The sequence below is a fragment of the Rattus norvegicus genome, chromosome 1 (genome assembly GCF_036323735.1).
Source record: "Rattus norvegicus strain BN/NHsdMcwi chromosome 1, GRCr8, whole genome shotgun sequence".
In the NCBI taxonomy this organism is placed as follows: Eukaryota; Metazoa; Chordata; class Mammalia; order Rodentia; family Muridae; genus Rattus; species Rattus norvegicus.
In genome coordinates, this window is record NC_086019.1 from 148278935 (window position 1) to 148351023 (window position 72089).

The 72089-nt window shown below is 38.0% G+C and overlaps 2 pseudogenes; both read right to left on the reverse strand.

Moving 5' to 3' along the window:
* On the reverse strand, positions 23262 to 43743 carry Vmn2r116l-ps26 (vomeronasal 2, receptor 116 like, pseudogene 26; annotated as a pseudogene).
* Vom2r-ps63 (vomeronasal 2 receptor, pseudogene 63) lies at positions 23265 to 23606 on the reverse strand (annotated as a pseudogene).
* Positions 43744 to 72089: the final 28346 nt, after the last annotated feature.

Here is a 72089-nt window from a genome sequence, read left to right on the forward strand (position 1 = left end):
CAAATACAAAGATAATAGGAAACAACAATAACTATTCCTTAATATCTCTCAACATCAATGGACTCAATTCCCCAATAAAAAGCCACAGATTAACAAACTGGATACATAACAAGGACCCAGCATTCCTACAGGAAACACAGCTCAGAAAAAAAAGACAGACAGTACCTCAGCGTGAAAGGCTGGAAAACAACATTCCAAGCAAATGGTGTGAAGAAGGAAGCTGGAGTAGCCAGTCTAATATTGAATAAAATCGATTTTCAACCAAAAGTCATCAAAAAAGATAAGGAAGGACATGTCATATTCATCAAAGAAAAAATCGGCAAGATGAACTCTCAATCCTAAATATCTAAGCTCCAAATACAAGGGCACTTACATACATAAAAGAAACCTTACTAAAGCTCAAAGTACACATTGCACACCACGCAATAATAGTAGGAGATTTCAACATCCCACTCTCATCAATGGACAGATCATGGAAACAGATATTAAACAGAGACATAGACAGACTGACAGATGTCATGAGACAAATGGACTTAACAGACATTTATAGAACATTCTATCCTAAAACAAAATGGTATACTCTCTTCTCACCACCTCATGGTACTTTTTCCAAAATTGACCATAGAATTGGGTACAAAACAGGCCTCAACAGGTACAGAAAGATAGAAATAATCCATGCATCCTATCAGACTACCACAGGCTAATGCTGGTCTTCAAAAACAATAAGGAAAGAAAACCCACATATACATGGAAGTTGAAAAATGCTCTACTCAATGACATCCTGGTCAAGGAAGAAATAAATAAAGAAATTAAAGACTTCTTAGAATTTAATGAAAATGAAGGTACAACATACTCAAACTTATGGAACACCCAGAAAGTTGTGCTAAGAGGAGAACTCATAGCTCTGAGTGCATGCAGAAAGAAACTGGAGACAGCATATGTCAGCAGCTTGACAGTGCACGTAAAAGCTCTAGAACAAAAAGAAGCAAATAAACCCGGGAGGAGTAGAAGGCAGGAAATAATCAAATGGAGAAATGAAATCAGCCAAGTAGAAACAAAAAGGACCATAGAAAGAATCAACAGAATCAAAAGCTGGTTTTTTGAGAAAATCAACAATATAGATAAACCTTTGCCAGACTAACCAGAGGACACAAAGAGTCTGTCCAAATTAACAAAATCAGAAATGAAAAGGGAGTCATAACAACAGAGCCAGAGGAAATTAAAAAAAATCATCAGATCCTACTATAAAAGCATATATTCAACAAAACTTGAAAATCTGGAGGAAATGGACAATTCCCTAGACAAATACTTGGTGCCAAATTTAAATCAGGAACAGATAAACCATATAAACAACCCCATAACTACTAAAGAAATAGAAGCGTCATTAAACGTCTCCAAACCAAAAAGAGCCCAGGTCTAGATGGGTTCAGTGCAGAATTCTATCAGACCTTCATAGAAGATCTCATACAAATACTATCCAAACTATTCCACAAAATTGAAACAGATGGAGCACTATCGAATTCCTTCTACGAAACCCCAATTACTCTTATACCTAAACTACACAAAGACCCAACACGAAAGAGAACTTCAGACCAATTTCCCTCATGAATATCAACACAAAAATACTCAATAAAATTCTTGCAAACTGAATCCAAGAACATATCAAAACCTTCTTCTATCATGATCCAGGGATGGTTTAATATACAGAAAACCACCAACGTAATCCAATATATAAACAAACTGAAAGATAGACACAACATGATCATTTAATTAGACTCTGAGAAAGCATTTGACAAAATTCAACACCTTCATGATAAAAGTTCTGGAAAGAACATGAATTCAAGGCACTTACCTAAACCTAGTGAAAGCCATATACAGCAAACCAGTAGCTAACATTAAACTTAATGGAAAGAAACTTGAAGCATTCTCACTCAAATCATGGGCTAGACAAGGCTGCCCACTCTCTCCCTACTTATTCAGTATAGTTCTCGAAGTCCCAGCCAGATCAATCAGACAACCAAAAGAGATCAAAGGGATACAGATTGGAAAGGAAGAAGTCAACATATCACTATTTGCAGATGATATGATAGTATATTTAAGTGATCCCAAAAGTTCCACCAGAGAACTACTAAAGCTAATAAACACCTTCAGCAAAGTGTTATAAAATTAACTCAAATTAAGTGGCTGGGTATAAAATTAACACCAATAAATCAATTGCCTTCCTCTACACAAAAGAGAAACAAGCTGAGAAAGAAATTAGGGAAATTATATTAGTCCCAAATAATATAAAATACCTCGGTGTGACTTTAACCAAACAAGTGAAAGATCTATATGATAAGAACTTTAAGCCTCTGAAGAAAGAAATTGAAGATCTCAGGAGATGGAACGTTATCCTATGCTCATGGATTGGCAGGATTAATATAGTAAAAATGACCATTTTATCAAAAGCGATCTACAGATTCAACACAATCCCCTTCAAAATTCCAATCTAATTCTTCATAGAGTTAGACAGAACAATTTGCAAATTCATCTGGAATAACAAAAAGCCCAGGATAGCTAAAAGTATCCTCAACAATAAAAGGAATTCTGGGGGGATCACTATCCCTGAACTCAAACAGTATTAGAGAGCAATAGTGATAAAACTATACGGTATTGGTACAAAGTCAGGCAGATAGACAAGTGGAATAGAATTGAAGACCCAGAAATGAACCCACACACCTATCGTCACTTGATTTTTGACAAAGGAACCAAAACCATCCAATGGAACAAAGATAGCATTTTCAGCAAATGGTGCTGGTTCAACTGGAGGTCAGCATGTAGAAGAACGCAGATCAATCCATGCTTATCACCCTGTACAAAGTTTAAGTCCAAATGGATCATGGACCTCCACATCATATCAGATACACTCAAACTAATAGAAGAATAAGTGGGGAAGAATCTGGAACACATGGACACCGGAGAAAATTTCCTGAGCAAAACACCAATGGCTTATGCTCTAAGATCAAGAAGCTACAAATGGGATCTCATAAAACTGCAAAGCTTCTGTAAGGCAATGGACACTGCTGTTAGGACAAAACAGCAACCAACAGATTGGGAAAAGATCTTTACCAATCCTACAACAGATAGAGGGCTCATATCCAAAATATACAAAGAACTCAAGAAGTTAGACTGCAGGGAGACAAATAACCCTACTAAAAAATACCGTTCAGAACTAAACAAAGAATTCACAGCTGAGAAATGCAGAATGGGTGAGAAGCACCTGAGGAATCGTTCAACATCTTTAGTAATAAGGGAAATGCAAATCAAAACAACCCTGAGATTTTACCTCACACCTGTCAGAATGGCTAAGATCAAAAACTCTGGCGACCGCAGATGCTGGCAAGGATGTGGAGAAAGAGGAACACTCCTCCATTGTTGGTGGGATTGCAGACTGGTACAACCATTCTGGAAATCAGTCTGGAAGTTCCTCAGAAAATTGGTCATTGAACTACCTGAGGACTCAGCTATACCTCTCTCGGGCATATACCCAAAAGACGCTCCAACATATAACAAAGACACAGGCTCCACTATGTTCATAGCAGACTTACTTGTAATAGCCAGAAGCTGGAAAGAACCCAGATGTCCTTCAACAGAGGAATGGATACAGAGAATGCGGTGCATCTACACAATGGAATCCTACTCTGCAATCAAAAACAATGACTTTATGAAATTCATAGACAAATGGATGGAACTGGAAAATATCCTCCTGAGTGAGGTAACTCAATCACAGAAAAGCACACATGGTATGCACGTGGATATTAACCCAAATGCTCAAATTACCCTAAATGCACAGAACACATGAAACTCAAGAAGGATGTCCAAAATGCAGATGTTTCATTCTTTCTTTAAAAGGGGAACATGAATACCCTCAGAAGGGGTTAGGAAGGCAAAGGTTAGAAGAGCAGCTGAAGGAACGGCCATTCGGAGCCTGCCCTATATGCAGCCCCTATATATACAACTACCAAACTAGATAAGATGAATGAAGCAAAGAAGTGCAGGCCGACAGGAATCGGATGTAGATCTCTCCTGAGAGAAACAGCCAGAATATGGCAAATACATAGGCGAATGCCATCAGCAAACCACTGAACCGGGAACTGGACCCCTGTTGAAGGAATCAGAGAAAGGACTGAAAGAGCAGAAGGGGCTTGAGACTCCATATGAACAAGAATGCCAACCAACCAGATCTTCCAGGGATTAAGCCATTACCAAATGACTATACATGGACTGACCTGGGCTTCAACTGCATAGGTAGCAATAAATAGCCTAGTAAGGGCACCAGTGGAAGGGGAAGCCCTTGGTCCTGCCAAGGCTGAACCCCCAGTGAAGGGATTCTTGGGGGGAGGGTGGTGTTGGATGGAGGATTGGGAGGGTAAATTGGAGGGGGAGGGGTTAGGGGGTGTTGGCATGGAAACCAGGAAAGGTAATAACATTTGAAATATAAATAAGAAATATCCAATTTAATAAAGATGGGGAAAAACGTCATTGAAATTATCTGTACCAACTTATTAAGGCTAAATATGTAGTGTGGTAGACTATATATATTCATGTAGCTAATTAAAATATAAAGAGTAGAATAAGTATTAGTTATCAAAGACAATTCAATGAGTCTCTAGAAAGAACTGATAAATATGAGGTGTTCAAATTAGGTACTATTTCAGAGAGAATATTCAACTTCCTTCGAACCTGTAATCACTCATTAGTGGGACTTGAATTGTTAGAAGAATGGATGTGAGTGCATTCCACATGGGGAAAATGGTGCTGTGCCCAACAGTGAGTTTGTAGATGGTGCTTGAAAAACTAAGGGTAGCAAATCCAAGCAGAACAACTTATTTGAGTGAGCCCATGTCATGAAGGAAAGAGAGGCAAGATGTCCAGAGCCTATGGATAGCAATAAATGTAGTTTCACTTGACTGGTACAAAGAGCCATTGAAAATGGTTTGCCAGAAGAGCAACAGAGGGAAAGTATTTTGAGAAATATAAATGACTGTGAATTGCTGCTTTCTTTGGAGAGGGATCAAATTCTTACATATGCCTTTAGAACAGGCAGAGAAGGAATTGACTATGTTTTTTTTCCTTTAAAATTTAGCACATAATGTAAATCGAAATTTTGTCCTAACAGAGAAAGAATGACAACACATAGGAGGAATTAGTAGGTGGTAAAACTGTGTGTGTCCGATTGTGTTTCCCAGTTGTACTTTAAGTGTCAAGGTTTTATATCCTCTTTGATTAACCAACAATTTTGTGCTGTATTACTTTGTTGTTGTTTTGTTTCAGAGACCTAAATGTCAATAAAAAATGGTCAAGATCCAATAAAAAATATTTTGCTTTACCTTGCTTACAAAGTATGTAAACATATAAATATTTTCATTGGGAACATGAGTTGTCATTTATTTAGTTTACATGAAAACAACTCAATGTGTCATAAACCCTAAAATAATTGCTTGAGAAAGTTTATGAATTTATATTTTATATTTATTTTTGGCTACATACCAGTGGTTAAAAAGATTGGTTGGGCTATTATAAGAAACTTAAATATCACTGCTGTATTATACATTTTTTTGAAGCATACATTAAGTTAATTTAACTTAATTTTACCTTGTTTACCTATGTGATTCTATTATTAGGTTGACTTAGTCTCTCTTAAGTTGTTATAATTCCCCAAGGATAAAACAGGAATAATATAAATTTCATACAAACCCCTGATGTCAGTCTTACATTAAAGTGGTGATTTTGTTTTTATCTACTGATCTAATTTGTTGGCCAGTGTATTTGCTTTAACTTGGTGATTTTTTTTTCTGATTATGTGACCTAATTTTAAAGCAATATTTACCTATGCTATTTGGCTAATGTTACAATAAATCAAATACAGTTTTCATTTGGCTAACTTTTTTTGTTCCTGAAAAAAAGCAGAGTTTATTGTTGCTGTTGTTTCTTTTTTTTTTTTTTTTTTATTAACTTGAGTATTTCTTATATACATTTCGAGTGTTATTCCCTTTCCCGGTTTCCGGGCAAACATCCCCCTCCCCCCTCCCCTTCCTTATGGGTGTTCCCCTCCCAACCCTCCCACCATTGCCGCCCTCCCCCCATAGACTAGTTCACTGGGGGTTCAGTCTTAGCAGGACCCAGGGCTTCCCCTTCCACTGGTGCTCTTACTAGGATATTCATTGCTACCTATGGGGTCAGAGTCCAGGGTCAGTCCATGTATAGTCTTTAGGTAGTGGCTTAGTCCCTGGAAGCTCTGGTTGCTTGGCATTGTTGTACTTTTGGGGTCTCGAGCCCCTTCAAGCTCTTCCAGTTCTTTCTCTGATTCCTTCAATAGGGGACCTATTCTCAGTTCAGTGGTTTGCTGCTGGCATTCGCCTCTGTATTTGCTGTATTCTGGCTGTGTCTCTCAGGAGCGATCTACATCCGGCTCCTGTCGGTCTGCACTTCTTTGCTTCATCCATCTAGTCCAATTGGGTGGCTGTATATGTATGGGCCAAATGTGGGACAGGCTCTGAATGGGTGTTCCTTCAGTCTCTGTTTTAATCTTTGCCTGCTGTTGTTTCTTTAATCTTTTTCTTACAGTCCATTCATTATTCCCATCCAGGTCTGCCCTCTGACTCTTCCTCATTCCATATCTCCCCCAATCACTGACTTTTACCCCACCCCATCTCCCTCCATCCATGGGCTTCAAGTCTCTCAAGGGTTAGGAGAGGATGTCTGTGGAGGTTAGTTGAGACTGCTGGTCTTCTTATGGAGTCAACCTCCTCCTCAGCTTCTTCAGCTTTCCCCTAATTTCACTACAGGGATTTCCAGTTTCTGTTAGTTCTTTAGGTTTAAGCATCTGTATGTCATTTAGCTGCTTGTTGGGCCTCTGAGAAAGCCACACTGCTAGGCTCCTGTCTGTAAGCAAACCATAGCATCAGTAACAATGTCAGGCCTTGGAGTCTCCCCTTAAGATGAATTCCAATCTGGTCACTGGATTGCCTTTCCTCAGTTTTTTCTCTGCTTTTGTTCTTGCAGTTCCTTTAGATAGGAACAATACTGAGTCAGAGGTTTTGACTGTGGATGGCAACCCCATCCCTCCATTTGATGTCCTGTCTCTCTACTGGAGGCAGATTCTACAAGGTGTCTTTCCCCACTGTTGGGCATTTCATCCCAGGTGCCTCTCTTTGGGTCTTGAGAGTCTCTCACCTTGCAAGTCTCTGGTACTTTCTAGAGGGTCTTCCCAAATACTACATCCCAATGTTGCCTGTTTCCATTCTTTCTGCTGAAACTCAAGGCTTCAGTCCTTATCCCCCATCCCCCCATCCCCAATACCTGATTATGTTCCCTTTTCCCCCTCCATGTCCCCTCTCCCACCAAGGTCCCTCCCTCCCTCTAACCACCATGATTATTTTAAATTCACTTCCAAGTAGAATTGAGACATGCTCAAAATCAGTAGTGATTGAGTGGACAACCTTATCTAGTCCCTTATTTTAGTGGGATTGCTTCAAGTTTCTCTCCATTTAGTTTGATATTGGCTACTGGTTTGCTTTATATTGCTTTTACTATGTTTAGGTATGGGCCTTGAATTCCTGATCTTTCCAGGACTTTTATCATGAAAGGGTTTTGAATTTTGTCAAATGCTTTCTCAGCATCTAATGAAATGATCTTTGAGTGTGTTTATATAGAGGATTACATTGATGAATTTCCATATATTGAACAATCCCTGCATCCCTGGGATAAATCCTACTTGATCATGATGTATAATCATTTTGATGTGTTTTTGGATATGGTTTGCAAGAATTTTATTGAGTATTTTTACATCAATATTCATAAGGGAAATTAGTCTGAAGTTCTTTTTCTTTGCTGGGTCTTTTTGTGTTTTAGGTATAAGTGTAATTGTGGCTTTATAGAAGGAATTTGGTAGTGCTCCATCTGCTTATATTTTATGGAATAGTTTGGACAATATTGGTATGAGGTCTTCTAGGAAGGTCTAATAGAATTTTGCACTAAACCCATCTGGTACCAGGTTCTTTTTGGTTGGAAGTCTTTTAATAACTGCTTCTATTTCTTTAGGAGTTATGGGGTTGTTTAGATGGTTTATCTGTTCCTGATTTAACTATGGTCCCTGGTATTTGTCTAGAAAACTGTCCATTTGCTCCAGATTTTCTAGTTTTGTTGAATATATGCTTTTGTAGTAGGATCTGATTATTTTTTGAATTTCCTCGGAATCTGTTGTTATGTCTCCTTTTTCATTTCTGATTTTGTTAATTCAGGTGAACTCTCTGTGCACTCTGGTTAGTCTGGCTAAGGGTTTATCTATATTGTTGATTTTCTCAAAGAACCAGCTCCTGTTTTTTTTTTTTTTGATTCTTTGTATGGTTCTTTTTGTTTCTACTTGGTTGATTTCAGCCTTGAGTTTGATTATTTTCTGCCTTCTACTCCTCTTGGATGTATTTGCTTGTTTTTGTTCTAGAGCCTTTTGGTGTGCTGTCAAGCTGCTGATGCATGCTCTCTTTTGTTTCTTTTTGCAGGCACTCAGAGTTATGAATTCTCCTCTGAACACTGCTTTCATTGTCCCATAAGTTTAAATATGTTGTGCCTTCATTTTCGATAAATTCTAAGAAGTCTTTAATTTCCTTCTTTCTTTATTCTTTGTCTAAGTTATCATTGACTAGAGCATTGTTCAACTTCCATGTATATGTGTGCGTTCTGTCGTTATTGTTGTTATTGAAGGCCAGCCTTAGTCCATATAAGGATGCATGGGATTGTTTCAATCTCCTTGTATCTGTTGAGTCTTGTTTTGTGTCCGATTATATAGTCAGTTTTGGAGAAGGTACCATGAGTGCTGAGAAGAAGGTACATCCTTTTGTTTTAGGATGGAATGTGGTATAAATATCTGTTAAGTCCATTTGTTCATGATTTCTATTAATTTCTCTATGTCTCTGTTTAATTTCTGTTTTCATGATCTGTCCATTGATGAGAGTGCAGTTTTGAAATCTCCTATTATTGTGTGAGGGGCAATGTGTGATTTGAGCTTTAGTAAGGTTTCTTTTATGAATGCAGATGCCCTTGCATTTGTAACATAGATATTTAGTATTGAGAGTTCATCTTGGTGGATTTTTCCATCTTGACGAACATGAAGTGTCCTTCTTTATCTTTTTTGATGACTTTTGGTTGAAAGTCGATTTTATTCAATATTAGAATAAAATAAGTCTACTACAGCTTATTTCTTTAGACTGTTTGCTTGGAAAGTTGTTTTCAAGCCTTTATCCCTGACGTAGTGTCTGTCTTTATCGCTGAGGTGTGTTTCCTGTATGTAGCAAAATGCTGGGTCCTCTTTACATATACATTCTGTTAGTCTATGTCTTTTTATTGGGGAATTGAGTAAATTGACGTTGAGAGATATTAAGGAATAGTGATTGATTCATCCTGTTATTTTCGTATTTAGAGGTGGAATTATGTTTGTGTGTCTCTCTTCTTTTAGTTCTGTTGCAAGGTGATTAGTCTCTTGCTTTTTGTAGGGTGTAGTTCCCCTCCTTATGTTGGAATTTTTCATCTACTATTTTTTTATAGGGCTGGATTTATAGAAAGATATTGTATAAATTTAGTTTTGTCATGGAATATCTTGGTTTCTCCATCTGTGTTCATTTAGAATTTTGCTGGATATAGTAGCCTGGGTTGGCATTTGTGTTGTCTTAGGGTCTGTATGACATCTGTCCAGGATCTTCTGGCTGTCACAGTTTCTGGTGAGAAGTCTGCCTTTATATGTTACTTAACTTTTTCCCCTTACTGCTTTTAATGTTCTTTCTTTGTGTTGTGCGTTTGGTGTTTTGACTATTATGTGACAGGAGGAATTTCTTTTCTGGTCCAATCTATTTGGAGTTTTGTAGGCTTCCTTTATGTTTATGGGCATCTTTTTCTTTAGGTTAGGGAAGTTTTTTTCTATAATTCTGTTGAAGATGTTTACTGGCCTTTTAAGTTGAGAGTCTTCCTTCTCTTCTTTACTTATTATCTTTAGATTTGATCTTCTTATTGTGTCCTGAATTTCCTGTAATTTTTGAGCTTTTTGCATTTTACATTATTTTTGACAGTTGTGCTGACATTTTTTATGGTATCTTCTGTCCGTGAGAGTCTCTCTTCTATCTCTTGTATTCTGATGGTGATGCTTGCATCTGTGACTCCTGATCTTTTCCCTAGGCTTTCTGTGTCCAGGGTTGTCTTCCTTTGTGCTTTCTTTACTGTTTCTTTTTCCATTTTTAAATCCTGGATGATTTTGTTCAGTTCTGTCACCTGTTTGGTTGTGTTTTCCTGTAATTCTTTCAGGGATTTCTGTGTTTCCTCTTTAAGGGCTTCTACTTGTTTACTTGTGTTGTCCTTCATTTCTTTAAGGGAGCTATTTATGTCCTTCTTTAAATCCTTCATCATTATCATGAAATGTGATTTTAATTCCAAGCCTTGCTTTTCCAGTGTGTTTGGATATCTAGTATTTGCTTTCATGGGAGAACTTGGCTCTGATGATGCAAAGTAGTCTTAGTTGCTGTTGCTTAGGTTCTTGTGCTTGCCTCTCCCCATCAGGTTGTCTCTGGTGTTAGCTTGTCTTGCTATTTCTGACAGTATTTTGACCCTCCTGTCATCTTGTGTGTCAGCCCTCCAGTAGACCTACTTTCCTGTTTTCTGTTAGCTGATTCTGGGTACAGAGAGCTCTGCTTTCAGGTGTGCAGGTGCTCCTGCAGACTTGCTTTCAACTTTCAGTGCAGTCAGATACCCAAAGGGTCTTGCCCCTGACTGCTCCTGGGTCCCTGTGCTCAGGAGGCATAGATGGCACTAGGTATTTTCCTCTTGGGTCAGGAATGACAGCAGAGGGTAAACTCCTCTGATTTCTCACTTCTGAGAGTCCACCTTTCTTCACCATGGTATTTGGATCTATTTATTTATTTTTACACTCCAGAGTTATTCACCTCCCACTCAAAGTGACAGGCCAAAAGTGGGATCCAGCTCAAGGAGAGGTCCCAAGTCCTGACACCATTCCTGAATGTATGCTGTATTCACAGAAAGGGACCTACCATGACTGCTCTCCAAAAGACCCAACAAGCAGCTGAAAGAGTCAAATGCAGATATGTGCACCCAACCAATGAACAGAAGCTGCTGACTCCTCTGGTTGGGTTAGGGAAAAGATTGTGGAAGCTGAGGATGTGGGCAACCCTGTAGGAGGACCAGCACTCTAAATTAACCTGTACTTCTGAGATCTCTTAGATTCTGGATCACCAAATAGGCAGCATATACCAGCTGAGATGTTACCTCCAACACATATACAGCAGAGTACTCCTGGGTCTTGTTTCAGTCAGAGAAGATGTACCTAATCTTTGATTTTTTTTTTTCCGGAGCTGGGGACCGAACCCAGGGCCTTGCGCTTCCTAGGCAAGCGCTCTACCGCTGAGCTAATTCCCCAACCCCGTACCTAATCTTCAAGAGCCTAGTTGCCCCAGGAAGTTTAGAGGTCTGGTGGGGTGGGTGGAGTGGGTGGGGTGGGTGGGGTGATTGGAGTAGGTATGTCCTTGAGGAGACCAGGTTGGTTGTTTGGGGTTGGGTCAGGAGGGGGTATGGGATGTAGAATACTTGGTGAGTGGACCAGGAGGGGAATATAACCTGGAGTGTAAAACAAACAAACAAACAAACAAAAGAAAAAAGAACTGAAATACACATTTTGTTTTAATCATTGTTTTTTTTCATGCAAATATCTGATATGCAGGGTATCTAAGGTGTGACCCCTGGTAAAGGGTGACTGACCTCCAAAGGGATTTTGACTTATAGGTCAAGAACCACTGGCTTAGGTGATGATGTCCCTTTCTTCTTGAAGTAACAGCTACTTTGTGATCTCTCTCTCTCTCTCTCTCTCTCTCTCTCTCTCTCTCTTTCTCCTTTTATTGGATATTTTTATTTACATTTCAAATGTTATTCCCTTACTTGGTTTCCCAGATATAAGCCCCTTATCCCATCCTCCTCCCCTTCTTTTATAAGGGTATTCCCCTCCCATCCACCCTCATTCCTGCACTCCCATTCCCCCAAAATTCACCTACACTGGGGGCTCCAGCCTTAGCCTGACCAAGGGCTTCTCCTTCCATTGGTGCCCAACAAGGCCATCCTCTGCTACATATGCAGCTGGAGCCATGGATCAGACCATGTATAGTCTTTCGGTAGTGATTTATTCCCTGAGAGCTATAGTTAGTTGGTATTGTTATTATGGGGTTGCAAGTCCCTTAAGCACTTTCAATCTTTTCTTTAATTCCCCCGATGGGAATCCTGTTCTCAGTACAATGGTTTGGTGCTAGCATTCGCCTCTGTATTTGTCATGCTCTGGATGAGCCTCTCAGGAGATGACTACATCAGGCTCGTGTCATCATGCACTTCTTGGCTTCATCAATATTGTCTAGGTTTGGTTGCTATCACAGATAATGCTTCTATGAAGACAGTAGATTACATGCCCCTGTGGTATAATAGGATATCATTTGGGCAGATGTCCTGGAGTGGTAAAGTTGTGTCTTTAGGTATCCCACCAGCAATGAAGGAATGTTCTTCTTTGTACACATCCTTGTAAACATATGTTGTCACCTGAGTTTTTATCTTTACCTTTCTGGTAGGTGTAGGTGGAATCTCGGGGTCTTTTTGATTTCCATTTCCCTGATCACTAAAGCCTTTGAATATTTCTTTTTTTATTTCTTTTTTTTACATTTTAGATGAATTTTTTCATCTTTATTAACTTGGATATTTCTTATTTACATTTCGATTGTTATTCCCTTTCTAGGCCAACATCTCCCTAACCCCTCCACCTCCCCTTCCGTACCGGTGTTCCCCTCCCCATCTTCCCCCCATAACAGCCCTCCCACCAACAATCACATTCACTGGGGCTTCAGTCTTGGCAGGACCAAGGGCTTCCCCTTCCACTGGTGCTCTTACTAGGCTATTCATTGCTACCTATGAGGTTGGAGCCCAGGGTCAGTCCATGTATATTCTTTGGGTAGTGGCTTAGTCCCTGGAAGCTCAGGTTGGTTGGCATTGTTGTTCATATGGTGTCTAAAGCTGATTCGAGCCCTTTCAGTCCTTTCTCTGATTCCCTCAACGGAGGTCCGGTTCTCAGTTCAGTGGTTTAATGATGGCATTCGCCTATGTATTTGTTGCATTCTGGCTGTGTCTCTCAGGAGAGATTTACATCCGGTTCCTGTTGGGCTGCACTCCTTTGCTTCATCTATCTTATCTAGTTTGCTGGCTGTGTATGTATGGGCCACATGTGGGGCAGGCTCTGAATGGGTGTTCCTTCTGCCTCTGTTCTAAACTTTGCCTCCCTATTCCCTCCCAAGGATATTCTTGTTCCCCTTTTAAAGAAGGAGTGAAGCATTCACATTTTCATCATCCTTCTTGACTTTCATGTTTTCTGTGCATTTAGGGTAATTTGAGCATTTGGGCTAATATCCACTTATCAATGAGTGCATACCATGTGTGTTTCTCTGTGATTGGGTTACCTAACTCAGGATGATATTTTCCAGTTCCATCCATTTGCCTATGAATTTCATAAAGTCATTGTTTTTGATAGCTGAGTAATATTCCATTGTGTAGATGTACCACATTTTCTGTATCCATTCCTCTGTTGAAGGGCATCTGGGTCTTATCTAGCTTCTGGCTATTATAAATAAGGCTGCTATGAACATAGTGGAGCCTGTGTCTTTGTTATATGTTGGGGCATCTTTTGAGTATATACCCAAGAGTGGCATAGCTGGGTCCACAGTTAGTTCGATGTCCAATTTTCTGAGGAACCTCCAGACTGATTTCCAGAATGATTGTACCAGTCTGCAATCCCACCAACAATGGAGGAGTGTTCCTCTTTCTCTACATCCTCGCCAGCATCTGCCATAACCTGAGTTTTTGATCTTAGCCATTCTCACTGGTGTGAGGTGAAATCTCAGGGTTGTTTTGATTTGCATTTCCCTTATGACTAAAGATGTTGAACATTTCTCTAGGTTTCAGCCATTTGGCATTTCTCATCTGTGAATTTTTTGTTTAGCTCTGAACCCCAATTTTTAATAAGGTTATTTGTCTCCCTGCAGTCTAACTTCTAGAGTTCTTTGCCTATTTTGGATATAAGCCAGTTGTAGGATTGGTAAAGTTCTTTTCCCAATCTGTTGGTTGCCGTTTTGTCCTAACAACAGTGACCTTAGCCTTAAAGAAGCTTTGCAGTTTTATGAGATCCCATTTGTCGATTCTTGATCTTAGAGCATAAGCATTGATGTTTTGTTCAGGAAAATTTCTCCAGTGCCCATGTGTTCGAGATGCTTCCCCACTTTTTCTTCTATTAGTTTGAGTATATCTGGTTTGATGTGGAGGTCCTTGATCCACTTGGACTTAAGCATTGTACAGGGTGATAAGCATGGATCGATCTGCATTCTTCTACATGTTGACCTCCAGTTGAACCAGCACCATTTGCTGAAAATGCTATCTTTTTTCCATTGGAGGGTTTTGGTTCCTTTGTCAAAAATCAAGTGACGATAGGTGTGTGGGTTCATTTCTGGGTCTTCAATTCTATTCCACTGGTCTATCTGTCTGTCTCTGTACCAGTACCATGCAGTTTTTTCACTATTGCTTTGTAATACTGATTGAGTTCAGGGATAGTCATTCCCCCAGTAGTCCTTTTATTGTTGACAATAGTTTTAGCTATCCTCAGTTTTTTGTTATTCCAGAAGAATTTGCAAATTATTCTGTCTAGTTCTCTGAAGAATTGGATTGGTATTTTGTTGGGGATGGCATTGAATCTGTAGATTGCTTTTGGCAAAATCGCCATTTTTACTATATTAATCCTGCCAATCCATGAGCATGGGAAATATTTCCATCTTTTGAGATATTCTTCAATTTCTTTCTTCAGAGGCTTGAAGTTCTTATCATACAGATCTTTCACTTGCTTGGTTAAAATCACAACAAGGTATTTTATATCATTTGGGACTATTATGAAGGGTGTCATTTCTTTCTCGGCTTGTTTCTTTTTTGTGTAGTGGAAGGCTACTGATTTATTTGAGTTAATTTTATACCCAGCCACTTTGCTGAAATTGTTTATCAGGTTTAGTAGTTCTCTGGTGGAACTTTTGGGATCACTTAAATATACTATCATATCATCTGCAAATAGTAAAATTTGACTTCTTCTTTTCCAATCTGTATCCCTTTGATCTCCTTTTGTTTTCAGATTGCTCTGGCTAGACCTTCAAGAAATATATTGAATAAGTAGGGAGAGAGTGGGCAGCATTGTTTAGTCCCTGATTTTACTGGGACTGCTTCAACTTTCTCTCTATTTAGTTTAATGTTAGCAACTGGTTTGCTGTATACCGGTTTTACTATGTTTAGGTATGGGCCTTGAATTCCTATTCTTTCCAAGACTTTTATGATGAAGGGGTGTTGAATTTTGTCAAATGCTTTCTCAGCATCTAATGAAATGATCATGTGGTTTTTATCTTTCAGTTTTTTTATATAGTGCATTTTGTTGACGGTTTTCCGTATATTAAACCATCCCTGCATGCCTGGGATGAAGCCTACTTGTTCATGGTGGATGATTGTTTTGATGTGGTCTTGGATTCGGTTGGCTAGACTTTTCTTGAGTATTTTTGTGTCGATATTCATAAGGGAATTCGGTCTGAAGTTCTCTTTTTTTGTTGGATCTTTGTGTGGTTTAGGTATAAGAGTAATAATGGCTTAACAGAAGGGATTTGTTAGTGCTCCATCTGTTTAAATTTTGTGGAATAGTTTGGATAGTATTTGTATGAGGTCTTCTATGAAGGTTTGATAGAATTCTGCACTAAACCCGTCTGGACCTGGGCTCTTTTTGGTTGGGAGACCTTTAATGACTGCTTCTATTTCTTTAGAAGTTATGGGGCTGTTTAAATTTTTCATCTGTTACTGCTTTAACTTTGGTACCTGATATCTGTCTAGGAAATTGTTCATTTCCTGCAGATTTTCAAGTTTTGTTGAATATAGGCTTTTGTAGTATTTGTAGTGATTTTTTGAATTTCCACTGGCTCTGTTGTTATGTATCCCTTTTCATTTCTGATTTTGTTAATTATGATACACTCTTTGTGTCCTCTCATTAGTCTCACTAAGGGTTTATCCATCTTTTTGATTTTCTCAAAGAACCAGCTTTTGGTTCTGTTGATTCTTTGTATAGTCCTTTTTGTTTCTACTTGGTTGATTTCAGCTCTGAGTTTGATTATTTCCTGCCTTCTACTCCTTCTGGGTGTTTTTGCTTCTTTTTGTTCTAGAACTTTTAGGTGTGCTCTCAAACTGCTGATATATGCTCTCTCCTGCTTTTTGTAGGCACTCACAGCTATGAATTTTACTCTTTGCACAACTTTAATTGTGTCCCATAAATTTGGGTATGTTGTCCCTTCAATTTCATTACATTCTAAGAAGTCTTTAATTTCTTCATTTATTTCTTCCTTGACCACGTTATCATTGAATAGAGCCTTGTTCAACTTTCATGTATATGTGGGTGTTCTTCCCTTTTTGTTATTGAAGAACACCTTTAGTCCGTGGTGGTCTGATAGGATGCATGGGATTATTTCTATCTTTTGTATCTATTGAGGCCTGTTTTATGACCAATTATATGGTAAATTTTGGAGAAAGTACAATGAGTTGGTGAGAAGATGGTATATTCTTTTGTGTTAGGATAGAATGTTTGATACATGTCTGTTAAGTTCATTTGGTTCATGACTTCTCTTAAACTGTCTATGTCTCTGTTTAATTTCCTTTTCCATGATATGTGTAGGTGGAGATAAAATCTGTGTCTTGGTGTTTATCTGTAGAAATTTCTACAGAATGGTAGTTTGTTGAGAGAGCATACTAGCTTTTCCTTTCTCATTAGTTCTGGGAGTAGCTTTCTTTTATTAATTCTAAGTCTAATATGGACAGTACATATTGAGGTAGATGAGAGGATGTGTGTATGAAACTTGAACCTGGAATTATGGTATGACTTATATGTAATGAAGTCAGGTAGACCGAAAGTACTATGCTGGTGAACAGGCTGACTTTCTGAGACTAGAGTATATGAATAGATTTGTCTATGTGCTGTGAGAGGGTTCTGTAGGTTGGGGTATGTGTATGAAGGGTCCTGGCATACTTCTATAGATTGGTCTGGCCAGTTCCAGAAAATATCTGGATGGGGACAGCCTGGAAGCCCTTGGAGATCTTGTCAGTGAAGAGGTTGGATGTAGTAAGAACATCCAGTGGGTGTTGGCAGGAGGACAGGTTCTGCCAGAGCCTAGAAATTATTTATAGAGCAGGGATGAATGGCCAGAAAATATCAGAGTACTGGATGTGGGGTTTGGTCTAGATCTGGTGAATTGAGGAAAATTTGTAGGTTGGGAAGTTCAGAGAGACTCAATGATTTAGAGGCTGGAGAAAGATTTTGAAGATGTGACTTACTGGAGAGTTTGGATATGTTCCAGAAAGGTCCTGTGCATAGTTCAGGTAATTCAGTTCTTGCAAGAATCCTAGGAATCGGTTGTGACACAAGCAGGAGTGACTAAACTTTATATGGGTACCTGATTTGTGACTGGCTAGATCTGTTTCCATGGGAGAAGTTGTGGATAGAGGCCAGGGGAACTCAAAAGGGTAGATTTAGGAAAAGGAAACCATTTAATTTGATTATATACATTTTCCTCCTCGTTTCCACTCCAATTGTTCCCACATGGCCAGCAACCCAATTTCATGCTTTTTCTTTCATTCAAGCAAGAAATAAAAGTTCAATGTATCAAAAATACCAAATAATTCAGAGTTAAACACACACACACACACACACACACACACACACACACACACAAGAATGGCACATGCACACATCATGCATGTCCCCCCCCCACACACACCACAAAAACACAAGATCAGATAATACTCAAAACCATAATATATAGGCAAAAGAACAGAAAGAGAAAAAAATCCCCAATAAAACTTTGTGAGACATAAAGTCAACTAACAAGTCATGCAGTTTATTTAGTGTTGACTATCTATGGGTGGGTATGGGGCCTATTCTTAAGTATGAATAATATACCCAATGAGATTCAGTTGGAGAAAACTAATTTTTCTTTGCCAAGTGGGTGTCAGTTACACATAGTTTCTTGCTTTGGTATGGTGGCCCATGTCCACTTCTGTTCAGTCTTAGGATACAGTCTAGCTTGAATCTATGCATAGGTCCTATGCATGCTACTACAGTCTCTATGAATTCATATGTACATCAGTCCAGTTGTGTTTTGAAGATACTGTGTTCTTGCAGCCATCCACTTCCTTTGGCTCTTACAATGTTTCTGCAGCATCTTCTTCATAGCTTCTGAATCCTTAGGTGAGGAGTTTGATGGAGGCATCCCAATTAGTACTGAATTTTCCAAAATCTCCATCTTCACATTGTTCAATAGTGGGTTTCTGTGTTAGTTCCTGAACATAGACTTTACTCTGATGATGGATACATGAGGTATTGATTTATGAGTATAAAAGAATGTCAATAGGATGAATGTTTTTTCTTACTATGTTTCTTTAGCAGCAGGGTTTTCCTCTATGTCCATGGCATATCAAGTTGAAAGTTCAAGGCTAGCAGTGTCAGTCTTTTTTCTTTCTTTTTTAAATTGGATATATTTCTTTATTTATATTTCAAATGTTATTCCCTTTCTAGGTTTCCTGTCCATAAGCCTCCTAACCCCTCCCCCTCCAATTCCCCCATAAGTGTGTCCTCACACTCCCCACCCCCTTAGAATCCTCAAACATTCCTCTGCACTGAGGGTCTAATCTTGGCAGGACCAAGGTCTTCCCTTTCCACTGGGGCCTAACAAGGCCATCTTCTGCTACATATGCAGTTGAATCCCTGGGTCAGTCCATGTACAGTCTTTCAGTAGTGGTTTAGTTACTAGAAGCTCTGGTTGGTTGGCATTGTTATGGGGTTGCAAGCCCCTTCAGCTCTTTCAGTCCTTTCTCTAATTCATCGAATGGGGGTCCTGTTCTCAGTTCAGTGTTTGCTGCTAGCATTCACCTCTGTATTTGACATGCTCTGTTTGTGTCTGTCAGGACAGATCTATATCTGGTTCCTTTCATCTTGAATTTCTTAGCTTCGTCAATCTTACCCACTTTTGGTGACTGTATACATATGGGCCACATGTGTGGCAATAACCATTCCTTCAGTCTCTGCTCTAAACTTTGCCTCCATATTCCCTCCTATGGATATTTTTGTTCCACCTTTTAAGAAGGAGTGGAGCATCAACATTTTGGTCTTCCTTCTTCTTGAGCTTCATGTGATCTGTGCATTGCATTTGGGTAATTTGAGCTTATGGGCTAATATCTACTTATCAATGAGTGCATACTATGTGTGTTTTTCTGTGATTGGGTAGCCTTACTTAGGATGATATTTTGTAGTTTCATCCATTTGCCTACGAATTTCATGAAGTCATTGTTTTGACAGCTAAATAATACTACATTGTGTAGATGTAGCACATTTTCTGTATTCATTACTCTTTTGAAGGGCATCTGGGTTCTATTCAGTTGCTGGCTATTATAAATAAGGGTGCTATAAACATAGTGAAGCATGTGCCTTTTTGTATCTTGGAGCATCTTTAGGGTATATGCCCAAGGGAGGTGTAGCTGGGTCATCAGGTAGTGCAATGTCCACTTTTCTGCTAAAACCTCAGACAGATTTCCAGAGTGATTGTATCAGTTTGCAATCTCATCCACAATGGATGAGTGTTACTTTTTCTCCACATCCTTGGCAGCATCTGCTGTCACCTGACTTCTTTATCTTAGCCATTCTGACTGGTGTGAGGTGGAATCTCAGGGTTGTTTTGATTTGCATTTCCCTGATGACTAAGTATGTTGAATATTTTTTTTTAGGTACATCTCAGCCATTTGATATTCCTCAGCCGAGAATTCTTCGTTTTGCTCTGAACCCCATTTTTAATAGGGTTATATGGCTCTCTGGAGTCTAAATTCTTGAGTTCTTAGTATTTAGGATATTAGCCATCTATAGGATGTAGGACTGTTAAAGATCTTTTCCCAATTTGTTGGTTGCTGTTTTGTCCTAATGATAGTGTCATTTTCCTTACAAAGCTTTGTAGTTTTATGAGGTCCCATTTGTAAATTTTTGATCTTAGAGCATAAGCCATTGGTGTTTTATTCAGGAAAATTTCCCCAGTGCACATGTGTTTTAGACTGCCCCACATTTTCTTTTATTAGTTTGAATGTATCTAGTTTGATGTGGAGGTCTTTGATCCACTTGGACTTTGTACAGGGCAATAAGAATGGATCAATTTGTATTTTTTTTACATGGTGACCTCCAGTTGAACCAGCACCATCTGTTAAAAATGCTATCCGTTTTCCACTTGATGGTTTTAGCCCCTTTGTCAAAGATCAAATGACCATAGGTGTGTGGGTTCATTTCTCGGTCTTCAATTCTATTCCACTGATCTATCTGCCTGTCTCTGTACCAATACTGTACAGTTTTTATCACTATTGCTCTGTAATACTGCTTGAGGTCAGGTGTGGTGATTCCCCCAGAAATTCGTTCATTGTTGAGTATACTTTTTGCTATCCTGTCTTTTTGTTATTCCAAATGAATTTTCAAATTGCTCTTTCTGTCTCTATGAAAAATTGAGTTGGAATTTTGTTGGGGATTGCATTGAATCTGTAGATTACTTTCAGCAAGATTGCCATTTTTACTACGTTAACCCTGCCAATCCATGAGCATGTGAGGTTTTTCCATCTTCTGAGATCTTCAATTTCTATCCTCAGAGATTTGAAGTTCTTGACATACAGATCTTTCACATGCTTGGTTAAAGTCACACTGAAGTATTTTATATTATATGGGACTATTGTGAAGGGTGTCATTTTCCCAATTTCTTTCTCAGCCTGTTAATCCTTTGAGTAGAGGAAGGCTACTGATTTGTAGAGTTAACTTCAGCCACTTTGCTGAAGTTGTTTATCAGGCTTAGTAGTTCTCTAGTGGACCTTTTGAGGTCAGTTAAGTATACTACCATATCAACTGCAAATAGTGATATTTTGCCTTTTTCCTTTCCAATCTGTATCCCTTTGATCTCCTTTCATTGTCTGATTGCTCTGGCTAGGACTTCAATTACTGTATTGAATAAGTAGGGAGAGAGTGGGTAGTCTTGTCTCCTCCCTGAATTCAGTGGGATTGCTTCAAGTTTCTCTCCATTTGATTTGATGTTAGCTACTGGTTTGCTGTATATTGCTTTTTGTCAAATGTTTTCTCAGCATCTAATGAAATGGTCATGTGGTGTTTATCTTTGAGTTTGTTTATAAAGTGGATTACATTGATGGATTTCCATACATTGAACCATCCCTGCATCCCTGAGATGAAGCCTACTTGGTCATGATGGATGATTGTTTTGATATGTCCTTGAGTTTGGTTTGCAAGAATTTTATTGAGTATTTTTGTGTCAATATTTATAAGGGAAATTGGTCTGAAGTTCTCTTTGTTGGGTCTTTGTGTGGTTTAGGTATAAGATGAATTGTTGCTTCATATAAGGAATTTGGTAGTGCTCTGTCTTTTTCTATTTTTGTGGAATAGTTTGGACAGTATTGATATGAGGGCTTCTATGAAGGTCTGATAGAATTCTGCACTGAACCCATATGGTCCTGTGCTCTGGTTGGGAGACTTTTATTAACTGCTTCCATTTCTTTAGGAGTTATGGAGTTGTTTAGATGGTTTCATGATTTAACTTTGGTCCCTAGTATTTGTCTAGAAAATTGTCCATTTCCTCCAGATTTTCCAGTTTTTTTGAATGTAGAATTTTGTAGTAGGATCTGATGATTTTTTTCTTTCTACCTCAGGACATTGACCTTAAATCCAACGTGATAGTGGTTTCTTATTCTAAAATGTTTCTATCTCTATTTCATTGACCTATAATTCAAACAGGTTACCATTTTAGATGGTAGAGTTTGTACCTGGGCTGATGTTAACTTTCTCCTCTGATAGTATGCAGAGTTCTAGGGAGTTCTGAGTAGGGATAAAGACTGTAGTTAGACAAGACCTTGAATTTTCCATCTTCAGTGAGGGATGTGCTTTCTTTAGCAATATTACCTTACTATCAGTTTGCGGGGAGCAACTAAGAGTCTTGAAAATAGCCTGCGATTTTGATTATTTTTATGTTTTTGGTTTCCATGAGACCCTTTAGGCCAACTATATACTGGAACTGGAAGTTTTGCTTGGTGGTAAAAAACGAATAAGTGGATCATTGTCTTCCCCTGGTATTTAGTGACTCTATTTAGATATATTTCATCATATATGTGTATATTTTAAGAAGTTTATAGATTAGTAGGTTTCCATATGACCCCTCCAATATCCTTTAGCGGTACTTCCCTCTTTTCATAGTCTATTTCTCATTCCTCTCATATTCCCACTTTCTCATTTAATCATCTCATTTCAGTCTCTCCATTTTCATTGGTTTTTAAGTTATTTACATTCTAAATATTTTTCTCTTTTTATTTATCCTCTGTGAAACCCCTCCATCTCATTACTCTTTTCCTTGGTCTATAAGAGGGTGCTTCCCATCAACTCCTGCCTTACCTCTCTAGCATCTCTCTATGCTGGGGCATCAAGCCTTCACAGGAGGAAGGGCCTACCATCCCATTGATGCCGGATAATGCAACCTCTGCTACATATTTTATTTCTTCTTTTGAGAATTCTTTGTTTAGATCTGTACCTCATTTTAAAAGTGGGAAATTAAGTCATTTGTTTTCTTGATGTCCAGTGTTTTGTAAAGTTCCTTATATATTTTAGATACTAATCTTCTATTAGGTGTATAATTGGTAAAGAACTTTTCTCATTCTGTGGGCTGACACTTTAAATGAATGATTTTATCTTTTGCCCTACAGAAATTTTTCAGTTTCTAGAGGACCCGTTCATTCATTATTTGTCTTAATGCCCATGCTATTAGTGTCCTTTACAGAAAACCTTTTCCTAACCAAAGAATTCAAGACTATTCCCCTCTTTCTTTTGTATCATATTCAAGGTATCTGGTATTACGTTGAAGTCATTAATACATTAGAAATTGAGTCTTGCCCATAGTGATAAATATGAACCTATTTTCATTTTTCTATATACATTTATTTCATTTAACAATAACCATTTGTTGAATTTGCTGTTTTCCCCTCTAGTTTGTATTATGGGCCTCTTTATAAAATAACCAAATTTCATAGGTCGACAAACAAGATATTACTAAAATTTAAGCTGTATTTTCAATTTTAGTATGTGTGCCACTGAACCTTTGAGTAAAATTCAGGTCTGGCCTTAAAAAGATTGTAAAGCACTTTGGGACAAAAATACAAACAAGCAACCCTGCACTGGAAGTCAAGATAGAGAAGAGTTCCACAACCACTATTGCTTTTCCCTTGGTGCTATGATAGACAGGGAGAAAAGTAATCCACATACTACAGAATACCAACATGTTAAATGTCAGGAACTTTGCTTCATTGAATGTATCAGGCAGATTTCTGGCCAGAAAAGCTAAGGTGAAACTCCCTAGGGCTAATAAGCCAAAGTAACCCAGGACACAGTAGAAGGCAATAACTGGAGACCTCACCGCCTGGTCAGGTGGGCACTCCTGAGGCTGCAGAGCGGAGGAGACCACCAACACTGCCCATCCCTGCCCACATCCCTGGCCCAAGAGGAAACTGTATAAGGCCTCTGGGTTCCCGTAGGGGAGGGCCCAGGAGTGGCAGGACCCCTGCGCCTGAGACACCGCTGGAACCTGAAGGAAACAGACCGGATAAACAGTTCTCTGCACCCAAATCCCGTGGGAGGGAGAGCTAAACCTACAGAGAGGCAGACACGCCTGGGAAACCAGAAGAGACTGCACTCTGCACACACATCTCGGACGCCAGAGGAAAACACCAAACCCCACCTGGAACCCTAGTGCACGGAAGCTCCCGGAAAGGGCGGCACATATCTTCCTGGTTGCTGCCGCCGCAGAGAGCTCGTGGGCAGCACCCCGTGAGCAAACTTGAGCCTTGGGACCACAGGTAAGACAAACTTTTCTGCTGTAAGTGACCTGCCTGGTGAACTCAAGACACAGGCCCACAGGAACAGCTGAAGACCTGTAGAGAGGAAAAACTACACGCCCAAAAGCAGAACACTCTGTCCCCATAACTGGCTGAAAGAAAACAGGAAAACAGGTCTACAGCACTCCTGACACACAGGCTTATAGGACAGTCTAGCCACTGTCAGAAATAGCTGAACAAAGTAACACTAGAGATAATCTGATGGCAAGAGGCAAGTGCAGGAACCCAAGCAACAGAAACCAAGACTACATGGCATCATCAGAGCCCAATTCTCCCACCAAAATAAACATGGAATATCCAAACACACCAGAAAAGCAAGATCTAGTTTCAAAATCATATTTGATCATGATGCTGGAGGACTTCAAGAAAGACGTGAAGAACTCCCTTAGAGAACAAGTAGAAGCCTACAGAGAGGAATCGCAAAAATGCCTGAAAGAATTCCAGGAAAACATAAATAAACAAGTAGAAACCCATAGAGAGGAGACACAAAAATCCCTGAAAGAATTCCAGGAAAACACAATCAAACAGTTGAAGGAATTAAAAATGGAAATAGAAGCAATCAAGAAAGAACACATGGAAACAACCCTGGATATAGAAAACCAAAAGAAGAGACAAGGAGCTGTAGATACAAGCTTCACCAACAGAATACAAGAGATGGAAGAGAGAATCTCAGGAGCAGAAGATTCCATAGAAATCATTGACTCAACTGTCAAAGAAAATGTAAAGCGGAAAAAGCTACTGGTCCAAAACATACAGGAAATCCAGGACTCAATGAGAAGATCAAACCTAAGGATAATAGGTATAGAAGAGAGTGAAGACTCCCAGCTCAAAGGACCAGTAAATATCTTCAACAAAATCATAGAAGAAAACTTCCCTAACCTAAAAAAAGAGATACCCATAGGCATACAAGAAGCCTACAGAACTCCAAATAGATTGGACCAGAAAAGAAACACCTCCCGTCACATAATTGTCAAAACACCAAACGCACAAAATAAAGAAAGAATATTAAAAGCAGTAAGGGAAAAAGGTCAAGTAACATATAAAGGCAGACCTATCAGAATCACACCAGACTTTTCGCCAGAAACTATGAAGGCCAGAAGATCCTGGACAGATGTCATACAGACTCTAAGAGAACACAAGTGCCAGCCCAGGTTACTGTATCCTGCAAAACTCTCAATTAACATAGATAGAGAAACCAAGATATTCCATGACAAAACCAAATTTACACAATATCTTTCTACAAATCCAGCACTACAAAGGATAATAAAGGCTAAAGCCCAACATAAGGAGGCAAGCTATACCCTAGAAGAAGCAAGAAACTAATCAACTTGGCAACAAAACAAAGAGAAGAAAAGCACACAAACATAACCTCACATCCAAATATGAATATAACAGGAAGCAATAATCACTATTCCTTAATATCTCTCAACATCAATGGCCTCAACTCCCCAATAAAAAGACATAGATTAACAAACTGGATACGCAACGAGGACCCTGCATTCTGCTGCCTACTGGAAACACACCTCAGAGACAGACACTACCTCAGCGTGAAAGGCTGGAAAACAACTTTCCAAGCAAATGGTCAGAAGAAGCAAGCTGGAGTAGCCATTCTAATATCAAATAAAATCAATTTTCAATTAAAAGTCATCAAAAAAGATAAGGAAGGACACTTCATATTCATCAAAAGAAAAATCCACCAAGATGAACTCTCAATCATAAATATCTATGCCCCAAATACAAGGGCACCTACATACGTAAAAGAAACCTTACTAAACCTCAAAACACACATTGCACCTCACACAATAATAGTGGGAGATTTCAACACCCCACTCTCATCAATGGACAGATCATGGAAACAGAAATTAAACAGAGACGTAGACAGACTAAGAGAAGTCATGAGCCAAATGGACTTAACAGATATTTATAGAACATTCTATCCTAAAGCAAAAGGATATACGTTCTTTTCAGCTCCTCATTGTACTTTCTCCAAAATTGACCATATAGTTGGTCAAAAAACGGGCCTCAACAGGTACAGAAAGATAGAAATAATCCCATGTGTGCTATCAGACTACCACGGCCTAAAACTGGTCTTCAATAACAATAAGGGAAGAATGCCCACATATACGTGGAAATTGAACAATGCTCTACTCAATGATAACCTGGTCAAGGAAGAAATAAAGAAAGAAATTAAAGACTTTTTAGAATTTAATGAAAATGAAGGTACAACATACCCAAACTTATGGGACACAATGAAAGCTGTGCTAAGAGGAAAATTCAAAGCGCTGAGTGCCTGCAGAAAGAAACAGGAAAGTGCATATGTCAGCAGCTTGACAGCACACCTAAAAGCTCTAGAACAAAAAGAAGCAAATACACCCAGGAGGAGTAGAAGGCAGGAAATAATCAAACTCAGAGCTGAAATCAACCAAGTAGAAACAAAAAGGACCATAGAAAGAATCAACAGAACCCAAAGTTGGGTCTTTGAGAAAATCAACAAGATACATAAACCCTTAGCCAGACTAACGAGAGGACCCAGAGTGTGTGTCCAAATTAACAAAATCAGAAATGAAAAGGGAGACATAACTACAGATTCAGAGGAAATTAAAAAAATCATCAGATCTTACTATAAAAGCCTATATTCAACAAAACTTGAAAATCTACAGGAAATGGGCAATTTCCTAGACAGATACCAGGTACCGAAGTTAAATCAGGAACAGATACACCAGTTAAACAACCCCATAACTCCTAAGGAAATAGAAGCAGTCATTAAAGGTCTCCCAACCAAAAAGAGCCCAGGTACAGACGGGTTTAGTGCAGAATTCTATCAAACCTTCATAGAAGACCTCATACCAATATTATCCAAACTATTCCACAAAATTGAAACAGATGGATCACTCCCGATTTCCTTCTATGAAGCCATAATTACTCTTATACCTAAACCACACAAAGACCCAACAAAGAAAGAGAACTTCAGACCAATTTCCCTTATGAATATCGACGCAAAAATACTCAATAAAATTCTGGCAAACCGAATCCAAGAGCACATCAAAACAATCATCCACCATGATCAAGTAGGCTTCATCCCAGGCATGCAGGGATGGTTTAATATACGGAAAACCATCAACGTGATCCATTATATAAACAAACTGAAAGAACGAAACCACATGATCATTTCATTAGATGCTGAGAAAGCATTTGACAAAATTCAACACCCCTTCATGATAAAAGTCCTGGAAAGAATAGGAATTCAAGGCCCATACCTAAACATAGTAAAAGCCATATACAGCAAACCAGTTGCTAACATTAAACTAAATGGAGAGAAACTTGAAGCAATCCCACTAAAATCAGGGACTAGACAAGGCTGCCCACTCTCTCCCTGCTTATTCAATATAGTTCTTGAAGTTCTAGCCAGAGCAATCAGACAACAAAAGGAGGTCAAGGGGATACAGATCGGAAAAGAAGAAGTCAAAATATCACTATTTGCAGATGATATGATAGTATATTTAAGTGATCCCAAAAGTTCCACCAGAAAACTACTAAAGCTGATAAACAACTTCAGCAAAGTGGCTGGGTATAAAATTAACTCAAATAAATCAATAGCCTTCCTCTACACAAAAGAGAAACAAGCCGAGAAAGAAATTAGGGAAAGAACACCCTCATAGGTAGCAATGAATATCCTAGTAAGAGCACCAGTGGAAGGGGAAGCCCTGGGTCCTCCTAATACTGAACCCCCAGTGAACTAGACTATGGGGGGAGGGCTGTAAGGGGGAGGGAGGGGAACACCCATAAGGAAGGGGAGGTGGGAGGGGGATTTTTGCCCGGAAACCGGGAAAGGGAATAACACTCGAAATGTATATAAGAAATACTCAAGTTAATAAAAAAAAAGAAAAGAAAAAAAAAGATTAAGGTAAGGAAATCCTGCCATCTGCTGTGGACACATGTATAGCTTACAAGATTAATTCACTGTAACATGCATTCTGCAACACTTGTTTGCAGAAGTTCTGTGAACTGTATTTCTGGTAAAGAGAATGTAAACAGGACACCATCAGTTGATGAAATTCTTGGACTTCATTAGCAATCTTCCACATTCTTTCTCTGAATGTAAATTTCTGGATTGCAGAATTTGGTCCAGGTTAAGAAAAGCAGTTCAGGGAGAACTAGGGGACCAAAGAAAATTCCTAGTGATGCTTTTCAGCTTTGGAAAGAGATAAAAGCAGCAACAGATAAAAGTGACACAGTTAAATGAAAAGTGAAAATGATCAGAAAAAAAATGACTGGCACTGGAAATAAAAAACAAATTAGAACCGAAAAAAAAAAAAAAAAGAAGGCAATAACTGAACCCTTGTTGCAGACAATGATGATGTGGCCATGTTCAAAGTGTGGATCAGTATCAACAAATGGTGGAGATGTTCCTAGCCAGGTTGCCCAGAGAATAAGTTGGATCATGGTGCAGATGGGAATGACATAGTTAGGTGCTCTTGTTACTAACATCTGTCTTATCTTTTTTCTTGGATCAGTGATCTTGAATGCCATTACTACAGTAATTGTTTTAGCCAAAATAGTGGAAACTGCTAGAGTGAAAACAACTGCAAATGTGGCTTGCTGCAGGATGCAGGTAGCCGTATAGGGATGGCCAATGAAGAGCAAGGAACAAAGAAAACAAAATATGAGAGAGATGAGCAGAATGTAACTGAGAAGTCGGTTATTTGCCTTGACAATGGGATTGTCTTGGTGTTTCAAAAAGATACCAAGTATAACAGCTGTGAGAGCAGAGAAGCACAGGGCCAAGGAGGCCAGAACCATTCCCAAGGGGTCTTCATAAGCCAGGAAGGTCAAAACTTTCTTTAGGCAGCGACTTTGTTTTATGTTGGCATACTGACTATTTGGACACTTCACACATTGATCCATGTCTGTTATAGGAAAGGAAGTATCATCACTTTTAGTTTTCTCTATTTTTCACATAAATTTTAAATTAATGCATTGGAAAGTCTTGAGAAATTGGCATTATTTCTTGGATATACATACTCCTTCAAATCTCCTTTTAAAAGCCCTAACTAGTACTATTAGGAAGGCAAAATTCTATGAAATAATTAGCACATGATGTCACTACATCTCAAAAGTACTTTTTTTGTGTTATGTTTCTATGTGAGAATTTTAGTAGACTAGAGCACTTCGTATTTTCACTACATTTTTTTACATCTTTTTTTAAAATTTATTTAATACTTAATAATAATTCTTTGGTTCCTGGGCAAACATCCCCCTCCCCACCTCCCCTTCCTTATGGGTGTTCACCTCCCAACCCTCCCCCCATTGCCGCCCTCCCCCCACCATTCTAGTTCACTGGGGGTTCAGTCTTAGGAGGACCCAGGGCTTCCCCTTCCACTGGTGCTCTTACTAGGATATTCATTGCTACCTATGAGGTCAGAGTCCAGGGTCAGTCCATGTATAGTCTTTAGGTAGTGGCTTAGTCCCTGGAAGCTCTGGTTGCTTGGCATTGTTGTACATATGGGGTCTCGAGCCCCTCCAAGCTCTTCCAGTTCTTTCTCTGATTCCTTCAACGGGGGTCCTATTCTCAGTTCAGTGGTTTGCTGCTGGCATTCGCCTCTGTATTTGCTGTATTCTGGCTGTGTCTCTCAGGAGCGATCTACATCCGGCTCCTGTCGGTCTGCACTTCTTTGCTTCATCCATCTTGTCTAATTGGGTGGCTGTATATGTATGGGCCACATGTGGGGCAGACTCTGAATGGTAGTTCCTTCAGTCTCTGTTTTAATCTTTGACTCTCTCTTCCCTGCCAAGGGTATTCTTGTTCCCCTTTTAAAGAAGGAGTGAAGCATTCACATTTTGATCATCCGTCTTGAGTTTCATTTGTTCTAGGCATCTAAAGTAATTCAAGCATTTGGGCTAATAGCCACTTATCAGTGAGTGCATACCATGTATGTCTTTCTGTGATTGGGTTAGCTCACTTAGGATGATATTTTCCAGTTCCAACCATTTGCCTACGAATTTCCTAAAGCCGTTATTTTTGATAGCTGAGTAATATTCCATTGTGTAGATGTACCACATTTTCTGTATCCATTCCTCTGTTGAAGGGCATCTGGGTTCTTTCCAGCTTCTGGCTATTATAAATAAGGCTGCGATGAACATAGTGGAGCACCTGTCTTTTTTATATGTTGGGGCATCTTTTGGGTATATGCCCAAGAGAGGTATAGCTGGATCCTCAGGCAGTTCAATGTCCAATTTTCTGAGGAACATCCAGACTGATTTCCAGAATGGTTGTACCAGTCTGCAATCCCACCAAAAATGGAGGAGTGTTCCTCTTTCTGTGCATCCTCGCCAGCATCTGCTGTCACCTAAGTTCTTGATCTTAGCCATTCTCACTGGTGTGAGGTGAAATCTCAGGGTTGTTTTGATTTGCATTTCCCTTATGACTAAAGATGTTGAACATTTCTTTAGTTGTTTCTCAGCCATTTGGCATTCCTCAGCTGTGAATTCTTTGTTTAGCTCTGAACCCCATTTTTTAATAGGGTTATTTGTCTCCCTGTGGTCTAACTTCTTGAGTTCTTTGTATATTTTGGATATAAGGCCTCTATCTGTTGTAGGATTGGTAAAGATCTTTTCCCAATCTGTTGGTTGCCGATTTGTCGTAACCACAGTGTCCTCTGCCTTACAGAAGCTTTGCAGTTTTATGAGATCCCATTTGTCGATTTTTGATCTTAGAGCATAAGCCATTGGTGTTTTGTTCAGGAAATTTTTTCCAGTGCCCATGTGTTCAAGATGCTGCCCTAGTTTTTCTTCTATTAGTTTGAGTGTATCAGGTTTGATGTGGAGGTCCTTGATCCACTTGGACTTAAGCTTTGTACAGGGTGATAAGCATGGATCAATCTGCATTCTTCTACATGTTGCCCTCCAGTTGAACCAACACCATTTGCTGAAAATGCTATCTTTTTTCCATTGGATGGTTTTGGCTCCTTTGTCAAAAATCAAGTGACCATAGGTATGTGGGTTCATTTCTGGGTCTTCAATTCTATTCCATTGGTCTATCTGTCTGTCTCTGTACCAATAACATGCAGTTTTTATCACTATTGCTCTGTAATACTGCTTGAGTTCAGGGATAGTGATTCCCCCTAAAGTCCTTTTATTGTTGAGGATAGTTTTAGCTATCCTGGGTTCTTTGTTATTCCAGGTGAATTTGCAAATTGTTCTGTCTAACTCTTTGAAGAATTGGATTGGTATTTTGATGGGGATTGCGTTGAACCTGTAGATCGCTTTTGGTAAAATGGCCATTTTTACTATATTAATCCTGCCAATCCATGAGCATGGGAGATCTTTCCATCTTCTGAGGGCTTCTTCAATTTCTTTCTTCAGTGTCTTCAAGTTCTTATTGTACAGATCTTTTACTTGCTTGGTTAAAGTCACACCAAGGTACTTTATATTATTTGGGTCTATTATGAAGGGTGTTGTTTCCCTAATTTCTTTCTCGGCTTGTTTCTCTTTTGTGTAGAGGAAGGCTATTGATTTATTTGAGTTAATTTTATACCCAACCACTTTGCTGAAGTTGTTTATCAGCTTTAGTAGTTTTCTGGTGGAACTTTTGGGATCACTTAAATAAACTATCATATCATCTGCAAATAGTGATATTTTGACTTCTTCTTTTCCAATCTGTATCTCCTTGACCTCCTTTTGTTGTCTGATTGCTCTGGCTAGAACTTCAAGAACTATATTGAATAAGCAGGGAGAGAGTGGGCAGCCTTGTCTAGTCCCTGGTTTTAGTGGGATTGCTTCAAGTTTCTCTCCATTTAGTTTAATGTTAGCAACTGGTTTGCTGTATATGGCTTTTACTATGTTTAGGTATGGGCCTTGAATTCCTATTCTTTCCAGGACTTTTATCATGAAGGGGTGTTGAATTTTGTCAAATGCTTTCTCAGCATCTAATGAAATGATCATGTGGTTTTGTTCTTTCAGTTTGTTTATATAATGGATCACGTTGATGGTTTTCTGTATATTAAACCATCCCTGCATGCCTGGGTTGAAGCCTACTTGATCATGGTGGATGATTGTTTTGATGTGCTCTTGGGTTCGGTTTGCCAGAATTTTGTTGAGTATTTTTGCGTCGATATTCATAAGGGAAATTGGTCTGAAGTCCTCTTTCTTTGTTGGGTCTTTGTGTGGTTTAGGTATAAGAGTAATTGTGGCTTCATAGAAGGAAATCGGGAGTGATCCATCTGTTTCAATTTTGTGGAAAAGTTTGGATAATATTGGTATGAGGTCTTCTATGCAGGTTTGATAGAATTCTGCACTAAACCTGTCTGTACCTGGGCTCTTTTTGGTTGGGAGACCTTTAATGACTGCTTCTATTTCCTTAGGAGTTATGGGGTTGTTTAACTGGTTTATCTGTTCCTGATTTAACTTCGGTACCTGGTATCTGTCTAGGAAATTGCCCATTTCCTGTAGATTTTCAAGTTTTGTTGAATATAGGCTTTTATAGTATGATCTGATGATTTTTTGAATTTCCTCTGGCTCAGTTGTTATGTCTCCCTTTTCATTTCTGATTTTGTTAATTTGGACACACTCTCTGGGTCCTCCCGTTAGTCTGGCTAAGGGTTTATCTATATTGTTGATTTTTTCAAAGAACCAAATTTTGGTTCTGTTGATTTCTATGGACCTTTTTGTTTCTACTTGGTTGATTTCAGCTCTGGGTTTGATTATTTCCTGCCTTCTACTCCTCCTGGGTGTATTTGCTTCTTTTTCCTCTAGAGCTTTTAGGTGTGCTGTCAAGCTGCTGACATATGCTCTTTCCTGTTTCTTTCTGCAGGCACACAGCGCTATGAGTTTTCCTCTTAGCACAGCTTTCATTGTGTCCCATAAGTTTGGGTATGTTGTACCTTCATTTTCATTAAATTCTAAAAAGTTTTAAATTTCTTTCTTTATTTCTTCCTTGACTAGGTTATCATTGAGTAGAGCATTGTTCAATTTCCACGTATATGTTGGCATTCTTCCCTTATTGTTATGAAGACCAGTTTTAGGCCGTGGTGGTCCAAAAGCACGCATGGGATTATTTCTATATTTCTGTACCTGTTGAGGCCCGTTTTTTGACCAACTATATGGTCAATTTTGGAGAAAGTACAATGAGGATCTGAGAAGAAGGTATATCCTTTTGCTTTAGGATAGAATGTTCTATAAATATCTGTTAAGTCCATTTGGCTCATGACTTCTCTTAGTCTGTCTACATCTCTGTTTAATTTCTATTTCCATGATCTGTCCATTGATGAGAGTGGGGTGTTGAAATCTCCCACTATTATTTTGTGAGGAGCAATGTGTGTTTTGAGCTTTAGTAAGGTTTCTTTTACGTATGTAGGTGCCCTTGTATTTGTGGCATAGATATTTAAGATTGAGAGTTCATCTTGGTGGATTTTTCCTTTGATGAATATGAAGTGTCCTTCCTTAACTTTTTTGATGACTTTTAATTGAAAATTGATTTTATTTGATATTAGAATGGCTACTCCAGCTTGCTTCTTTTGACCATTTGCTTGGAAAGTTGTTTTCCAGCCTTTCACGCTGATGTAGTGTCTGTCTTTGTCTCTGAGGTGTGTTTCCAGTAGGCAGCAGAATGCAGGGTCCTCGTTGCGTATCCAGTTTGTTAATCTATGTCTTTTTATTGGGGAGTTGAGGCCATTGATGTTGAGAGATATTAAGGAATAGTGATTATTGCTTCCTGTTATATTCATATTTGGATGTGAGGTTATGTTTGTGTGCTTTTCTTCTCTTTGTTTTGTTGCCAAGACAATTAGTTTCTTGCTTCTTCTAGGGTATAGCTTGCCTCCTTATGTTGGGCTTTACCCTTTATTATCCTTTGTGGTGCTGGATTTGTAGAAAGATATTGTGTAAATTTGGTTTTGTCATGGAATATCTTGGTTTCTCTATCTATGTTGATTGAGAGTTTTGCCGGATACAGTAACCTGGGCTGGCATTTGTGTTCTGTTAGGGTCTGTACGACGTCTGTCCAGGATCTTCTTGCCTTCATAGTTTCTGGCGAGAAGTCTGGTGTGATTCTGATAGGTCTGCCTTTATATGTTACTTGACCTTTTTCCCTTACTGCTTTTAATATTCTTTCTTTATTTTGTGCGTTTGGTGTTTTGACTATTATGTGATGGGAGGTGTTTCTTTTCTGGTCCAATCTATTTGGAGTTCTGTAGGCTTCTTGTATGCCTATGGGTATCTCATTTTTTTAGGTTAGGGAAGTTTTCTTCTATGATTTTGTTGAAGATATTTATTGGTCCTTTGAGCTGGGAGTCTTCACTCTCTTCTATACCTATTATCCTTAGGTTTGATCTTCTCATTGAGTCCTGGATTTCCTGTATGTTTTGGACCAGTAGCTTTTTCTGCTTTACATTATCTTTGACAGTTGAGTCAATGATTTCTATGGAATCTTCTGCTCCCGAGATTCTCTCTTCCATCTCTTGTATTCTGTTGGTGAAGCTTCTATCTACAGCTCCTTGTCTCTTCTTTTGATTTTCTATGTCCAGGGTTGTTTCCATGTGTTCTTTCTTGCTTGCTTCTATTTCCATTTTTAATTCCTTCTACTGTTTGATTGTGTTTTCCTGGAATTCTTTCAGGGATCTTTTTGTCTCCTCTCTATGGGTTTCTACTTGTTTATTTATGTTTTCCTGGAACTCTTTCAGGCATTTTTATGATTCCTCTCTGTAGGCTTCTACTTGTTCTCTAAGGGAGTTCTCCACGTCTTTCTTGAAGTCCTCCAGCATCATGATCAAATATGATTTTAAAACTAGATCTTTCTTTTCTGGTGTGTTTGGATATTCCATGTTTGTTTTGGTGGGAGAATTGGGCTCTGATGATGCCATGTAGTCTTGGTTTCTGTTGCTTGGGTTCCTGCACTTGCCTCTCGCCATCAGATTATCTCTAGTGTTACTTTGTTCAGCTATTTCTGACAGTGGCTAGACTGTCCTATAAGCCTGTGTGTCAGGAGTGCTGTAGACCTGTTTTCCTGTTTTCTTTCAGCCAGTTATGGGGACAGAGTGTTCTGCTTTCGGGCGTGTAGTTTTTCCTCTCTACAGGTCTTCAGCTGTTCCTGTGGGCCTGTGTCTTGAGTTCACCAGGCCGGTCACTTGCAGCCGAAAAGTTGGTCTTACCTGTGGTCCCGAGGCTCAGGTTTGCTCGCGGGGTGCTGCCCAGGAGCTCTCTGCGGTGGCAGCAACCAGGAAGATATGCGCTGCTTTTTCCGGGAGCTTCCGTGCACTAGGGTTCCAGATGGGGTTTGGTGTTTTCCTCTGGCGTCCGAGATGTGTGTGCATAGTGCAGTCTCTTCTGGCTTCCCAGGCTTGCCTGCCTCTCTGAAGGTCCAGCTCTCCCTCCCACGGGATTTGGGTGCAGAGAACTGTTTATCCGGTCTGTTTCCCACAGGTTCCGGCGGTGTCTCAGGCGCAGGGATCCTGCCGCTCCTGGGCCCTCTCCTACGGGAACCCAGATGCCTTATACAGTTGCCTCTTGGGCCAGGGATGTGGGCAGGGGTGGGCAGTGTTGGTGGTCTCCTCCGCTCTGCAGTTCAGGAGTGCCCACCTGACCAGGCGGTGAAGTCTCTCTCCCGCGGGGTTTGGGAGCAGAGAGCTGCTGCGGGCCGGGATCCGTGGGTGTGGGTTTTTCGCTACTTTTTAAAAATAATTTTGAGTGATGATCAACTTACTCAAAGGGCAAGTTCTTAATGAGAACACACCAATGCAAAAATATTTCCTCTCTCTTTATGATAAGCAATGACACATAATTCTAGGTGGATGGAAGATTCTCCTTCCAAACTTATCTTGAAATTTGCACTGCTGGACATTCAGGTTTGAAATTTCAATTGAATTTGTAAAGCATATCCTACTATACTTTGAATTATCAGTCTTTCTATCAGCAGCATACAGTATTATTCAGTATTTTAATTTGATCTTATTTTCTAAACTGTTATCTTATCCTGTGGGTAATCTAGTGCTTCCCAGTTCTTTAGGAGTTGAATTATTTGTTTATAGGTTTTGCCTTAGACCATTGGAAAACATAGATAGTTTTTTATATTATGATTCAAAGAGTATGATTCAAAGAGCAGCAAAATTTCATTCATGAAATAGCAATAAAAATAAATTTATGGTGGTGTGTTGGTTGGGTATCACAACATTGTGATATATTAAATGGTCTATATTAAACGGTCACTGTGTTGGAAGTTTGAGAACAACTTTTTTATTCTTGTGATTTTTGTAACCATTTTATAATTACTAAATGTAATAAAAATATTGTTTTAAGGTTTCCTATATACACATATATACAACTATGATATAAAAGAATTGTAATATAATATTATTCTGTGTTGAACTGACAGACATTGCATTTACTTCATTAATTTTGAGTTCATGTTCATATTATAATGCCATGTGAATAAACATTTTTATTGCCATATTTCAATACAGTATTAATTTCAACTTTTTCTTGTATTATTCACTATGTTGTACAGCCAAAAATGCTGAACATTTGTTTTGGTTGTTGTTTTTGTTGTGTTTTCAAGACAGGGTTCTTCTGTGTAGCTCTGTAATGGAACCCACTCTGTGGAGGTGATGGATCTTGAACTCACAGAGATTCACATGTCTTTGCCTCTTGAGTGTGAATGCTGGGATTAGACACACACACCACTGTCTAAGTTAATGCTGAAAATTATTTCTAATGCATTGTTTTATGTCTGAGCACTACATCCATCTCTACTTTGCTCAGAGTCCACAGAACACAAAAAGGTCAACAATGTGAAGGGCCCAAGTGGGGACTCCTCAGAAACAACCATAAAGGGGGAGGGAGGGAGGGAGGGAGGGAGGGAGGGAGGGAGGGAGGGAAAGAGAATGGGGTTGGGGGAGAGGGGACAATGATCTGGTATTGGGTGGGGAAAAACGATTGAAGCCCTGAGGGACAACAGAAAAAGAATGGAAACAGGCAACCTTGGGAAGAAGGAGTTTGGGAAGACACTCTAGAATATACCAGAGACCTGGGTAGTGAAAGACTCTCTGGACTTAAAGGGGGAACCCTAGGTGAAAGGCCCTACAGTGGGGAGGGAACTTATTGAATCCACCTCCAGCAGAAAGACAGGGTATCAAATGAGGGGTGGGTTTGCTATCCCACAGCCAAAGCTCTGAGCCATAATTCTTTCTGTCTGAAAAAACTGCAGGGACAACAATAAAGAAGAGCCTGAGGAAAAGGGGAAAGAAAAGTCCAGTGACAGGTCCAAAGTGGGATCCAGCTCAAGGGAAGGCCCAAACATTCACACTATTACTGAAGTTATGAGAAACTCACAAAAAGGGACCTATCATGACTGCCTTCAGAAAGACCCAATAAGCAGCTGAATCAGATGCAGATGTGTGCACCCAACAATGAATAGAAGTTGCTGACCCCTCTGGTTGAATTAGGGAAATGCTGGAGGAAGCTAAGGAGGAGGGCAACCCTGTAGGAGGACCAGCAAGCTCAATTAACCTGGACCCCTGAGATCTCTTAGACTTGGATCACCAACCAGGCAGCATACACCAGCTGAGATGAGGCCTCCAACACATATACAGCAGAGGACTTCCGGGTCTGGGTTCAGTCAGAGAAGATGCACCTGACCCTTAAAAGACTGGAGGCCCCAGGAAGATTAGAGGTCTGGTGGGGTGGGTGGAGTGGGTGGGGTGGGGACTTCCTTGTGGAGGTGGGGAGTACGGGGGAGGCGAGGAGGAAGTATGTTGTGTGGAACCCTCGGGGTTGGGTAGACTGGGAGGGGAATAAAATGTGGAGTGTAAAATAATGGGTAAGTAAGTATGCATGTAGATAAATAAACAAATAAATATTCATTTTATTGAACTGTTTATACACTGATCTTGATATTAAAGTTTAGTTTTATTGTTTATCTATTTCTACTTACTCTATAATAATTATTATGTGTATCAGTTACCTGATATACTACCAATTATATCACATTTAAAAATTTTCCTGGAACTCTTAAAACAAGGCAGATAATACCACTTATAAAATTTCTAGTACCTACAAAAATTATATACTACATTATAATGAATTCTTTAATAACACATCTATATAATGGCTGGCAAACTCACCTCTTGCTAAAATGCAACCTACTAATTGGTAAGGTGTGTAATTAATTACCTGTCATGTTGGAAATTTCATTCTCTGGACACGGGATACAATCAAAACAACAGATAGCCTTTCCTTTCAGAAGCAATTTTCGGAATCCTAAACTGCAGGGCATACTGCAGACTGAAGGTAGTGTCTAGCAAAATTTAGATATGTGTTAGTAAAAAGAGTTTGTCTTACTCCACAATAAAAGTTGTGATTTGCAGTCATGTCACTGAAAATTTTCTTTTACTTACAAGTACAACAAATCTGAGTGGTATTTTATTGTTTTAAAATAATATTATAAACATTATGACATGTTTTGGTATATAAATTATGAATAAGTGCTATTTATTTATTTATTTATTTATTTATTTATTTATTTATTTATTTATAGTTAGGAAGCATAGTTAAGTTCAACTCACCTTTCTAATATGTGCATCCCACTCTATCATATCTTCAGTTATATATAATTGCTGACTATGCAGAAAATGTTGGAAAAACTTTCCTATTTTCACATTACGTCCAAGAGTTGGTAGAAGATTCATGGCATAGAGAATGTCATATTCTGTACCCAATTTTCCTTTATGATTCATGTTGAATTGATATCCAGAAGGATTTATAAATTTGTTATTCTCCAAGAAATGAACCATCTGAAATAAATTTATTGTTGTAGTTTAAACTATGCATGGATATTAGTACAGAAAATCTGAAAAACTGAATGCTTCTAATTTCATTTATCTATTCCAAATCATTACATTAATAAAGTCCACAATGTAATAAAAGAAATAAATATGCATCTAGACTTAAATATCAATATGCATTGGAAATATCAGTTTCACAATGGAATCAATGGCTTACAACTTTCACAACTTCATCATATTCATGGAGAGTGAGATATTATCAACCTCTTTTTATTCACCAGTATTATCAAAGCATCAGCTAATGAATAGAGTTTCTTAGTACATAAATACAGTTGCAGAAATATTTAAGTTAATAAAGTCTTCATTAAATCAACCAACAACTTCTTAATCATTTAACGGGCATGCATGTTTCTTGCTGCTGTATACAAACTTTGTTTCAAATGTTGAAAATACAATAATGGGTATGTGTTAGAAGTGCACTGGGCAAAAACAACATCAACTTAAACTCTTTCTTTACTTTTTAAAAGTTCTTTGAGAATCTTTATACAGTTTTATAATTTTGTCATATACTTTCTGGTATCTCAAGACATCTCACCCTTCTGTCTATCATTACACACCCAATTTCCTATTCTTTCTCCCAGTCTTAAAAACTCCCAAAACCAAAGAATAAGCCAATTTTGAGTCCAATTTGTGTAGGCCAGCTCTTGAGAATGGGTCCTGCTCTGAAGTCGAGCCAATATATGCAATGTCATTCTATTGAAGAAAGTTGATGTTACCTCTTTAGGAAGATATCAATTGCAAATAACTTCTTGGGCAAAGGTAGAAATTTGTGCTCACTTATTATTTGTGCTAGAATTTTGTCTGGCTCATGCTTGGGAGTTCTTGTGAATGCTACCATAATTTCTCTGAGTTCATATGTGCTTCTATGCTGTTCTGCTTATAAAATTATATTTTTTAAAACAATCTTCAATCAATTCTGACTCATATTTTTTCTTTCCCTTCTTTGATGAAGATTCATTATCTCTGGGAAGAATGATGTGATAGAGACATTCCATTTAGGAAAAATTCTTTCAAAGTCTATCACTCTCTGCATTTTGTACAGTTGTAGGTCTCCATGTTAGTTACTACCTACTCAGGAAGAAAATTCTCTGATTAGGGTTGAGTGATGCCTTGATCTACAGGTGTAGCATCACATTATTAAGGGTTGTTTTATTGTATTTTCATTTAGCAGAATAGTTGGTTTTTCCTTGGGCCCATAACCTATCCATTCTAGGATTTTTGGCTTTACTAACAGTGTCTGATATAGATACCATGTTATGGAGTGGATCTTAAATCCAATGATAAAGTTAGACTTAGGTTGGATAACCCCCTAATATTTGTGGTACAATCTTGTTGACATACCATTATTATAGATTTCAGAGTTTCTAACTTGGGAGAAATTGATGATTTCTCTTTTCTTCCAGTAGTAAGATAAGCACCTTGCAGCACTCTGAAGACTAGTCAGTAAGAGTGGAGATTCCAGTTGAGTATCAGATTGATTTCATGTTCGATGCAATTACTATGAGTGACTTCAGCAACAACATCTTACTGTCACATTGTGGTGACTAACCAATAGTATTGATTCTAATGGTTCCAGGACACTGTTGTCTCTTGATGTTAATTCATACTAGGACCAGGTTTATGTTATATCCAGCAAAAGTTTACAGAAATAAACTGACTTGGGAGAAAGTCTTGTAGAATACTTGTATTTAGAACATATGGTAAACTTTGAACCATATGTTGATACTTTATACTATTCAGTGGGAATACTATTACCTTCTAGGAGTAAAATTCCAGTTCTCCAATATTCTTTTGCCAATGTTCTGTATGTTGAATAAACATTTCATGAAGTGCATAGGCTACAGTGTAGACAGCATTGTATAGATTGTAACTTGGCCTACTCATGGACACTTCAAACTGGTACCTGGATAACCATTCTAGTAGGATATTGGTTGAACAATTTTTCAGTCTCTTACAATGAGACGGCAATGAACAGTTAAAATACATCCACCATAATCTAGCAAGGGAAGTAGCTTTACTGTAGTTAGAAGGTTGCACTGTCTGGATGAATTTTTTAAAACCAGGAATTTCAGAATGGGCATGTGAAAAAATGAAAATCCCATGAAAGGAGGTAAGAAGGAAGTCTCCTTCACTTGTGTCCCCATTCCACTGTGAGGTGGTGATCCAGAGTCTCTTAATGCTTAAATGTTGCCACAGTCTAAAATATGCACTTAGAGTATCTGAGTCCCCATAAATGATTATAACTTTGGCTGATGACATCATGATCTGGTTATAATACTTTTCAGCTCTTTTCTGGTATAATTGTACATTTTTTATGACAATATTCACAAAGGCTAAACAGACTCTGTGTTTGTGCATCTCTCCTCTCAACATAGAGAGAAACTGAATGCCTGGTTCATCATCTGAAATGGCTAGTCCCACCCAATTCCAGCTAAAATGGACCACCAAAGCCATCATGGCAAGGGCCAGAAATGTGTCCTTTGGAGACATCTGGTACAGATAAGGATAGTGTTCCTGGTCACTTAGGAGAGGATGAAATGGCCCATAGTATAGCTACAGGATAAAAAAAACAATATGAAGAAAATAGAATGCATAAATTCCAGTCTTTCTAAGCAACCTAGTTAAAATCATGGAGCATTAGAAAGTATAATTTTTTATATAGTTATTGCAATTCTACCCTTTCATGATTTTTCTCAAAAACTACTTGTAAGAATATCTTACATTAAAAAACTTCACATCTCAATTTTTCATATTTATTTTTAATAACTATATCATGTACATGCCAGAAAGTGAGAATTTATGCTTAAACCTCTGAATCATAACATACATAATGCCAGTCTATGCCCTCAAATCCATCTTGGTACTCAGAAAGTTGGAAGGAAAGGTGACAGTTTCACTACGACCCCATGTAATCTCACCTGTGGTATTTGCAAAGATGTATAGGAGTGGCCCAAGCATCACAGATGAATGCCACCGTGGTCCTGTAAGTACAGTTAACAATCTTCTTCCATGTTTACAACTATAGTTAGGAATAATTGCATCCCTGTTTGAGAACATGGTAATTATTTGTAGTAGATCTTCCTTTTTGACACAGTTAGCTTTAACTATCAGAGAAATGTTTGGTAAAATATTAATGCTTCTGTTTATTTGTTTGATGGCAAACCGTAGAGATAAAATCAAGTGGATGTTCTTGGTTGTCAGTCAAAAAACAGAATATAGAGCAGTAGAGTTTATGTTCCAAACATGTCAAAATTAGGTTATATTCACTACACAGATTATGTACTGAATGCTGTTTCCCTAACCCTAACTCAGGTTTCATCCATGTGTTATGTGAGGATGTGAGATCTGTCAAAGAATATAAGAATATTTCAAAGTATTTTTTGGGGAAGAATAGAGTTCACTCATTTGGAATTTTTTGCAAATTCATGCAGTTCACCTCTGTTGTCTTTGAACATTGTGAGGAGTCTGTTTGTTGTACATGGACTAGAAACTATGTTTTATCCAATACTGAATCTACTCATTTCTTTATCTTGGAATTTAAATACATACTGTATGTAGAAAATGAATGAGTTCCACCAGCTACCTGGATTTTGATGTTTTGCCAACAGAGTTATCACTAGCTAAGTTTTTGACTTAGTAAATGAGAAGTGGCTAATTAAATCTACCTGAATAAACACCTATTTGAAGGCTATTGGATTCATAGGTAATGCAAGTAACACAACATTTCATATTCTTCCCTCTTCATTCCATAGAAAAATTTCCTTTTAATTTTCTGTGGCTGTGCAATTTTGAATGATGAAAGGCTGAGGATAACAATGAATGTTACTGTATGAGAAGTGAGCTCCCTTTACTGTAAAGGGACACTTGGATTCCCATTATTATGTTTTATATTTAATTGGACATTACTATTTTGACCCAGAGTTACGGTTTTTTCCAAGCTTTCTGGAACTTTATTTTCCTCCCACTTATTCTCTCCTTTGGTCCTGTGTCAGCAGATCAGCTCAGGACCACTCAGTGGTGGCTCCAACCCACTCAGTGGTCTGTACTTTGGGAGCAACTGACCTGTGCTTGTACCTGGACACTCCAGTCTTTAGTAGAGAAGTACTGGATTAATACAGAGGGCACCTGCATAGTACCAGCCTTGTCTGGCTGAGAAGCAGTGAACTCAGGAACTATTTCCCTTTGACCATAGCCTTCTCAGATGAATTTTACTCTTCTTTCTACTATTAGAGCCTCTGGAGGAGTACAGATCAGTCATATACTTCCATAGGTGATTATGGGAGATAGTGCCAAACAAATAGAATACTTCGTGGGGTCATACCAGTGCATTTTTCTCATGCCAGCATCTACAACATTAGGGCCACTGAGTGAATTCTCTTGTTACTGCATGGAATGGCATTTCCATTTATCACAGAGGAGAGTCAGTGTTACCAAGGCAACTATGGGAAAGTTGATATAAGACACCTTTGTGAGGGGATGGTAGTCAGATCTGAGATAGCCCTGGCTTCCTGAAAGCTTCTTTATTCTGGTTAGTGAAGATCCTAGGCATGAAGTGTCCAGCAATGGGAATGGCTATAGTGGCAGCAGCAAACTTCCACTTTGCTCACTTGTTGGTTTTCCTGAAGGAGAAGATGCTGACATCAGCAGGGTTCTCAATGGTAATAATATCCCTAGCTGCAAACAAAAACTTCTTTCAAGTTTTCTTCAGATTCATGATGTAGATCACATTTCCTTTTGTAGATTTACTACTTCATCTAAAAATCAAGGTTATTGTCATCTTATCAAGATCCTTCGGAAAGGAATTTGAGGACACCATTCTCCTTTATTTGTAGGACATCAAAGTCTCTGGACATTGTCTAACCTTCTTTTTAAGTTACTATGAGAACCAAGAACAAACCCATACATGGGAACTGTGGAAAGGTTACATTGGTGTTTTGTATTTAGTACAAATTTGTTTTTTTATGATACCTTGATTTTTATTTCCATATTTTTATTTAATATATTTTAACAATATCCACTGATAATTTCTTTTTACTTCATGTTCTCATTATGATAACTCTTGTTGACTGTTTTTGTTGTTCTTATTGTTGTTGTTGTTTTATGTGTGTGTGTGTGTGTGTGTGTGTGTGTGTGTGTGTGTATGTATGTGCATGTGTGTAACAAGCTACCATCAAAATTACAGAGATACATCTGATTCTATCACCTGAATGTTAGGTGTAAAGGTAAGTATACACAAACATGTCAAGTTTGATCATTTTTTAAAACAATAATTTGAATCATTTCAGTATTTTCCTTGTGACTTCTAATATTTTTGTATTGTTTGTGCATTTTATATTGTTTAACAATATAAAAAATATAAAGTACATATTAAACTACACTAGATTCAAATTGTTGTTAAGAATCTGCTATTATATGAACAATGTTGTACTTTTTAATTTTTAAACTTGATTAAATAACTTTCTTCAGAGTTTTATTACTTTATTTCTTAAAATTTCTTTTACATTTAAGAAGCTAGCTTCCAATAAACCAAACAACCCAATCAAAAAATGGGGTATAGAGCTAAATGGAGAATTTACAACAGAGGAATCTCGAATGTCTGAGAAACACTTAAAGAAATGTTCAAAGTCCTTAGTGATTAGGGAAATGCAAATCAAAAAGACCCTGAGATTTCACCATACACCAATCAGAATGGCTAAGATGCTCCATTCTGATTAAAGGAAATACTGGGCCAAAAAGTGGAGCAGAGACTGAAGGAAAGGCCAGACACTGTGGAAAACCCTTTGGAAAATTCCCGTGAAGTAAACTCTCATGAAACTTTCACTGATTATTCAACCCTACCAGTTTTCAGTGTGTATCAAGAGGAAACAATGTCACCATATGCGGACCTGTCTAGTCATTATTTTTGCACTCCACACAATAGCCAAGTAATGCAATCATCTTGAGTAGCAGTCAACAAGTGAATGGATATGCACAACAAACAAACATTATATACACATAAATATTATATATATTATATATAATATATATGGAATATATATTATATATATAATATATATATAATATTATATATATATGGAAGCAATGAGCAGGGAATAAAAATGACTATACAAGTTAGAATATTGAATATGATGATGTATAATATACATGTATATAAGAATTTTATCAAACTTGTTTATATATAAACTTTATATGCAAGATTCTAACACCAAAGAATCTTTTAAAATGAAAGATGTAAATATATTTCAATATACTAAATTCTTTTTTTATTGGATATTTTTTATTTACATTTCAAATGTTATTCCCTTTCCCAGTTTCCCAGCCATAAGAATCCTATCCCATTCCAATCCCCTTCTTCTATAAGGGTATTCCCCCTCCCAAACCACCCCCTTCCTGCCACTGCCATTCCCTTACACTGGGCGGTACAGCCTAGTTAGGACCAAGTACTTTTCCTTCCTTTGGTGCCCAACAAGGCCATCACTTGCTACATATGCAGCTGGAGCCATGGGTCTGTCCATGTATAGTGTTTGGGTAGTGGTTTAGTCCCTCAGAGCTATGGTTGGTTGGTATTGTTGTTCTTACGGAGTTGCAAGACCCTTCAGCTCCTTCAATCTTTTCTCTAATTCCTATAGCCAGGAACATTTCTCAGTGAAATGGATTGCTGCTAGCATTTGTTTATGTATTAGACGTAATCTGGCTGTTCCTCTCAGAAGACAGCTAAATCAGGCTCCTGTCAGCATGTACTTCTTAGCTTTGTCAACCTTATTTAGTTTTGGTGGACATATATATATATATATATATATATATATATATATATATATATATATATGCTGTATACTCATGTGGGGCAAGCTCTAAATAGCTGTTCCTTCAGTCTCTGGTCGAAACTTTGCCTCCATATCCCCTCCTATGAATATTTTGCATCAACATTTGGATTGTCCTTGTTCTTGAGCTTCATGTGATCTGTGGATTGCATCTTTGGTAATTCGAGCTTTTGGGATAATATCGACTTATCAGTGGGTACATACCATGTGTGTTTTTCTGTCATTGGGTAACCTCACCCAGGATGACATTTTCTAGTTCCATCTATTTGCCTATGAATTTCATGAAATCACTGTTTTTGATAGCTGAGTAATATTCCATTGTGTAGATGTACCACATTTTCTGTATACATTCCTCTGTTGAAGAGCATCTGGGTTCTTTCCAGCTTCTGGCTACTATAAATAAGACTGCTATGAACATAGTGGAGCATGTGTCTTTGTTATAGGTTGGGGCATCTTTTGGGTATATGTTCAAGAGAGGTATAGCTGGGTCCTCAGGCAGTTCAATGTCCAATTTTCTGAGGAACCTCCAGACTGATTTCCAGAATAGTTGTAACAGTCTGCAATCCCACCAACAATGGAGGAGCATTCCTCTCTTTCCACATCCTTGCCAGCATCTGCTGTCACCTGAATTTTTGATCTTAGCCATTCTGACTGGTGTGAGGTGGAATCTCAGTGTTGTTTTGATTTGCATTTCCCTGATGACTAAGGATGCTGAATATTTCTTTAGGTATTTCTCACCCATTCGATATTCCTCAGCTGTGAATTCTTTGTTTAGTTCCAACCCCATTTATAATAGGGATATTTGGCTCTCTAGAGTCTACTTTCTTGAGTTCTTTGATTATTTTGGATATTAGCCCTCAATGGGATATAGGATTGATAAATATGTTTTCCCAACCTGTTGGTTGCCATTTTGTCCTAATGTCAGTGTCCCTTGTCTTACAGAAGATTTGCAGTTTTATGAGGTCCAGTTTGTTGATTCTTAATCTTAGAGCATCAGCCACTGGTCTTTTTTTCAGGAAATTTCCCCCAGTGCACATGTGATCGAGACTCTTCCCCACTTTTTCTTCTATTAGTTTGGATGTATCTGGTTTGATGTGGAGGTCCTTGATCCACTTGTACTTAAGCTTTCTACATGGTGATAAGAATGGATTGATTTGCATTCTTCTATATGCTGACCATCCTATGAACCAACACCATTTGTTTAAAAAGCTATCTTATTTTCGCTGGACTGTTTTAGCTCCTTTGTCAAGGATCAAGTGACCATAGATGTGTGGGTTCATTTTTTGGGTCTTCAATTTTATTCCACTGATTGACCTGCCAGTATCTGTACCGATACCATACAGGTTCTTTTTAAATCACTTATGCTTTGTAATACTGCTTGAGGTATAGTGATTCCCCCACAAGTTATTTTATTGTTGAGTATATTTTTTGCTATCTTGAGTTTTTTGTTATTCCAAGTGAATTTGCAAATTGCTTCTTCTATCTCTATGAAGAATTGAGTTGGAATTTGGTTGGGGATTGCATTGAATTTGTAAATTGCTTTAGACAAAATGACCATTTTTAAAATATTAATCCTGCCAATCCATGTGCATGGGAAATTTTTTTTATCTTCTCAGGTCTTCAATTTCTTTTTTCAGAACCTTGAAGTTGTCACACAGATCTTTTACTTGCTTGGTTAGAGTCACACTGAAATATTTTATGTTACTTGTGACTATTGTGAAAGGTGTCATTCCCTAATTTCTTTCTCAGCCTGTTTATTCTTTGAGTAGAGGAAAGCTACTGATTTGTTTGATTTAATTTTATACACCGCCCCTTTGCTGAAGTTGTTTATCAGACTTAGTAGTTCTCTGATTGAACTTTTGAAGTCACTTATGCACACCATCATATCATCTGCCAATAGTGATATTTTTCTTTCTTCCTTTCCAATTTTATACCTTTGACTTCCTTTTGTTGTCTTATTGCTCTGGTTAGGACTTTGAGTACTTTATTGAATAAGTAGGCAGAGAGTGTACAGTCTTGTCTAGTCTCTGATTTTAGTGGGTTTGTTCCAAGTTTCTCTTCATTTAGTTTATTTTTGGCTACTGGTTTGCTGTATATTGTATTTACTATGTTTAGGTATGGGCCTTGAATTCCTGATGCTCCCAGGCATTTTATTATGAAGCAGTGTTGAATTTTTTAAAATGTTTCTTAGCCTCTAATAAAATGGTCATGTAATATTTTTCTTTGAGTATGTTTACATAGTGGATTATGTTGATGTATTTTTTGTATATTGAGCCATGCCTGCATTCCCAGGATGAAGTGTACTTGATCATAATGAACGATCATTTTGATTTGTTCTTGGATTTGGTTTCTGAGAATTTCATTGAGTATTTTTGTGTTGATATTCATAAGGGAAATTGGTCTGAAGTTCTCTTTCTTTGTTGGGTCTTTGTGTGGTTTAGGTATAAGAGTAATTGTGGCTTCATAGAAGGAATTCGGTAGTGCTCCTTCTGTTTCATTTTGTGGGGTAGTTTGGACAGTACTGGCATGAGGTCTTCTATGAAGGTCTGATAGAATTCTGCACTAAACCCATCTGGTCCTGGACTCTTTTTGGTTGGGAGACTTAATTATTGCTTCTATTTCTTTAGAAGTTATGGGATTGTGTAGAAAGCTTACCTGATACTGATTTATCTTTGTTTTATGGTATTTGTATAGATAATTGTCCATTTCACCCAGATTCTCCAGTTTTCTTGAATATATGTTTTTGTAGTAGGACCTGATTTTTTAAAAAAATTTCTTCAGATTCTGTTGTTCATTTCTGATTTTGTTAATTTGAATACACTCTCTGTGCCCTCTTGTTAGTCTGGCTAAGGGTTTATCCATCTTGTTGATTTTCTCAAAGAACCGGGTCATGGTTTTTTGTTGATTCTTTGTATAGTCCTTTTGTTTCTAGTTGGTTGATTTTAGCCCGGAGTTTGCTTATTTCCTGCCATCCATTCCTCTTGGGTATATTTGTTTCTTTTTGTTCTAGAACTTTTAGTTGTGCTGTCAAGCTGCTAATGTATGCTCTCTCTAGTTTGCTTTTGCAGGCACTCAGAACTATGAGTTTTCCTCTTAGGACTGCTTTCATTGAGTCCCATAATTTTGGGTATGTTGCGCCTTCATTTTCATTAAATTCTAAAAGGTCTTTAGTTTCTTTATTTCTTCCTTCACTAAGTTATCAATTTGTAGAGCATTATTCAATTTCCATTTATATGTGGGCTTTCTGTTGTTGTTGTTATTGAAGAGTAGCCTCAGTCTGTGGTGAAACTGATAGGATGATTGGGATTATTTTTATCTTCTTGTATCTTCTGTTGAGGCCTGTTTTATGACTGAGTATATGGTCAGTTTTGGGGAAGGTCCTATGAGGTGCTGAAAAGAAGATATATTCTTTTGTTTTAGCTTGAAATGTTCTATAAATATCTGTTACATCTAGTTGTTTCCTAACTTCTGTTAGTTTCTCTGTGTCTCTTTTTAGTTTCTGTTTCCATGATCTGTCCATGGATGAGAGTGGGGTGTTGAAATCTCCTAGCATTATTGTGTGAGGTGAAATGTGTGCTTTGAGATTTAGTAAGGTTTCTTTTATGAATGTAGATGCCCTTGTATTTGGAGCATAGATATTTAGGATTGAGAGTTCATCTTGGTGGATTTTTTCTTTGGTTAATATGAAGTGCCCTTATCTTTTTTGATAACTTTTCATTAAAAGTTGATTTTATTCAGTATTAGAATATAATAATACTCCAGTTTGTTTCTTCAGACCATTTGCTTGCAAAGTTCTTTTCCAGCCTTTTATTATAAGGTAGTGTCTGTCTTTGTCTCTGAGGTGTGTTGCCTGTATGCAGCAAAATGTTGTGTTCTCTTTACATATTTAGTCTATCAGTCCTTGTCTTTTTATTTGGGAATTGATTCCATTTATGTTAAGAGATATTAAGAGATATTGTGATAGTTGTTTCCTGTTATTTTTGTTTTTAGAGGTGGAATTACATTTGTGTGTCTCTCTTCTTTTGCTTTTGTTGTAAGGAGATTACTTTCTTGCTCCTTCTAGTGTGTAGTATTTCACCTTGTATTGCAGTTTTCCATGTATTATCCTTTGCAGTGCTGGATTCATAGAAAGATATTGTGTAAATTTTGTTTTGTCATGTAATATCTTGGTTTCTCCATCTATGTTAATTGAGGTTTCACTGGATATAATAGCTTGGGCTGGCACTTGTGTCCCTTAGGGTCTGTATGACATCTCATCAAAATCTTCTGGTTTTAATAGTTTCTGGTAAGAAGTGTGGTATAATTCTGATAGGTCTACCTTTATATGTTACTTGACCTTTTCCCCTTATGGCTTTTAGTATTCTTCCTTTGTTTTGTTCATTTTGTCTTTTGACTATTATGTGACTGGAGAAATTTCTTTTGTAGTCCAAACTATTTGGACTTCTATAGGTTTTTTGTATGTTTATTGGCATCTCTTCCTTTAGGTTAGGGAAGTTTTCTTCTATAAGTTTCTTGATGATATTTACTGGCCCCTCAAGTTAGAAATCTTCACCATTTTATCCTTAGATTTGATTTTCTCATTGCTTCCTGGATTTCCTGGATGGTTTGTGATAGGCGCTTTCCTCATTTTACATTACCTTTGATGGTTGTTTCAATGTATCTTCTACTCTTGTGATTCTCTCTTCTATCTCTTGTATTCTGTTGGTGATGCCTGCATATTTGACTTTTGATCTCTTTCTTAGGTTTTTCTATTTCAGAATTGTCTCCCTTTGATCTTTCTTTATTGTTTTTCTTTCCATTTTTAAATCCTGGATGGTTTTGTTCATGTCCTTCACCTGTTTGGTTTTGTTTTTCTATAATTCTTTCAGGGATATTTGTGCTTCCTCTTTAAGGGCTTTTACTTGTTTACCCGTGTTGTGCTCTATTTCCTTAAGAAAGTTATTTATATCCTTATTAAAGTCTTCTCTCATCCTCATGAAATGTGATTTTAAATCCAAATCTTGTTTTTCTGGTGTGTCTGGATATCCAGTATTTGCTTTGGTGGGAGAAATAGGCTCTGATGCTCCCAAGTTGTCTTGGTTTCTGTTGTTTTGGTTCCTGCAGTTGCCTGTCACCATCAGATTGTCTTTGGTGTTAGCTTGTTTTGCCATCTCTGACAGTGGCTTGACCCTCCTATAGGCCTATGTGTCAGCATTCCTATTGTCTTGTTTTCTTTCAGTGAGATCTGTAACAGAAAGCTGCTCATGGGTTTGTGTGACTTGAGACATCCTGGCAGGTTGCTTTGTGCAGAAGAGTAGGTCTTACCTCTGCTCTCAGGTGTGTAGGCTAAAACACAAAGGGTCCTGCTCCTTATTGCTCCTAAGTCCCTGTGCCCACAGGGCACAGAGGGTACTAAGCAGGTTCCTCTTTGGCCAAGGATGTGAGCAGAAGTGGTGGTCTTCCCTGAACCCTTAGGATTGTCTGCACTTTTGAGGGTCCAGCTCTCTCCCATAAAGGATTTAGGTACAGGTATCTGTGGGATAAACTCAGTTAAGTTCTGGGTGGGGGAGAATACAGCATGTTTCTGCTGCTGACTGCTCCTATATTCCTGTATCTGTATGCTACTGTGCAGGTTCCTCTTGGGCCAGGAATGTGAGCATCCTGGTGGACTGTCCACACTTCTGAGGGTCCAGATCTCTCCCCCATGGGATTTGGGTTTAGTAAGCTATGGGAATGAATGTTTTAGCTCCTGGCAGAGCCAGAAACCACAGTCAGAAACCAGAAGTGTCCTGTCTCTGACACATTCTGTCTTTGTGTATCCTGAGGCCACCAGGCAGGTTGCTTGGAACAGAAAATTTTGTCTTACCTCTGCTCTCAGGTGTATAGGCACTCCTGGTGACTGGCTTTTATCTTTCAGTGCAGGCTGAAACCTGAAAGGACCTGCCTCTGGCTACTTCTAGTTTACTGTGCCCAGAGGGCACAGAGGGTACTATGTGGGTTCCTCTTGGGTCAGGAATGTGATCAGAAGTGGCAGTCATTTTTGAGTTCTTAAGATTGTCTGAACTTATGAGAGTCCATTTCTCTCCTCCGTGGGATTTGACTACAGGGAAGTGTGGGACCGGTTTGGTTCAGTCATTCTTTAAGAGAATTCTTAATATAATTCTTTCCTATGTTCCTCAAAGAAGAGATTGAAAGTTAAGTTTGCATCAAACAGCCAACATAAAGAGCTTTATTGTTAGTTTATTTATTTACTAAAAAAATGTTGGTCTACTCCTGGAGGTGACCCTGTGCGATAGCTCTCTATACCCAGATACCACTGGGAGATAGCTCAATTCTCAGAAGTGCTGACACACCTGAAAGCACAGGTGAGACCACTGTTTCTGCTCATGTTCCTGGCCCAAGAGGAACCTGACCAAAGCCCCCAGGAAAAAGGAATTGAGGAACAGTCTGGGACAGTATCTTCCTTTCTCTGCCTGTGCCCTGAGCAGACCTTGTGCCACAGCTCTTTCTACCCATATGCTGCTTGGAGAAAGCTGGTCTCCCAGGAGTGCTGACATACAGGTTTACAGGAGGGTCAAGCCACTTTCAAAGACAGCAAGACCAGCTAACAGCAGAGATCATCAGATGGCAAGAGGCAAGCATAGGAACCTAAGCAACAGAAACCAATGCTATTTATCATCTTTAGAACCCAGTTCTCCCACCACAGGAAGACCTGATACCCAAACAAACCAGAAAAGCAAGATTTAGATTTAAAATGCCCTTAAAGAGTAAACATAAAAATCAAACAAACAGGTGAAGGAATTGAAAAAAGACATCCAGTTTCTAAAAATAGAAATAGAAACAATAAAGAAATCAGAAAGGAAGACAACTCTGGAGAAAGAAAACCTAGGAAAGGGATCAGGGGTCATCCATGCAAGCATTAACAACAGAATACAAGAGATAGAAAAGAGAATCTCAGGGACAGAAGATAACATAGAAAACATTGACACATCCATCAAAGAAAATGCAAAATGCAAAAAGCTCCTAATGTAAAAAACATAGAAAATCCATGACACAATGAGAAGATCAAACCCAAGGATAATAGGTATAGAAGAGAGCGAAGATTTTCAACTTAAAAGGCCAGTAAATATCTTCAACAAAATTATACAAGAAAATTTCCCTAACCTAAATAGAGAAATACACACAAACATACAAGAAGCCTACAGAACTCCAAATAGATTGGACCAGGAAAGAAATTCCTCCCCCCATAATAGTCAAAACTCCAAATGCATAAGAAAGAAAGAATATTAAAAGTCATAAGGGAACAATGTCAAGCAACATATAAAGGCAGGCCTAAGAGTTCTTACCTGACTTCTTATCAGAGACAATGAAAGCCATAAAAATTTAAGGAAGATGTCATGCACATGCTAAGAGAACAGAAATGCCAGCCCAGGCTACTATATACAGCAAAACTCTCAATTACGATACATAGAGAATCCCACACATTCGATGACAATATATATTGACACAAGATCTTTTCACATATCCAGCCCCTACAAAGGATAATATATGGAAAATTCCAACACAAGGAGTAAACTACACCCTAGAAAAAGCAAGAAAAAACCTTACTAAAGCTCAAAGCACACATTGAACCTCACACAATAATAATAATAGGAGATTTCAACACCCCACTCTCATGAATGGACAGATCATGGAAATAGAAATTAAACAGAGTCATAGACAAACTAGCTGAAGTTATGAACTGAATGGTCTTATAGAACATCCTATCCTAAAACAAAGGATATACCTTCTTCTCACCACCTCATGGTACTTTCTCCAAAATTGACCATAGAATCGGGCACAAAACAGGCCTCAACAGATACAGAAAAATAGAAATAATTTCATGCATTCTATCACACCAATACGGCTTAAAGCTGGTCTTCAATAACAAAAAGGGAAGAAGGTCCACATATACATGGAGGTTGAACAATGCTCTATTCAAAGACAACGTGTTCAAGGAAGAACTAAAGAAAGAAATTAAAGATTTCTTAGAATTTAATGAAAATGAAGGTACAACATACCCAAACTTTTGAAAGCTGTACTAAGAGAAAAACTCATAGCTCTGAGTGTCTGAAGAAAGAAACAGGAGAGAGCATATGTCACCAGCTTGAAAGCACACCTAAAAACTCTAGAAAAAAAGAAACAAATTCACCCAGGAGGAGTAGAAGTCATGAAATAATCAAACTCAGGGCTGAAATCAGTCAAGTTGAAATAAAAAGGAGTATGCAAAGAATCAACAGAACCAAAAGCTGGTTGTTTGAGAAAACCAACAAGATAGATAAACCCTTAGCCAGACTAACCAGAGGGCAAAGAGAGTGTGTCCAAATTAACAAAATCAGAAATGAAAAGAAAGTCATAAAAACAGAATCAGAAGAAATTCCCAAACTATCAGATCCTACTACAAAAGCCTATATTCAACAAAACTTGAAAATCTGGAGGAAATGGACAATTTTCTAGACAAATACCAGGTGTCAAAGTAAAATCAGGAACATACACCATTTAAATAATGCCATAACTCCTAAAGAAATAGAAGCATCAATTAAAAGTCTCCCAACCAAAAATAGTCCAGAACCTTCTAGGTTTAGTACAGAATTCTACCAGACCTTCACAGAAGACCTCATACCAATACTGTTGAAACTATTCCACAAAACTGAAACAGAGCACTACTGAATTCTTTCGATGAAGCCACAATTACTTTTATATCTAAACCACACAAAGACCCAACAAAGAACGAACTCCAGACCAATTTGCCTTATTAATATTGATGCAAAAATACTCAATAAAAATCTTGCAAACAGAATCCAAGGACACACCAAAACAATTATCCATCATAATCAAGTAGACTTCATGCCAGGTAAGCAGGTATTGTTTAATATATGGAAAACCATCAATGTGATCCACTATAAAAACAAACTCAAAGATAAAAACCACATGATCATTTCATTAGATGCAGAGAGAGCATTTGATAGAATTCAATACCCCTTTACGATAAAAGTCCTGGAAAGAACAGGAATTCAAGGCCCATACCTAAACATAGGAAAAGCCACATATGGCAAACCAGTAGACAACATCAAACTAAATAGAGAGAAACTTGAAGCAATTCCAGTAAAATCAGGAAGGCGACAAGGTTGTCAACTCTCTCCCTACTTATTCAACATACTACTCAAAGTCCTATCCAGAGCAATCAGACAATGAAAGGAGGTCAAAGTGCTACAAATAGGAAAGGAAAAAGGCTAAATATCACTATTTGCAGATGATATGTTAGTATAGTTAGGTGACCTCGAAAGATCCACCAGAGAACTACTAAGCCTGATAAACAATTTCAGCAAAGTGGCTGAGTATAAAATTAACTCAAACAAATCAGTAGCCTTCCTCTACACAAAAGATAAACAAGCTGAGAAAGAAATTAGGGAAACGAAACCCTTAATATTAGTCCCAGATAATAGAAAATACGTCGGTGTGACTTTAACCAAGCAAGTGAAAGATTTGTGTGATAAGAACTTCAAGTCTCTGAAGGAAGAAATTGAAGATCTCAGAGGATGGAAGGACCTCCCATACTCATGGATTGACAGGATTAATATAGTAAAATGTCATTTTACCATAAGCGATCTCCAGATTCAATGCAATTCCGATTCAAATTCCAATCCAATTCTTCAAAGAGTTAGATAGATCAATATGCAAATTCATCTGGAATAACAAAAAACCCAGGATAGCTAAAACTATCCCCAACAATAAAAGGACTTCCAAAGGAATCACTATCCCTGAACCCAAGCAGTATTACAGAGCAATAGTGATAAAAACTGTTTGGTATTGGTACAGAGAAGGCAGGTAGACCAGTGGAATAGAATTGAAGACCCAGAAATGAACCCACACACCCATAGTCACTTTATTTTTGACAAAGGAGCCAAATCATACAATGGAAAAAAGATAGCATTTTCAACAAATGCTGCTGGTTCAACTGGTGTTCAGCAGGTAGAAGAATGTAAATTGATCCATTCTTATTGCCTTATTGCCCTGTTCAAAGCTTAAGTCCAAGTAGATCAAGGACCTCCACATCAAACCAGATACACTCAAACTCATAGAAGAAAAAGCGGGGAAGAATTTTGAACACATAGTCACTGGAGAAAAATTCCTGAACAAAACACCAGTGGCTTATGCTCTGGTGGTATATCTACACAATGGAGTACTACTCAGCTATCAAAAACAATGACATCATGAAATTCATGGGCAAATGGATGGAACTAGAAAATGTCATCCTGAGTGAGGTAACCCAATCACAGAAGAACACACATGCTATGCACTCATTGATAAGCTGATATTAGCCCAAATGCTCAAATTACCCAGGATGCATGGACCACGTGAAAATCAAGAAGGATGACCAAAATGCAGATGCTTCACTCCTTCTTTAAAAGGAGAATAAGAAAACACCCATAGGAGGAGATAAGAAGGCAAAGTTTAGAACAGAGACTGAAGGAACAGCCGTTCAGAACCTGCCCCACGGGTGACCCATCATATACAGCCACCAGACTAGATAAGATGGATGAAGCTAAGAAGTGCAAGCTGACAGTAACTGGATGTAGATCTCTCCTGATAGACACAGCTATAATATGGCAAATATATAGGCAAATGCCAGCAGCAAAGCACTGAACTGAGAATGGGACCCCCATTGAATGAATCAGTACTGAAAGAGCAGAAGGGGCTTGAGACCCCTCATGAACCATACCAACCAATCAGACCTTCCATGGAGTAAGCCACTACTCAAAGAGTATACATGAACTGACCCTGGTCTCCAAATTCATAGGCAACAATGAATAGCCTAGTGGGGGAATCAGTTGAAGGGGAATCCTTTGGTCCTACCACTGCTGGACCTCCAATGAGTGGTATTGTTGGGAGGAGGGCAGTAATGCGTGGTGGATGGGGACAGGAACAACCATATAGAAGGGGAGACAGAGAAGTTAGGGGCATGTTGGCCTGGAAACCGGGAAAGGGAATAACATTTGAAATGTAAATAAGAAATACCCAATTTAAAAAAGATGAAAAAAATAGCTACTAGCATGCACACACACACACACATACACACACACATACAGACACATCACAAAAAAGAAAAAGAAGCAAGAAAGTAATCTAATTTTACTAACACAAATGAGAGATCCACACAAAGGTAATTGCACAACTAATAACAAAAATAACAAGAAGCAACAATCCTTAGTCCTTAATATCTCTCAACATTAATGGATTCAATTCCCCAATAAAAAGACATACACTAACAGACTGCATATAGAAAGAGGACTCAGCATTTTCCTCCATAGGCAAACCACTTCAGTGAGTAACACAGACACTACTTAGAGTAAAAGGCTGGAAAACTAATTTCCAAGGAAATAGTCCCAAGAAAAAAGCTGGAGAAACCATTCTAGTATAAAATAAAATCAATTTTCAATCAAAAGTTATCAAAAATATCAAAATATCAAAAAGGAAAAATCTACAAGAGATGAACTCTCATTCCTGAATATCTATGCTCCAAATGTAAGTGCACTTACTTTCATAAAAGAAACCATACTAAAGCTCAAAGCATACACTGCACCTTACACAATAATAGAGTCAGACTTCCAAACCCCTCTCTCAGTAATGGATAGATCATGGAAACAGAAACTAAACAGAAACAGTGAAACTAAAAGCAGTTATGAACCAAATGTATTTAACATATCTATAGAACATTTCATCCTAAAACAAAAGAATATACCTTCTTCTCAGCACATCATGGTACCTTCTCTAGAATTGAGCATGTAATCAGTTTCAAAACAGGCCTCAACAGAAACAAGAAAATTAAAATAATCCCATGTATCCTTTCTGATCACCATGCACTAAGCGTGGTCTCCAACAACAACAAAATGACAGAAATCCCATATACACATGGAATCAGAACAATGCTCTAGTCAATGATAATTTGAAAAGGAAGAAATAAAGAGATCAGACTTTTTGAATTTAATAACAATAAAGGCACAAAATACCCAAACTTATGGGACACAGTGAAAGCACTGCTAAGAAGAAAACTCATGGCTTTGAGTGCCTCTAAAAAGAAACTGGTGAGAACATACTTTAGCACCTTGACAGCACAAATGAAAGTTCTAGAACAAAAGAAGCAAATACGGACAAGAGTAGTAGATGGCAGGAAATAATCAAACTCAGGGCTGAAATCAACTAAGTAGAAACAAAAAGAACCATACAAAAAAAATCAACAAAACCAGGAGCTAGTTCTTAGAGAAAATCAACAAGATAAATAAACCCTTAGCCAGATTAAACAGAGGTCAGAGAGAGTGTATCCAAATGAACAAAATCAGAAATGAACAGGGAGACATAACAACAAAATCTGAGGAAATTCAAAAAACCATCAGATCCTACTACAAAAACTTATAATCAACAAAACTGGAAAATCTGAATGAAATGGACAATTTTCTAGCCAGATGCCAGATACTGAAGCTAAATAAGGAGTAGATAAATCATGTAAACAGTCCCTTAACTCCTAAAGAAATAGAAGCAGTGTCCAGATTGGTTTAATGGAGAATTCTACCAGAACTTTATAGAAGACATCATACCAATACTGTCTAAAGTATTCTACAAAAGAGAAACAGAAGGAACCTTACCCAATTGGTTCTGTGAAGCCACAATTATACTTATACCTAAACCACACAAAGACCCAAAAGAGTAAGAAATCTTCAGACAAATTTCCCTTATGAATATTGATGCAAAATTATTTCATATAATTATTGCAATCCGAATCTAAGAACACATCAAAATGATCATCCATCATGGTCAAGTAGGCTTCATCACAGATGCAGGGTTGGTGAAATATACAGAAATCTATCTTGTAATCCTCTGTATAAACAAACTCAAAGAAGAAAACCACATAACCATCACATTCAATGTTGAGACAGCATTTGACAAAATTCAATACCTCTTCTTGATAAAAGTCATAGAAATATCAGAAATTCAAGGCCCATACCTAAATGTAGTAAAAGCAATATACAACAAGCAAGCAGCTAACATCAAAGTAAATGGAGAGAAACTTGAAGCAGTCTGACTAAAATCAGGGACTAGACAAGGCTGCTCACACTCTCCCTACTTATTCAATATAGCACTTGACATCCTAGTCAGATCAATCAGACAAGTAGGTCAAGGGAATATAAGTTGAAAAGGAAGAAGTCAAAATTTCACTATTTTCCTTTGATATGAAAGTATACTTAAATGACCCCAAAAGTTCCACCAGAGAACTACTAAGCCTGATAAACAACTCCAGCAAAGTGGCTGGATATAAAATTAACTCAAACAAATCAGTAGCCTTCCTCTACTCAAAGGATAAACAGGCTGAGAAAAAACTAGAAAAATGATACCCTTCACAATAGTCAAAAATAACATAAAATACCTCAGTGTGACTCTACCTAAGCAAGTGCAAGATTTATATGACAAGAACTTCAAGTCTCTGAAAAAATAAATAGAAACTATCAAAAGATGGAAGCATCTGCCATGCCCGTGGATTGGCAGAATTAATATTGTAAAAATGGCCATCCTGCCAAAAGCAACCTACAGATTAAATCCAATCTTCATCAAAATCTTAATGTAATTCTTCATAGAGTTAGAAAAAGCAATTTGCAAATTTATTTGGAATAACAACAACAACAACAACAATAACAACAACAAAACCCCCAAACAAACAGGATAGCAAAAACTCTTCTCCATAATAAAAGAACTTCTGAGGGAATCATTATTCCTGACCCAAAGCTGTATTATGGAACAGTAGTCATAAAAACTGCATGGTATCAGTACAGAGACAGGCAGATAGATCGATGGAAGAATATTGAAGACCAGAGACTAAGCCACACACATATGCTCACTTGATCGCTGACAAAGGAGCTAAAACCATCCAGTGGAAAAATTTAGCATTTTAAACAAATGGTGCTGCTTCATATGGCGGTCAGCATGTAGAAGTGTGCAAATGGATCTTTTCTTATTGCCTTGTACTAAGATCAAATCCAAGTGTATAGGGATCCCCATATAAAACCAGATTCAGTTAAACTAGTAGAGAAAAAGTGTGGAACAGCCTTGAACACATGGGCACTGGAGAAAGTTTCCTGAACAGAACACTAACCACTTATGTTCTAAGATCAAGAATGAACAAATGAGAATTTCTGAATTTCCAAGCTTCTGTAAGGCAAAGTACCCTTTTATTAGGATAAAATGGCAACAAACAGATAAGGAAAAGATCTTTATCAATCCTACATCTGATAGAGGGCTAATATCCAACATATATAAAGAACCCACAAAGTTACACTCCAGAGAATCAAAAAATCATATTAAAAATGGTATACAGAGGTAAACAAGAATTCTCAACTGAGGATTACTGAATGGCTCAGAAGCACCTAAAGAAATGTTTAACATCTTTAGTCATCAGGTAAATGCAAATAAAAACAACCCCTAGATTCCACCTCATACCAGTCAGAATGGTTAAAATAAAAATCTCAAGTGACAAAAGATGCTAAAAAGGATATGGAGAAAGATGAACACTCCTTCATTGTTTTTGGGATTGCAAGCTGATACAGCCACTCTGGAAATCAATCTGAATGTTCTTCAGAAAATTTGATATTGTCCTATCTGAGGATACAGCTGTACTACTCCCGGTCATATACCCAAAAGATGGTCCAACATACAACAAAAAGACATGCTCCACTATGCTCATAGAAGCCTGATTTATAATAGCCAGAAGCTGAAAAGAACCCAGATGTTCTTCAACAGAGGAATAGATAGAGAAAATATGGTACATTATACAATGAATTAGTACTCAGCTATTAAAAATAATTACTTCATGAAATTCATAGGCACATGTACGGAAGTAGGAAATAGCATCCTGAGTGAGATATTCCAATCACAAATGACCAGGCATGGTATGTATTCACCGATAAGTAGATATTAGTCTAAAAGCTTAGATTACCCAAGATACAATCCACAGACCACATGAAGCTCAAGAAGAAGGATGACCAAAGTGTGGATGCTTCAGTCTTTCTTAGAAGGGGGACTAAATATTCAAAGAGGAAATGGGGAGACCAGGTTTGGAGCAGAGACTGAAGGAAACACCATCCAGAGACTGCTGCACCTAGGGATCCAACCCATACATACAGTCAGCAAACCCAGACAATATAGGTGATTCCAAGAAGTTCATGCTGACAGGAGCATGTCTCTTGAAAGGCTCTGCCAGACCATGAGAAATACAGAGGTGAATGTTTGCAGCTAACCATTGAACTGAGAACGGGGTCCCCAGTTGAGTAGTTAGACAAAGGACTGAAGTAGGTGAAGGGGCTTGCAACCCTATAAGAACAACCATACCAACCAACCAGAGCTCCCAGGGACTAACCAACCATCCAATGAGTACACATGGACAAACCCATTGCTCCAGCTGCATAAGCAGTAGAGCATTGCCTTGTTTGGACTCAACAGAGGAGAATGCCTTGGTTCTGCCAAGGTTCCATGCCCTAGTGTAGGGGAACGTCAGGGTATGATGTGGAAAGGTGTGGGTAGGGAATGTGATAGCGTGTTTATGGATGAAAAACTAGGAAAGGGATAACGTTTGAAATGTAAATAAAAAATCCAGTAAAAAAGGAAAAATGTCAAAGTCGTTAAAAAGTATCATTTATTATGAGTACTCACACACCAGTCTCTTACATCGAAATTTGTTGAAAACTATAAAATAATTGCAAAATTAAAAATATGTGATAACATATTCTTTTTTCAAGTGTTTAGAAATAGGAAATTGATAAAATGCAGCACCTACATGCTTGGATGATCTAGATATTCCCTTGGTTTACATTCTAGTCTCTTCACATTTATCCACAGTCCTGTTTCGGCTTGCCTGCTTGAATCTTTCCTTAAGTCACCTTTTGAACACTGAGCCCCTAGTTCTTCCCTACTGGCCTCTCATCCTCTCATTCTAGACCACCTCCAGGCCTCTTTGATCTTTTAAAATCCATAATACTCATTGTTTTGAGAAACCCTTCAGCCACCACATTTGCCTCAGATTCTGGTGACGTGCAGCCTCAATATTTGCTTAGCCATGTGTCTAGCAAGAATGGGCCATAGCAACAAAAGTAAAGAAAAAAATCAGTGAAAAAGATTGGATCAGATATGTACACAAGAATGAGTTTAAGTGCTATAAGTCTGTCTATGTTCCAGAGCTAAAAAGAAAAATATGGACAGTGAAGAATAGTAATGTGGTATTCTTCTACCAGAACCCAGCAACTATAGTATAATATGCTACTATAATAAACAATTAAGGTGAAGCACAAGAACTTTAAAATGCTACCATGAATATGATCAAAAACCTTAAAATGGTATGAAGACAATTTTAACTATATCCAAGAGGACATAAAAAATAAATAATCACAGAACAATTGGTCAAAAGAGGTGGGAGCATCCCACACCCTAGAAACAAAAAAGGCATATAATTAACATCATCCATTAATATCTCTCACTATTGATGATCTCAATTCCTTAGTAAAATGACAAAAAAATAGATTACATTAGAAAATACATGTTTATCTTTCTGCTGCACCCAAGCAAAACAACATACCATTTAGAAGAGACATATCTGTATTATAAACATATCAGATCAAAAAACAAGCAGATACCTATTTTAGTATCTGACAATAAAGATATTAAATAAATTACATTCACATTAAAGGAATATATACTAGAGGGGTGTTAGAATTCTAAACACTTGTGCACAATACAAAGGTGTCAAAGTTTCTACAGGAAATGCCACAATTACTAAAATCACATACTGTTCTTAACACAGCAATAGTGAGTGACTTCAATACCAAAGACAGACCATCTATGAAACAAACAAACAATCAAATAAACAAAAAGGAACCAACCCAACTCCCCCCAAAAACTTAACAGAAAATTTAGTTAAAAAATATTGTGAATCAAATAGTGGTGATTGGCACCTACAGAATATTCTACTCAACTTTGAAGAATATATTTTCTTACAGTAGTTCATGAAACTTTCTTTAAAAGTGAATACATACCAAATAGGACATTATTGAAGTTTCAACACAATTTTAAATAATACATTCATCCTATTTTACTACAATGTATTAACATTGAACACAGACATCCTATTTAAGGCATCCAAGTTATTCTCTGCACATTTGTAGTTATAGATCTTTGAGTTAATTTCCATTAACTTTCTATATAAGGGGTTAATGATATCCTGATAGATGGTTATAGCAATATAACACGAGTCATTTTTCTACTTTATTTTTGCAGTGTAAGAGTAGTATTTTCCCCTAAGCCTATGCCCTCTCTATCCTCTCTATTTTTAGCCACTTTAGCAGTGTTAGGTATGAGTTCCATCTCTTGCAATGAGCCATAAATATAAGGAAAAGAGGTTGGGTACTCTATTAGCTTTCATGTCACTATTGCACCATTAATAAATTATAATGTAAAGTCATTATTGCAGGTTGAAGGTAAAGTAGTTGGGAGATAATGATGATTACCTTTCTTCCTTGGTACTATTCAGAATATTGTTTGGTACCATGCATGGTAGTAGGTGGGTGTAAAGCTTTAAGTTGGGCACACACTTAATTTTTCCACATTTGATGAAATAATTGTCTTCAGAAATAAAATCTTACAATCAGATTGTAGAAAATGAACAATGTTCAATGTTCTTGGAAAAGCGAAATTTTACCTTCTTGCAATTGGTGAGTATTGAGAACATTTATGTGTTCTAGTGTCTACTTCTCTTTCTTTCTTTTGTGTCTTAAAGAAATTGTTATATAGATTCTCATTCTTTAGGTTGAATTTGCTACTTTGTATTTCGTTCCTTTGCTTTTGGATGATAAGTAAATGGAAACTTTTTCTTGATTTTTTTCAAATTTATAAAGTATATAGAAAGCTATTCATTTTCTAAGTTGATTTTATATGCCTGAAAGTTAGTTGGTGTAATCTAATTGTGGTATTATACTTTTAAAGAATTGTAATGACAAAATCATATTATATCTGAATGAAATAATTTAAATTCTGCTTCCTAAATGTTTCTGAATACTTCCTAAGAGTTTGTGTATCATAGTGAATAATAGCAGAACATGAAGGGAACTTTCCTTATGCTGGAGGTATTTCCAGAGTTTTCCTATTTTATAAAATATTTATAATTTTTACATTTTACATTTTATTATTTTATTATGTACTTTGTTTTTCTAAGTACTTAAGGTCATTTTTATTAAAGGATATAGCACTTTGATAAAATTCTCAGTAGAAAAACCTGATTTATTTAGGTAATGGTAGAAATAAATACATATGGAATAAAGCTATGTTTAATTTTAATATATAAAGAGAATTTATTTAAACTAGGGCTCAAGTTTATACAATAGAGATGCCCAAGATAAGTCTTAAAATCATTATCACTCACAGCATATCAATGAAATATGTGGGTTTTTTTGGTCTTGTCTAGATTGGGATGTAATCAAGGATGATAGTTAAAGCAATTCATTTTTGTGTTAGATAGGTAACGTGCTTCTCAAATGGATGATGAGAGCATTATCTAGGTGTTCTCCTAGAAAGTGAGACAGGATGATATTTGTTAAGTTTCCCAATGCTTCGGATTGGTTGAACACTAATGTCATATGATCAAATGTGCATATGATCAAATAAAACAAACATGACAGTTAGGAAATGATGATATATAGCGTCTTTAAACAAAAAATAAATATCTGTATAATAAACATCTCCAGAGAGAAGATTGTAAATATGAAAATCATCTCCACATGGGAACTGGGCTCTCCATACGAATGGAAGAGACACTAGAAGACCACTCAAAGATCATTTTACAACAGGCCCTAAGAAACAAATTCAGGTCAGTGCCTTGCTCTGTGTTTCTGGGGGCCATCACATAGCTCTACCAAGAAAGTCAATATTAGGTTCATTCCTCTAATAACAAGGTAGAAAGTATAAATCATTTAGCCTGGTAAATGTTATTCTAAAGGCATGAGCAAAGTGCCTAATCCAGAAACAGGGAAGTAATAAGCAGTCAAACACAAAATAAAATTTTAATTGACTTTAGTAGTATGAGTAGGAAATAGGAAAAGTAGACACAGGAATATCATCCACTTATCTATGGCTCAATACACATTTTAACTACGATAAAAATAAATAAATGAAAGATGCACTTACTGAACATCTGGGTTTCCATTGAAAGAATCATTCAACAGTGGACCTTGTCTTGCATATATGTAAAAAAACAATCATCCTCCATATTTCCAACGTTATTTTGATTATGTTTTATTCTCCAAAAGCATTTGGAATATGCTGCCCTCAAAAGCAAGAAATACTCCAGAATCAGGAAGACAGACATCAAAGAGAGCATCTTTATCATATCCTGTATTACTTGAGCCTGAGGCAAGTGCACTACCAATCCTTAGGCACAAGCCCAAGTATCAATGTGCTGGAGTGCACCTGTGTTTCTCTTTTTTATAATTATAGTTAGTACAGAGAAAAATATATTTGAATCTCGGTACTTTAATGCCTGTTTTCCTCTAGAGGAATCTTAAGCACTTTCTGGCCAGGGGCTCTCCATTTGAATGTCCCTGTTGAGAACACAAACAACGGTTGATATTTTTTTTTATATTTATTAACTAGAGTATTTCTTATTTACATTTTGATTGTTATTCCCCTTCCTAGTTTCCAGGCAGACAACACCATAACTCCTACCCCTCCCCTTCTAGATGGGCTTCCCCTCCCCATCCTCCCCCCATTACCACACTCTCCCCAAAAATCACATTCACTAGGTGTTCAGTCTTGGGAGGACCAAGGGCTTCCCCTTCCACTGGTGCTCTTACTAGGATATTCATTGCTACGTATGAGGTTGAAGTCCAGGGTCAGTCCATGTATAGTCTTTGGGTAGTGTCTTAGTCCCTGGAAGCTCTGGTTGCTTGGCATTGTTGTTCATATGGGGTCTCAAGCCCCTTCACACTCTTCCAGTTCTTTCTCTGATTCCTTCAACAGGGGTCTGGTTCTCAGTTCAGTGGCTTGCTGCTGGCATTCGCCTCTGTATTTGCTGTATTCTGGCTGTGTCTCTCAGGAGAGATCTACATCCGGTTCCTGTCTGCCTGCACTTCTTTGCTTCATCCATCTTGTCTAATTGGGTGGCTGTATATGTATGGGCCACATGTGGGGCAGGCTCTGAATGGGTGTTCCTTCAGTCTCTGTTTTAATCTTTGCCTCTCTATTCCCTGCCAAGGGTATTCTTGTTCCCCTTTTAAAGAAGGAGTGAAGCATTCACATTTTGATCATCCGTCTTGAGTTTCATTTGTTCTAGGCATCTAAAGTAATTCAAGCATTTGGGCTAATAGCCACTTATCAATGAGTGCATACCATGTGTGTTTTTCTGTGATTGGGTTACCTCACTCAGGATGATATTTTCCAGTTCCTTCCATTTGCCTACGGATTTCATAAAGTCATTGTTTTTGATAGCTGAGTAATATTCCATTGTGGTGATGTACCACATTTTCTGTATCCATTCCTCTGTTGAAGGGCATCTGGGTTCTTTCCAGCTTCTGGCTATTATAAATAAGGCTGCGATGAACATAGTGGAGCACGTGTCTTTTTTATATGTTGGGGCATCTTGTGGGTATATGCCCAAGAGAGGTATAGCTGGATCCTCAGGCAGTTCAGTGTCCAATTTCCTGAGGAACCTCCAGACTGATTTCCAGAATGGTTTTACCAGTCTGCAATCCCACCAACAAAGGAGGAGTGTTCCTCTTTCTGCGCATCCTTGCCAGCATCTGCTGTCACCTGAGTTTTTGATCTTAGCCATTCTCACTGGTGTGAGGTGAAATCTCAGGGTTGTTTTGATTTGTATTTCCCTTATGACTAAAGATGTTGAACATTTCTTTAGCTGTTTCTCAGCCATTCGGCATTCCTCAGCTGTGAATTCTTTGTTTAGCTCTGAACCCCAATTTTTATTAGGGTTATTTGTCTCCCTGTAGTCTAACTTCTTGAGTTCTTTGTATACTTTGGATATAAACCCACTATCTGTTGTAGGATTGGTAAAGATCTTTTTATAATCTGTTGGTTGCCGTTTTGTCCTAACCACAGTGTCCTTTGCCTTACAGAAGCTTTGTAGTTTTATGAGATCCCATTTGTCGATTCTGGATCTTAGAGCATAACCCATTGGCATTTGTTCAGGAAATTTTCTCCAGTGCCTATGTGTTCGAGATGCTTCCCCACTTTTTCTTCTATTAGTTTGAGTGTGTCTGGTTTGATGTGGAGGTCCTTGATCCACTTGGACTTAAGCATTGTACAGGGTGATAAGCATGGATTGATCTGCATTCTTCTACATGTTGACCTCCAGTTGACCCAGCCCCATTTCGTGAAAATGGTATCTTTTTTTCATTGGATGGTTTTGGGTCCTTCGTCAAAACTCAAGTGACAATAGGTGTGTGGGTTCATTTCTGGGTCTTCAATTCTGTTCCATTGGTCTATCTGTCTGTCTCTGTACCAATATCATGTAGTTTTTTATCACTATTGCTCTGTAATACTGCTTGAGCTCAGGGATAGTGATTCCCCCAGAAGTCCTATTATTGTTGAGGATATTTTTAGCTATCCTGGGTTTTTTGTTATTCCAGATGAATTTGCAAATTGTTCTGTCTAGCTCTTTGAAGAATTGGATTGGTATTTTGATGGGGATTGCATTGAATCTGTAGATCACTTTTGGTAAAATGGCCATTTTTACTATATTAATCCTGCCAATCCATGAGCATGGGTGGTCTTTCCATCTTCTGAGGTCTCCTTCAATTTCTTTCTTCAGAGGCTTGAAGTTCTTATTGTACAGATCTTTTACTTGCCTGTTTAAAGTCACACCGAGGTATGTTATTTTACTTGGGACTATTATGAAGGGTGTGGTTTCCCTAATTTCTTTCTCGGCTTGTTTCTCTTTTGTTTAGAGGAAGGCTACTGATTTATTTGAGTTAATTTTATACCCTGGCACTTTGCTGAAGGGATCATCAGGTTTAGTATTACTCTGGTGGAACTTTTGGCATCACTTAAATATACTATCATATCATCTGAAAATAGTGATATTTTGACCACTTCTTTTCCACTCTGTATCCCCCAGATCTCCTTTTGTTCTCTGATTGCTCTGGCTAGAACTTGAAGAACTATATTGAGTAAGTAGGGAGAGAGTGGGCAGCCTTGTCTAGTCCCTGATGTTAGTGGGATTGTTTCAAGTTTCTCTCCAATAAGTTTAATGTTAGCTACTGGTTTGCTGTGTATGACTTTTACTATGTTTAGGTATGGGCCTTGAATTCCTATTCTTTCCAGGACTTTTATCATGAAGGGGTGTTGAGTTTTGTCAAATGCTTTCTCAGAGTCTAGTGAAATGATCATATGGCTTTCTTCTTTCAGGTTTATATAATGGATTACGTTGATTTTTTTCCATATATTAAACCATCCCTGCATGCCTGGGATGAAGCATACTTGATCATGTTGGATGATTGTTTTGATGTGCTCTTAGATCCGGTTTGCCAGAATTTTATTGAGTATTTTTGTGTCGATATTCTTAAGGGAAATTGGTCTGAAGTTCTCTTTCTTTGTTGGGTCTTTGTGTGGTTTAGGTATAAGAGTAATTGTGGCTTCATAGAAGGAATTCGGTAGCGCTCCATCTGTTTCAATTTTGTGGAATAGTTTGGATATCATTGGTATGAGGTCTTCTATGAAGGTCTGATAGAATTCTGCACTAAACCTGTCTGGACCTGGGCTCTTTTTGGTTAGGAGACCTTTAATGACTGCTTCTATTTCTTTAGGAATTATAGGGTTATTTAAATGGTTTATCTGTTCCTGATTCAATTTCGGTACTTGATATCTGTCTAGGAAATTGTCCATTTTCTGCAGATTTTCAAATTTTGTTGAATATAGGTTTTTGTAGTAGGATCTGATGATTTTTTTTGAATTTCCTCTGATTCTGTAGTTATATCTCCCTTTTCATTTCTGATTTTGTTAATTTGGACATACTCTCTGTGTCCTCTCATTAGTCTGGCTACAGGTTTATCTATCTTGTTGATTTTCTCAAAGAACCAACTTTTGGTTCTGTTGATTCTTTCTATAGTCCTCTTTCTTTCTATTTGGTTTATTTCAGCTCTGAGTTTGATTATTTCCTGCCTTCTCCTCCTCCTGGGTGTATAAGCATCTTTTTGTTCTAGAGCTTTTAGGTGTACTGTCAAGCTGCTGATATATGCTCTCTCCTGTTTCTTTCTGCAGGCACTCAGAGCTATGAGTTTTCCTCTTAGCACAGCTTTCATTGTGTCCCATAAGTTTGGGTATGATGTACCTTCATTTTCATTAAATTCTAAGAAGCTTTTAATTTCTTTCTTTCTTTCTTCCTTGACCAGGTAATCATTGAGTAGAGCATTGTTCAACTTCCATGCGTATGTGGGCGTTCTTCACTTATTGTTATTGAAGACCAGCTATAGGCTGTGGTGGTCTGATAGGACGCATGGGATTATTTCTATCTTTCTGTATCCGTTGAGGCCTGTTTTATGACCAATTATATGTTCAATTTTGGCGAAAGTACCATGAGGTGCTGAGAAGAATGTATATCCTTTTGCTTTAGCATAGTATGTTCTATAAATATCTGTTAAGTCCAATTGGTTCATGATTTCTCTTAGTCTGTCTACCTCTCTGTCTCATTTCTGTTTCCATGACCTGTCCATTGATGAGAGTGGGGTGTTGAAATCTCCTAATATCATTCTGTGAGGTGCAATGTGTGTTTTGAGCTTTAGAAAGATTTCTTTTACATATGTTGATGCCCTTGCATTTGGAGCATAGATATTTAGGATTGAAAGTTCATCTTGATGGATTTTTCCTTTGATGAATATGACCTGCCTTCCTTATCTTTTTTGATGACTTTTAGATGAAAATTGATTTTATTCGATAGTAGAATGGCTACTCCAGCTTGTTTCTTCCGACCATTTGCTTGGAGAGTTGTTTTCCAGCCTTTCACTCTGAGGTAGTGTCTGTCTTTGTCTCTGAGGTGTGTTTCCTGTAGGCGGCAGAATGTAGGGTCCTCATTGTGTATCCAGTTTGTTATTCTTTTTTTTTTATTGGGGAGTTGAGACCATTGATGTTGAGAGATATTAAGGAATAGTGATTATTGCTTCCTTTTTTATTCATATTTGGATGTGAGGTTATGTTTGTGTGTTTTTCTTCTCTTTGTTTTGTTGCCAAGACGATTAGTTTCTTGCTTTTTCTAGGGTATAGCTTGCCTCCTTATGTTGGCCTTTACCATTTATTATCCTTTGTAGCGCTAGATTTGTAGAAAGATATTGTGTAAATTTGGTTTTGTCATGGAATATCTTGGTTTCTCCATCAATGTTAATTGAGAGTTTTGCTGGATTCAGTAACCTGGGCTGGCATATGTGTTCTCTTTGGGTCTGGATGACCTCTATCCAGGATCTTCTGGCTTTCATAGTCTCTGGTGAGAAGTCTGGTGTGATTTTCATAGGTCTGCCTTTATATGTTACTTGACCTTTTTCCCTTACTGCTTTTAATATTCTTTCTTTATTTTGTGCATTTTGTGTTTTGACTATTATGTGATGGGAGGAGTTTCTTTTCTGGTCCAATCTATTTGGAGTTCTGTAGGCTTCTCATATGTTTTTGGGCTCCTCGTTCTTTAGGTTAGGGAAGTTTTCTTCTGTGGTTTTGTTGAAGATATTTACTGGTCCTTTGATCTGGGAGTCTTCACTCTCTTCTATACCTATTGTCCTTAGGTTTGATCTTCTCATTGAGTCCTGTATTTCCTGTATGTTTTGTACTAGTAGCTTTTTTTGTTTTACATTATTTTTGACAGTTGTGTCGATGACTTCTATGGAATCCTCTGCTCCTGGGATTCTCTCTTCTATCTCTTGTATTCTGTTGGTGATGCTTGTATGTGCAGCTCCTTGTCTCTTCCTTTGGTTTTCTATATTCAGGGTTGTTTCCCACTGTGCTTTCTTTATTGCTTCTATTTCCATTTTTAATTCCTTCACCTGTTTGATTGTGTTTTCATGGAATTCTTTCAGGGATTTTTGTTATTCGTGTCTATAGGCTTCTACTTGTTAATTTATATTTTCCTGCGTTTCTCTAAGGGAGTTCTTCATATCTTTCTTGTAGTCCTCCAGCATCATGATCCAATGTGATTTTAAATCTAGATCTTGCTTTTCCGGTGTGTTTGAATATTCAGTGTTTGCTTTGGTGGGAAATTGGGCTCTGATGATGCCATGCAATCCTGTTTTCTGTTTCTTCTCGTTCTGTGCTTGCCTCTTGCCATCAGATTGTCTCTGTTGTTAACTTGTTCTGCTCTTTCTGCCAGTGGGTAGACCTTCCTATATGCCTGTGTGTGAGGAGTGCTATAGACCTGTTTTCCTGTTTTCTTTTCACCAGTTGTGGGAACAGAGTATTCTGCTTTTGGCTGTGTAGTCTTTCCTGTCTACTGCCCCTCAGCTGTTCCTGTGGGCCTGTGTCTTGAGTCCACCAGGCAGGTCACTTGGAGCAGAAAAGTTTGTCCTACCTGTAGTCTCGGGCTCAAGTTGCTTGTGGGTCGCTGCTTTTGAGCTCTCCATGAGGGCAACAACCAAGAGGGCCGCGCTGCCTTTTCCCAGAGCCCCAGTGCACCAGAATCCCAGATGGCATTAGGTGTTTTCCTCTGGAGTCAGAAATGTGGTCAGAGTGTAATCTCTTCTGGCTTCCCAGGCATACCTGCCCCTCTGAAGGTTTAGCTCTCCCTCCCATGGGATTTGGGTGCAGAGAACTGTTGATCAGTTCCTTCAGGTCTGGGTGGTGTCTGGAATGCGGGACCTGCTGCTCCAGTGCCAAAAGACTTTTCAATATCCTGTTTTTTTTAATTATTCCAAATGAATTTTCAAATTGTTCTTCCTAACTTTATGAAGTATTAAATTGGAATTTTGATGGGGCTTGTATTGAATCTGTAGATTGCTTTTAGAATGATGGCCTCTTTTATTATATGATTCCTGCCAATCCATGAGCATGGGAGATCTTTTCGTCTTCTGAGATCTTCTTTGATTTCTTTCTTCAGAGACTTCAAGTTCTTGTCATACAGATCTTTCACTTGCTTCATTACAGTCACACCAAGCATTTTATATTATTTATGGCTATTGTGAATGCTGTCATTTCATTAATTTCTTTCTCAGCCTGTTTATCCTTTGAGTAGAGGAAGGCTACTGATTTCCTTGATTGAATTTCATATCCAGCCACTTTGCTGAAGTTGTTTATCCACTGTAGGAAT